Below are 60,948 nucleotides of genomic sequence, written 5' to 3'. Positions count from 1 at the left end.
GATGAGGGCAGCTGTGGCATTTGCAAAATAATAATTTACCTCAAAGTATTGCTTTTATCTTCCAGATATAAAACGAAATTTGGTCATGATAGAACTGCTCTTCATGCTAGTAATATGTGCACAAACAGCAGCTTGTGATTTCTGTAAACTATATATGTTGTATATATAAAATGTTTTATTTTACACATCCCTGTCTACTGGGGAGGAGGGGCGGGGGCAATAAATGTTCTGAAAAAGTATGAAAAAAAATAATCAAAAGTCGATGCAAAATCAAAAGATAATAAAATCCCATTACATTAATAACATGTTGCTGCTGGAGTTGCCCTTACAAAAAATGGCGGCATCCGCTCGGTCGACGTGACGTCACCGCGACATTGAAAAAGTGCTACCCGGAAGCATGCGCCCCTTGCGGTAATGAGGTTGTAGAGGCTGGTGTTATGTTCGTTAAACCCAATGGAGCCTTTTACTACCGTGACTGCTTTCGGGCTTGGTCTCACCTTACTATCAGCAATATTCTTCCCCAATCCATTCCACGAGAAATGTAACAAGGAGGGGAATTTGAATGTTGCAGGTATATATATATATAGGAGGGGGGGGGGGGGGGGGACATACGAGAGTAATTTGTATTGTTTGTAATGTTAAGAAATAGATATATAATGCAGGAAGCTTAGAGTTCCTTAATTTACTGTTAGCATAATATCTGTGTCAACTATACACCAGGGATTCCTGCTAGACTGTACCATTTTTATTATTCAATCAATGAAGCTGGCAGTTCCTCTGGGCTCCCTCCTTAATTAAAGTTGAATTCTGTTCTTCACATCTTATGGCAGAGGAAGAGCTCTGTGTGCAGGAAAACCTAGTTGCAAAATTTTAACAAGTGTTTGTATGTTACATTATTCTTTTTTTTATGTATATGTTTGTGTATAGGTTATGCGCATAAACACTAAATTAACTAATGTATGTGGAATTCTGCCCTTTGTACTACGTGAAAAGGCGTGCACATTAGTGCATTAGTGAAACTGAAAGCTTCTCTCCATTGCCCGGGACTGACAGAGGCATAATCACCATTTGTGATGCCATGTTTTGTGCAAAAAAAAACTAAACTAAACTAAACAAAACTTTTATATCACTCAAAATTGATTTAAACTGCTCCCCTGATTTATGTTGTAGCACGTGTTTTTTTTAAATGTTAGAAAGAGTAAAAGTTCAGCCCCATGTGAAAAGATATTTTAAGTAGTACATAGAATAAAAAAAAAACATTAGAAGCATTCCTCTTAATTGGACATGCGTTTGAAATTTTTATTTTTTTTATAATGGGATTCACTGTGTCATTCAATATATAGCGAGATGCAGTGTGGGTGGGTGTGTCACTCCGTATATACAGGATGTAGTGTGTGTGTCATTCAGTATATAGCGGGATGCCGTGTGTGTCATTCAGTATATAGCGGGATGCAGTGTGTGTCACTCCGTATATACAGGATGCAGTGTGTGTGCCATTCAGTATATAGCGGGATGCAGTGTGTGTGTGTGTGTGTGTGTGTCACTCAGTCTATAGCGGGATGCAGTGTGTGTGTCACTCAGTCTATAGCGGGATGCAGTGTGTGTGTCACTCAGTCTATAGCGGGATGCAGTGTGTGTGTCACTCAGTCTATAGCGGGATGCAGTGTGTGTGTCACTCAGTCTATAGCGGGATGCAGTGTGTGTGTCACTCAGTCTATAGCGGGATGCAGTGTGTGTGTCACTCAGTCTATAGCGGGATGCAGTGTGTGTGTCACTCAGTCTATAGCGGGATGCAGTGTGTGTGTCACTCAGTCTATAGTGGGATGCAGTGTGTGTGTGTCACTCCGTATACAGTGGAATGCAGTGTGTGTGTGTGTCACTCAGTATATAGCGGGATGCAGTGTGTGTGTCACTCAGTATATAGCGGGATGCAGTGTGTGTGTCACTCAGTATATAGCGGGATGCAGTGTGTGTGTGTCACTCCGGATACAGTGGAATGCAGTGTGTGTGTGTGTCACTCAGTATATAGCGGGATGCCGTGTGTGTGTGTCACTCAGTATATAGCGGGATGCCGTGTGTGTGTGTCACTCCGTATATAGTGGGATGCAGTGTGTGTGTGTGTCCCTCAGTATACAATGGAATGCAGTGTGTGTGTGTCACTCCGTATACAGTGGAATGCAGTGTGTGTGTGTCACTCAGTATACAGCGGGATGCAGTGTGTGTGTGTGTCACTCAGTATACAGCGGGATGCAGTGTGTGTGTGTCACTCAGTATATAGCTGGATGCCGTGTGTGTGTCACTCAGTATATAGCGGGATGCAGTGTGTGTGTGTCACTCAGTATATAGCTGGATGCCGTGTGTGTGTCACTCAGTATATAGCTGGATGCCGTGTGTGTGTCACTCAGTATATAGCTGGATGCCGTGTGTGTCACTCAGTATATAGCGGGATGCCGTGTGTGTGTCACTCAGTATATAGCGGGATGCCGTGTGTGTGTCACTCAGTATATAGCGGGATGCCGTGTGTGTGTCACTCAGTATATAGCGGGATGCCGTGTGTGTGTCACTCAGTATATAGCGGGATGCCGTGTGTGTGTCACTCAGTATATAGCTGGATGCCGTGTGTGTGTCACTCAGTATATAGCGGGATGCCGTGTGTGTGTCACTCAGTATATAGCGGGATGCCGTGTGTGTGTCACTCAGTATATAGCGGGATGCCGTGTGTGTGTCACTCAGTATATAGCGGGATGCCGTGTGTGTGTCACTCAGTATATAGCGGGATGCCGTGTGTGTGTCACTCAGTATATAGCGGGATGCCGTGTGTGTGTCACTCAGTATATAGCGGGATGCCGTGTGTGTGTCACTCAGTATATAGCGGGATGCCGTGTGTGTGTCACTCAGTATATAGCGGGATGCCGTGTGTGTGTCACTCAGTATATAGCGGGATGCCGTGTGTGTGTCACTCAGTATATAGCGGGATGCCGTGTGTGTGTCACTCCGTATATAGCGGGATGCCGTGTGTGTGTCACTCCGTATATAGCGGGATGCCGTGTGTGTCACTCCGTATATAGCGGGATGCCGTGTGTGTGTCACTCCGTATATAGCGGGATGCCGTGTGTGTGTCACTCCGTATATAGCGGGATGCCGTGTGTGTGTCACTCCGTATATAGCGGGATGCCGTGTGTGTGTCACTCAGTATATAGCGGGATGCCGTGTGTGTGTCACTCAGTATATAGCGGGATGCCGTGTGTGTGTCACTCAGTATATAGCGGGATGCCGTGTGTGTGTCACTCCGTATATAGTGGGATGCAGTGTGTGTGTGTCCCTCAGTATACAGTGGAATGCAGTGTGTGTGTGTGTGTCCCTCAGTATACAGTGGAATGCAGTGTGTGTGTCTCACTCCGTATATAGCGGGATGCAGAATGGCTAATCCTTTTCACTCCAGCTGTTGAAGACTTCTTTGTTAATGATGCTCAGTCAGCGGTTTTAATGTCGTACTGCCAATAATCACTGATGTAAATATTCTGTATTCTGCAGTGTTCTGAAACTGGAAACATGTTCTGTCTGAGTTATTTTGTGTTCTTCCTTCCCTCAGCTATGCAGTGGGACCTTGAAAGCAAACTATTTGGGCAGCACCTGGCCAAGATCACCACCCTAAAAGTGTTACCTGGTTTCCTCAAGAATAAGCACCATAAAAAGCCACTTGTGTTGTCCTTCCATGGCTTGTCAGGCACCGGGAAGAACTACATCAGTCAGATCATAGCCCAACATATTTATCCTGAAGGACTGAAGAGCAAATTTGTGCATCAATTTGTAGCTACACTGCATTTTCCCCACGTTAAATATCTCGATATGTATAAGGTATTGAACAGAATCTGTGTTTATATTCATGGTAGCATGCCTGTGTTAAGAACAAAATGTCCTACAACATGATAAATATAGAATTAATAAACAGGAATTGGAAGCACAAGGGTTATTCTCTAAACTGTGACAAATTGGCAAGGGGATTTCAAATCCTTGGACAAAATAGCCAAACTTGAAATTAAAAAGGGACAGCTCCTTGTTTTATGCCCAAAAACCTCTTTCCCTCTTTTTTAAAAGCGCCATATTATTGGTGTGTCTGAGTGTATAACAGAGCTCCACAGCAATAATACTCCCAGTAATGTGTTTTTAAATTACAATAAACATGTTTAGAGATCAGTCTGTGTAAATATAATACATTGTTCTTGTTCTAAATTACATTTTAGTTGCATAAGTTGATATTAGTAAGTCACCTAAAACCTCTCAGAAGAGCCTCGCCCCTAAATGAAAGAATCCGTCTTTGTCCACTTGAAATCTGACACATTGGTTGCTTGCCCCCCTCCCCTCCCCTGCTGAGATAGCGCACACTGTTTTATATAAATATTAAGCGTCAACAATTCCGTAGCTCTATACAAATGGGAAACATATATACCAAATACACAATACTGTATTAGTGATAGGTTTATTTACTAAATGGTAAATTGTAATGGACTGAAAACAAAATTTTCCTGGCATATGGTGGCAGTACAATTGCGATGTACTCTTCCCTTAGGCCAAGCATCTGAAAGAAATAATTAACATAAAAAAGGTCCCTCCCCTTACCAGGTATAAGAGGCCCAACCAGCCCAGAGACCTCAGTTCTCTTTCTTGTTCCAACAGGAACGGTCAGGCATCTGGAATGTGAATGTGAATGTGGATGATGAATGGTGAGGCACATGGGTTGCTGCCTGGGGGATCCGGTCTGATAGCCTCCCGGGTGGAGAGCTGAATGGCCAGAAGACATCCTGCTGACTTACAGAGCAGGTATGTAAGCCTGCTTTTATGCCGCGTGCAGCACCGGCAAAGCAGGGAGGCACTCTCTAGTGGCAGCTAATCACTGTCTGGTGGAGACGCACTCGCACAGCGGTGGAACGCACGCCCGGGTGGTTTTGCGTTCCACCGGAGTTCCGATCGCGCATGCGCGGTCTGAACTCCCCGAAAATGGCGCCAAATGTAGAGGATCTGCCTTGTTATGCTGTGCAGATCTTCTTGTCAGCATGGATGCTCGGCAGTGAAGGTCTCCCGTGTCGCCAGCCCCCCCCATACGGGTCAGAGGTTTTGAAGGTATGATTCTTTAGAGTCTTATCGTTAAAGCTCTCTAAAAATTTCATTTATTTATATTGTTTTCTGCAATTACATGTTTAGTCCTGTCTAAGCCGGTTCCCAAATTAAACTTCTCTGTTGTAGTGAATTCTCTACTGCTTTCTCAGTTGGTTTTCAAAGGAAAGTCTGCAATGCCAAGGCTTCTTTAGTAAAATATTTTCTGTGCATGGCAAATATACAAATCAGATCTGACTCTGTCTTAGACTGGTGTGGGACACCTATTCAATTCAGATCATGTGCTGATGATTAGTGTTAATGATGTGGAATTCTTAGACAGGACTGCAGGCTCAGGTGCATAACCCTTATGAGGAAGGTGTAAATTCACGGTTTAAATATGAGTCGAATTGCTCCTACCTTGATGCTAGCAAAATCCTGGCTACAAGGAATGTAATCGCTTTTGCCTTGGTTTCAGGATATTTGACACAGACGTTTGAGTCTTTTAATAGCCTGCTCTTTCTTCTCCGGTATATGCTACTAAACAGAAGTCTAAATGGAAATGAACTCCGTCTAGTTCACACTGTTTTTTTCCTTGTTCAGAATCCTCTATCGTAGTTTCTATTACAAAGGTTGAGCTGAGACTACTCTAGCATTATATTCACTGTCCATGACAAAAATACCAAGCTAGCAGACCTGGCTATGGCTTAAACTGATATGGGAGACCAGTCTATACTGACACTGATTCAATCCCATCAGATTAAGGCTGGTGAAATAGCTCAGTGGGCTAATGCATCAGCAGGATCTGTTCTAATTCGCAGGTCGCAGGTTCAAATCCCGGCAGGATTGACTCAGCCCTTCATCCTTCCGAGGTAGATAAAATGAGTACCATTAAAATCGGTGATAGTAACAACCCCTGGATGTTGGACTAAGGTAACTTGGAAACCAGAGAAATCTGAATGTACCTTTCCTGGTTAAATACTTAAATGTGACTTGTAGAATTGAGCTCCTACCTCAACAAGAGGGTGCATTGAGTTGACTCTTGTTTTAAATGAGTTGAGAAAGTTTATTGAAGAATAAGAGGTTTATGTTATCCTTTATTTTATAACAGTTGATATACCAAGGGTAAAGCACTTCCAGTCCAACAAGTAATGCTGGTTGTTATATTCAGAAATTGAGTAAGGACTTTTTTGTAAAGTATTTTCCCTTCTGGAATTCAGATTGTCTATAGAATTTCTTATGTTTTTCCTCACGGTGGTGATTTTGCTTTCGTCTCATTGCAGGGTTTGTACGTCTGTGGCCCAAAGGGGTTTGAAACCTGGACAGCAGACGCTGCATCAAAAGTAAAGATGCATGGCGGAAATATATGCCTGGAAACGCAGGTATAGGAATTTCCAGTTCAAAGATTACGCCAGAGGGGGCGGAAGGTTGAAAAGTTATAAAACCATACCTTTGTTTCTGCTGGGTCTCCCTATTGAGGAAGGTGTGGTAGGAAGGATTCCATCTTCCCGAGTATATTAAAGGGTTTTTCTCCCGGTTGTTCCTAGTCCCAACCCGGATGTGTTTTTTCAACCAATCTTGGATCTAAAAGTCCTGAACAAACTCGTTTTTTTACCAACATGTCGAGAATATGGCATCTGTCGTTTATTTCCTTAAAAAAGAGATACTTCATGGCAACTTTAGATATAAAGATGCCTACCTGCCTTTTCCTATGTGAAGTCACTATTTTACCTGAGGTTTGCTATGAGGAAGGTGAAAAGGGTTAATTTTATTACAATCCAGAGACCTTTTTTTTTCGGGCTAGCTTCAGCACCCAGGTTTTTTTTAGGTCCTCACTCTTTTCACAGTTTGTTTTTAAGTTACTGGGAATCACAGTATAGAGGCGCTATAAAATCTATAGGCTAGAAATCCTGGAAGAATATGTTTGGTTTATCACCCAGTAAAATCTCACCTTGCCCCTGCGAGGTCTGTCCTGTTTCTTGGGTTTTGATCGAGTCAGGGATTCGGTAAATTCATCTCACATGAGAAAGTGTATGAAGATGAGGTTTGATGATGCACCTTCTTCGGCTGTCTGTAGGTTCGGTGAGAAAGCCTTGCAGGTTTTAGGTCATCTGACCTCTACAATCCCAGCGGTTGATTGGGCCTGAGCAAATTCGAGGCTCTTACATTGAAAAATTTTGTCCGATAGTCTAGGAAGTTAGAAGACTTCTATTATTTTAATGAGTATATCAGCTCATGCAATAGAAAAGTTCTCTTGTTGGCTGAATAACATTTCTTTATACGGTCTTTTTGTCACGAATCTTGGATTGTGATTTCTACAGTCTCTTCAAATACGGGTTGCCTGTATCGCTTATGACAGGGTGTTGGGTCATAAAAGGATACAGAATAATCTTCATTATTCCAAAGATTGTTGTCGGTTCTCTATGCTTTTCAGTAGTTCAAAGTTTTTCTTTGTAGGGAAGGCTGTAATGCTGTGGTTAGGCATTCAGACTACGGTCTCCTACCTAAAACGTACAAGGCAGTACAGAGGTTGTAATATTTTATTTCCTTGGCTCAAGGTTTATGTCCTGGGCTCGAAGTCATCGGGACTTCATTGCCGCCATTCCCTTTAGAGGTATAGACAACGTAGTAGCGGACAATTTCAGCAGTTCAGAGTGGTCCCTCGATCTAGTAATTTTTTCGCTTGGCGGTGAGGAGATTCACTCTGCCAGTCTTAAACCTTATGGCAAGTTGATCATATGCAAAGGTAGGGTCGTTTGCCTCCCTCTTCAAGGTAGACGAGCCTATGGTAATGGACGGTCTTTCGATCCGGAGGGTATTTCACCTCGCTTTCAGTTTTTTCCTGGTGAACCTTGTCCCAAGGGTCTGCAGAAGGGGACATCAGATTGAGCTCGGTTTAACATGTTATTTAACATGTTCAGGTTGACGGCTTAACTTATTCTACATGGTAGGGGCGTTAAAGTAGTGAGGTTTCAGTTACTGTTAAATTCTACCAGGTACTCTGCCTCTTCTGTCTACTAAAGAATTTGGACGTGCTTCTCCTATTGTTACTATCCGGCGTTCTTACGAGGTGGTTTTTCTCATGGTTTTAGTCTGTCTACCCTTAAAGTCCAAGTTTCCGCTCTCAGTCAAGTTTGGTGATAAATGGGGCTTCTTGTCCTCCCATTAGAAGATATACATATATTTTTTTAATCGTTTAACCTTCTAAGTGAAGCTGCTTTTACTTGTGGGTTTTGTCTTTAGTTTTGTAATCTGTGTTCTCAGCCTTGAGAACCTTTGGATGCAGCTTCTTTAAAGGCTCTAACCTTGAAAACAGTGTTTTTGTGGTCGTTTCTTCAGCTAAGAGGATAGTGGTTTTCCTTTCTTTCTCTCCTAACTTTACTATACTTCTTCCTGATAAGGTGATTATGTACCCTATGCCCTTATTTCATTGGAAAGTCGTCTCCTCCAAGGTTATCAACCAGCCTGTTTTTTCCTTCCTTTTATGGTCCATACTTTCCGGATTGGAATTTGTTTGGAGCCAACTGAATGTGGATTGGTCTAGACAAATACATTTGGACCGATCATCTTTATATGGCATTCTGATCATCTATTTGTGAATTCCTTTGGTGTTTTTATGGGGCAGTTTCCTCCAGGGCCTCTTTAACTAGATGGCTGGTGGATAATATTTAATTGGTTTATTCTTCCTCGATTCTACCTTTGCCTGCCTCCTTGAAAGCTCATTCTGCTAGTGTTATGACTGCCTCTTGGCACAATAAAGGCATGTGCTTCACCGGAAGTTATATGCAAGGCAGCTACCTGGTCTTCTTTCAACACTTTTTGTCGAGCGTTGCAACCTAGACGTATTCTCTGACGCAGTTTTTTGGGCACTGGGTGTTGCATTTTATTGCCTAATTTCCCGCCCTTAGTGTGGATCTCGATATATCCCAATTACAACACTCCCCCCCCCCCCCCCCCCCCTTTATATATGTATATAGTTTTTGAATGTTTTATAAGTTCACTGAAGTGTTCTCGGTACGTACTGAGGTCTCTGGGCTGGTTGGGCCTCTTATACCTGGTAAGGGGAGGGACCTTTTTTATGTTAATTATTTCTTTCAGATGATTGGCCTAAAGGAAGAGTACATCCCAATTTTACTGCCACCATATTAAGGAAAAAGGAATTTACGGTAAGTAAAATTGCAGTTTTCAAACTCTAGGCAAAAAATGCCTCTCCCCTATTTTTCTAAATCTTCATTGTTGTGTCTGTGACCCCCAACTTTCTGTCTTTTTTTCTAAACTTTTTTTTTAATTTTTTTGTAAATATCTGTTTATTGTAAAATGTTGTTTTAGTAATTTGTGATAAACCAGATTATTGCTATCAAAATGACATCTATAGATCAACCGTGTAGTGGTACGTGCAGGGACCCAGAAAGGTCAAGCAGAGCAGTGGTCAGTTAAAACTCGCAGGTCCCTATAAAGCTAGTGTGAGACTTGCAGGTATAGATTAGTCCACGCAGGGTACCCATATATAAAGCAGTTAAGCTGTAATCTGGCTATTATCGTGCGTCGCCATGCAAGGAGAAATATACTCCTCGGTTAACAGTAACACGAGTGGTGGAGTCAAACTGGGTAAGACCAAAGTGCATTGACCCGATGGCACCAGGGAGCCCCCTGAGAGGACCAACAAGGTTGAATTTTTTTTTTTTCTAAGCTTCTTGTACCTGTGTCCCACAGCATTTTATGCCGCTCAGCTTTAAATGTCCCCACTCCCCAGCTTTTTTTTGTCCTCCAGCCTTGTGTGTCTTTTTTGGGTTCTTTTTATTTTTTTTGCATCTCTCATCTCTCTGTGACCCCCAGTGTCTAGTAATGTGTCATTACATTTTTTTTTCTAGCCCAGTTTCATGACAGATTTGAGTGCAACAGCGGGAAGTGTTCAGTAGATGTAGAAGAGTTGGAGATCATGTCATGGGCCTGAATAAATCGGGGCATATTACCCATTTTATCACACTCACAAAAGTACCTGGGGGTACGGGGTAATCTTCCCCCCCCCCCCCCCTCTTATTCCTATAGTTATTCTCCAAAGCTTGGCTATTTTGAATCCTAATAGTTAAATTTGCAATTACTCTGTCAATTCTCCATATTTACTGGTTTAGTGTATCCAAGCTTATATTTCCCAAGTGCACACATGAACGTGCATCCTAAGTTGTGGTTTTTGTGAAGTTGCTGAATAGACCCACTGTGTTACTTTACGACTGAGATTTTTATGTCTAATGGTATTGATCCTGAAGAATTGACATGCTGTTCTTCTTTTCCTGTTTTGATTTCCATTTTAGCAAACACAGGACAGTCCTTTCCCAGCTAGACAAAACAAAAACAATAATGCGATAGACAAAAATAACCAGGTTATGCCTAACAAAAGATAATACAACCAGTATGTAGTGGTAATTACATGATTTTGCTATTTCATAACGAAAAGTCATGATTTTATGAAAGACACGGAGGCGAGTATTGCTTAACCATTTCTTTACTGTCCACCATGCTATTGGTATACGCAAAGAATACAAATGGGAAGAAAAAATGGTAACCATAGTAATAGGCCACTCCCATACCAAGTCCCAGTATAATAGTCAGCACCTCCCCACATATATCCTCTTTCTTTGGAGATGCGACACAATAACCACCAAACAGGAACCGATGAACCAGTACAACCACAGGAGAACAACCGTCCTGAAATCCAGCTGGACTCCAATCAGGAACCATAAACGAACTGGGACCAATCCATCAACGAATAGAAACGCCAACAGTGAGGGGCCCATCACGGAACAATCCATAGACCTCCAGCCAACGTGGTGAAGCCTTGTGGGAAGTAGTGAAGATCCCCAAACAGCATAGAATCAACCTGTTAAGACATAAAAAAATAGGAGCCGAACGGTTAAATCGGAACTTGAACCAAAGTGCGCATGCCAAGACATAACGTATTGCTAAACAGAAGCAACACAGTGCCCATAACGTAAGACAAAACCCACCAGACAAAACATATAACATGATCAGGTCGGATGAACATAAGAGATACTATAAATACAGAGCGCGTCTCAAATACCTACCATCCCCTGGAAACATACCTGAGAGAGAAAACAACAGGGAGGGATAATCACGTGAAAGAAACGTAAAAGGGTGGGACAATACTCGCCTCCGTGTCTTTCATAAAATCATGACTTTTTGTCATGAAATAGCAAAATCATGTAATTTTATGTCAAGACACGGAGGCACATATTGCAAGTTTAAAGCTGATCAATAACAGAAGAAAAAATGTGAGGCGTAGGCCGAAAGTAAAACTCGCGAAAAGTGGATTCGCAGGACCAGTCCGCCATCCTCATCAGGTCTTCCAGACGTGCCCCCGAAGCCACCATAGATGTGGCTGATGCCCCCGGAGGAATGGGCGCTAAAGATGAACGTATCCACACCAGCCAGCGACATTACCCATTTCACCCAGCAAGCCAAGGTAGTACTGGACACAGGGGAAAAAGGTTGACAAACCAAGAGGAAAAAACTGAGGGGACGAAACCGAACGATGTGCACTCGTCCGAAGCTCAGGTGGACACAGCGCAGGGGTAACAGGAAAAACTCTGATACGAAACCGACCGAATAGCCGTCTTAGTGCATCTAGAGATGTGAAATGACACCCCGTCCGGAGTGAAAGACCTAGCATCGTAGTCCAGGGCATGGACATCCGAAACCCGTTTGCATGAAATGAGGCAAAAAGGGAGACAAACTTGGCTAACAACTGTCGTAGGGAGAGATCCGAATTGGGAGGCCAATAAGTAAAAAGCGACAAAACGCAGGAGACGTACCGAGGCCTAGGACGGCGCGACAGGCGCGATCCCCGAAGCAAGCGGCACATCAAAGGGTGTTGGCCTGCAGGATAGCCGTCAAAGCCCTGATGAGCCGAGGAAATGGCCGATCTGTACAAGTTAATCGTGCGATATGCCCGATCAGCCTCAAATAACGAAGTGAGAAATTAGAGGATCGCAGTCACAGGTGCCGAAATGGAATCCATGTTCCGAGCCAGGCACCAGCCAGCCCAAGCTCTCCAAGCTGTCCCATATGATCGTCTAGTCCCAAGGGCCCATGCGTCAGCCAGGAGGCGTTGAGTTGCATCCGAAACCCCTTTGGATTTCCCAGGGACCCCGAAAAAAAAACCAATCAACAACAACAACTTCTTGTCGGCCTGACTGGCTCAGAAGGAGATCCAGGTAGGATGGCAGCAGTCTGGGCACATCCATCGCCAGTTCCAGGAGCTGTGGGAACCATGATTGGGTCCCCAGAACGCACTCAGCAGGATCAGGTCAGCCATTTGGCGGCGAACTTGGAGCAGGACCCGAGGGATCATGGCAAACGGAGGAAAAGCATAAAGGAGTGAGCCAGTCCAATCTTGCAGGAAGGCGTCTACTGCCTTCACGGCCGGATCCGGGCGCCAGCTGTAGAACCAAGGTAATTGGGTATTAAGCTGGGATGCGAAGAGGTCGATGGCAAAAGGTCCCCAGAGAGACGAGATAGCGGAGAACACCTGTACATCCAATTTCCAATTGCTGTTGTCCGACAGCGTGAACTCCAGTCCGCATGAGTGTTGTCGAGTCCAGGGAGGTATTCTGCCTGGACGACCAGATTCCTGGCCAAGCAATAAACCCAAAAGTCCTTCGCCAAGCAGGCCAGAATAGCGGACTGCGGAGATGTTGTCCATGCGCAGCCGAATGCATGCGCTGGCAGTCCTGTTCGCAAAGCTCCGGATTGCAAAGGAGCCGTCCAGGAGCTCCAGAGCATTGATGTGGAGACGGGATTCGTCATCCGACCAGCGACCCTCGGTAGTCACACCGTTGCAGTGGGCACCCCAACCATGGAGACTTGCGTCTGAATCCACTGTGAACTCTGGATTCCAAGCTGAGAGGTTGTGGATCCACCAGGTCAACTCATCCCCAGTTTCCGAGTCCAGAGAGACCATGTCCGCATAGGACTCCCCGCTGCGAAGGTGTTTAATCTTCAGTCGTTGGAGGGCACGGTAATGGAGAAGGGCTGGGAACACCGCCTGGATCAATGATGCCAGTAGGCCAATGATCCATGCCAGCGTTAACTAGGGGCGCGTTAGAGTGTGGCGCAGTTCCTTGCGGATGGCCCACATGTTGGACAGAGGGAGGCATAGTGATTCCGCTTCGGAGTCTACGGTGAACCCGAGGAACTCCATGCGTTGCGAAGGGGACAGGCAGGATTTTTCCCAGGCGAGAGAGGAGGTCTATCGTCCATTGCAGATGCTTTAGGAAGACCGATCAATCCTGTGCCATGATAAGGATGTCGTCCAAGTAGACTATCAGCCGAAATCCTCGACTGCGCAACCAAGCCATGGCAGGGCGCATCAATTTTGTGAAGCACCAAGGAGCTGCCGAAAGTCCAAAGGGAAGGCATGTGAAGCGCCAGGTGTCGCCTTTCCAGAGGAAGCGTAATGTCTAACTTCGCCATCCAGTTGCCTCGAAGGAGCAAGTCTCGCAGTAGATGGATGCCCTCCATCTTGAAGTGGCGGTAGCACACCAAAGTGTTTAGGGCACGGAGGTTGATAACTGGGCGCCTCTGCCCGCCCTTATTTTCTACTAGGAAGATGTTGCTGAGAATGGGGGCTAGTTCTGTCGCTCCTTTCGTGTGAAGGGCTGATAATTCTACGTCTCAAAAGACACAGTCGGGCACTGAGCGAAATAGAGCGAGGAGGAGGAATGTGACACAGAGTGTGGACCAATTCGATGTGGAATCCCTGAACGGTGGTCAGAACCCAAACATCCAAGGTGATGGTTGACCAGGCGTGGGAAAAAATGACTGAGTCTGCCCCCTACACAAATATTGGAAAAAACATGAGGTAGATGTAAGCTTACCGTAAGGGCGTCTGGAGCCGGAGTTCCCTCTGAAGCCTCTGGATCACCATGGTCTTCCACGAGAGGGGAAGAAAGGGTGACTGGTTTCTTGCTTCCTGGTAGGGAGCTCTCTGGGTGTAGGAGCCTCGACCCGATCCACGGGAGTGGTAATTGGAACGGCCGGCAGACGAACCCTGAATCTGCCAGCTCATGAAATACCCTCTTCATGGAGGATTGGGCCTTATCCAGGGCTGTAAAAGCACCCACAAAGCGCCCCAGGTCCTTAATAAAGGAATCCCCAAATAACAACAGGCCCTGGGCATCCTTGCCCGCCTCTGTGATGGCGAGGTTGGCTAGCTTAGGTTCGATTTTGCACAGGATGGCTTTACACTGTTCTATGGACAGGGAGGTATTGACACTGCCCGCTATGCAGATTGCCCTCTGCACCCAGCCACGGAGTTCCTCCGGGTCAACCTGTCTATTCTATGCTTTGACAATTTCAGCCAGGTCAAATCGTTTGGCCAAAGAACCAAATATGTCCAGGTGCTTATCTTGGCACGATTTAAGTGCCAAATCCAGACCCTTGCGAGGATTCCATTCCAACTTGGAGAGGAATTGGGTCATCTTCGGATAGACTATAGGGGTCTCACAGACTTTACCAGGTACCAGAGGTCTTTTGCATTTTGCCCTGAGCTTATTATGCACCACCTTACAGAGGGGGCGCCGTACTCAATTCTCTAGGTATCGTGCCATATGGTCCGCTGGGAGCCATTCAGCCAACCTTGGATGACTGAGAGCATCCGGCTTAAACATGGGTTCCCCAGACGGATTCATGAGGGTTGAGCCTGCAGAAGTGGGAGAGTCGCTCCGAGAGCCACTCAAAGCCACCCCCGACTGAGCAGTAACAAAAGAGTCTGTCCCGCATACCTCATTGTCAGAGTCACACACGGACTCAGCATCAGCCTCCTCACTAGACCCAATTTCTGTGTTGTGCTCTAGCACATTTCCACTGCCACGCCTGTTCTGCGCGGAAAGGCTCTTTTGCGTGCCGTAGGCACGTTATCATGGGTTGTCACGGGTGCACCCATCATATTGGTTCTGGAGTCAGGGACGTTAGTGCCTGGATTTGGCGGTAGTCTTTTTAGGTGCGTCCCCTGCAAGGCCTGGACCAGGGCGCGTTATGTGCGTTGGTGTGGTTAAACTTTCTGCGGCCAGTGGGCGCGCAAGTAAGGCCTGGGAGAGGGCAGAGGACATAGAGCCCATAGCAGCCATAATGGTGTCAGTGGCTGTACGCTGTAGCGCCAGGGATTGGGTCTCCTCAGGCACAGACATGGGATCCACTGCAGACGTAGTGGAATTAGAGCTGGAAGAGGGGTTACCCAAAACCTGGGGTATGTCCATCTCACCATGGGAAAGGGGGCTGGCAGGCACCTTAGATTTGGGCATATTAATGCTGTGAGATTCCCCCAACAAAATACAAGGTTACTGAAAACAGCTATAGACTAATATAAATAAACAGAACAGGCTAGCAGGAGTTAATCACTCCAAACTAGACATTAACCTTTTAGAGAGGGTAGAGATACGGAGCTCACCTGGGCCCAGACCGGAAGAGACAGAGCCAGAAGGACAGGATGCCAGAATGGCCGCCGGCAGTCTCGCAAGATTCGCGGCAAAAAAAACCTTGAATTTGTCTAGTTAAAGAACCGAACGTTCGGTAAAAAAGAGACGAATTCGTGGGAACAAACAAACGAATGAAATGAATATGCAACAGCCTGTTCGTGTAAAAGTCGAACGCGTCAAACAGACGAATGATGCTATATGCCGGTAAAACTAACTAACGGCATGGGTTCGTGGTGAATTTAACACGAAAACAGCCAAACCGATATGGAGAAACAGACGCAAAAGGCGCCAAACAGACAGGGAGAAGGAGAAATGGAGCCAAAAGGCAGAGATAAGGAGATAAGAGCAACAAAGGAAAGCTCAAGGGAGAGGGATACAAAGAATAGAACCCTGGGCTCAAAGGAAACAAGCATAGGCATAATACACAAAAATAATAAAAGTAATAAACAGAAGAAAAAATCTGTTATAATATAAGGAAATAAAGCAATAATATGTTCAAAACTAAGAACAATCTAAATAATAGATAACAATAATAATAAGAAAGTATAGGTAAGAAAAAATGTGTCCTGTACTTATCTTTGTGTGGAGCAGCAAAGAAAGAGGAAATATGTGGGGAGGTGCTGACTATTATACTGGGACTTGGTATGGGAGTGGCCTATCACTATGGTTACCATTTTTTCTTCCCATTTGTATTCTTTGCTGCTATTGGTGGACAGTAAAGAAAGGGTTAAGCAATATGTGTCTTGACATAACATCAATGTTCGGTGGTAATAAATGTCCATATCTTCATCAGAATAATATTGATATTTTTAGGATGTAAAGATCCTTAGTGGTCATATGCAATAAAAAGAGACCACTACATGGACCGAGGCAAGTAGTATGTATGGTATTGCACAAAAAAAGAACAGAAAAACCAAAGGTTATGGACTGAATAAGATGTAACTTGTAATTATAACACGTTAAAAGGGCAATTGGAACCAATAATTGTCAAAAAGGTAAGTATTTTTACACAAATTACTAAGTTTCAATCAATAAATGTTGAATACAAAGAATTAATTTCAATCTTGTGATTCAGTACCTATTCGAGGTCAAATTAGTCAAAAACATAAAATGCTATTCTATTTCTCTGGAAGTAGTTCCAGCAAGTCACCAGTAGAGGTCATCCTCTCTTTAACTCTTTCTGAAATAACTAAGATCACAGAAAAGAACAACCAGAGGGCTAAACATGGGCACGCACATATAATCGAGCTTCATACAAGCTCTAGAAATACCAGCATACAGCGAAACGATCCCCTTGAACAGATATTATACTTATTCGTGTCCTCAATTTTTCCAAAAACAAAAATCTCCAATAGTATAAACATGTAATTTAAAGATGATGTATAATAATAACAAAGTATTTAACCAGGAAAGGTACATTCAGATTACTCTGGTTTTCAAGTACGTCCTGGGGATGTTATCCAAGGGGTTTTACTATTTACTATTACTTTACCCAATTTAATGGTACTCATCTATCTCTATCAAAAATACAAACATAAATGTGGAGCTTGAACAAGCTCAGGCAACACAGCGTGCAGCAGTATAATCCCTGCCTAAGGATGTGTGGATGGTAAAAAAATTTGAGCGTCCATTAATTATCTTAACATCTTAAAAATATTTCAGATTATTCTGAGATTATTCTGAGAAGATTTGGACATTTAATACCACTTGGTATTGCTAATCACCAGATATTTGTTGAATGTATATATCATCTTATATCTTTTGCTAGGCACAACCTGGTTATTTTTGTCTAGTGCATTTTTCTATTTTGAGTGTAGAGGTGCACCCTTGTGTCAGTGTGTGCTACCTTGTTGGCTCTATCAGAGATTGTAGCATTGTATCAATCCTATATGTTTCACATAAAATTTATTCCTGTACATATATATATATATATATATATATATATATATATATATATATATATATATATATATATATATATATATATATATATATATATATTACTTATTTTTTTATTTTTATTTTTTGATAGGACCAGCTACAGAATTGGATCAAAGGAAACGTGTCGGCTTGTGAACGCTCAGTCTTCATATTTGACGAGGTGGATAAAATGCAATCGGAACTCATTGATGCCATTAAACCATATTTGGACTTCCATGAACATATAGACCGTGTAGATTATCGCAAAGCTATTTTCATCTTCCTGAGGTACGGAGCATATTTATTTTGCACTGCTGAGATGGATCTGTCACCAAAATAACTTCTGAGTATTGTAATTTCAACAAAACTTGCTAAAAGGGGAAATGCTAAGATCCTGTAGGTGACCGTAGCTTTAAAGGGGCACTAAAAACACCATACCTTTAGGAGATTTTGTTAGCTGTCCTGAGCTAAGCCTTGCTGTGCAGAGCTACCTCATTGGCTGAGAACATCCACCGATCACTCTCAGCCATTGAGATCAACCCTGCTCCTCCGGGCTCAGCTCAGAAAGAGATTGTAGCGGAGAGCTGATATTCCACAGGTATTCTCCACTTAAGATCCCAGTGAGGCTCAGGAACAAGTATTATAAATCCATAAAGTAGTAATTCCAGCAGGCAAAAGAATCTAACAATATCCAAACATCAATACCAATGAATGGACGACATACAGCATCAGGAGCAGAACTGACGTTTATTCCCACAGCCTCCTTTTAAGACATTCACCCATGCAAGGGAGGGATTTACAATGATTAGGACAGTAGCCAATACAGTAACAGTTCACTCCCACACATCTCTTCCCCTCAGTGTGACACATAATCCCATTAATTGTACTGTACTTTTACCCAAAACCTGGATGTACCCTAAAACAAGCAGCTTAATACTTAGGGTACCCCCAGGTAGCCCTGATCTGGGTGACTAACATATCCAAAATTCACCCAGTTAGGTGGAGGGTGAAGTTTGACCGACCGCACACGAGGTGGTATCCGGAAAAGGCTCCATGTGTTTTGGCCCTGTGGTCGGTCTCGGTTCGGCAGTTAAATTGCATAGTAATCCTTGCCATCCACAGCTAATATTACCTTTGCCTTTATTCCCTTGTTCGGTACATTATTTTTACAGAACGGGGGGCTGCCTAGTCCCTCCGTTCGGGAGTTATGGAACTCTGGAGGTCTCAGCGGTGTTCGGTTGTTTGAGTGTCCGATTTGAGTTCCAGACACTCGACGACCAAACACAGCTGAGATTTTTGTGCGGAAGATGGCCGCCGCGCGCGGTTCGTATACCGAACAGTGACCACACAGGCACTTAGCAAGTATCAATTAGACTGCGGTTTTGAGAAGTGTGAACGCTTAACGAGGCGCACACTTCTCACTGGGGTGGTCTGAGGGTTCGGTAGTTTCATTCGTATGAAAACTACTGAACCCTCATACGAAAGTACATACATTTTTCCTATAAACAGAGATACAATTCTACGAATGCGTTATTATACGAATTATACAGGACAGGCTTAATACAATCCGCTACAGAGATCTTCCTGCTCTTCGAAGACTGTAATCGAGGCAGGTAGCTGCAAACCCCAGGTGAGATAGTTGCACAGTAATCTAGGTTGAAAAAAACACTCAAATCCATAATTGGGGGGTTTGGGACACTAGGGCGTGCTGTAGTAGATATGGGCCTTGGAGTTTTCCTTTAACTAAAAACAAACCAGTTCTTATAACATTCTATCTTAATAATAATACAGTAACTGTATTGCTTACTGCTGAGCCCTCCATGCTTATGGGAAAAAAAAAAATTGTAACAAAATATTGCTGCTGACCTTTTTTGGAATGTAGAAACTGACTATTCATTACCAAAGAAAATGATTTCCTATATTTTTATACAGCTAATGCAGAGCCACTTACAGCCGTCAAGAAGGACATTAGGCACAGTTTTATTCAGATTCAATATTGGAGATCCACAAGTTTATTTGCTAACTATTTAGTTGACCATCAACGTTGTCAAATTAACAGAGCTGAACATTTCTTTCAACTCTGTGTTTGTCAGCTCATCACAGTCTTCCATTTTATCGATCACTTACTCCTCATGTGAACTTACACAGACGACTGACTACATTTGAGGACTACCTTTGCAGATGTCCTTTACAGACCAGGAATGGTCCAATATAATGATCTTGACACATCAGTTCTCTATATGCCCTAGATTTCAGGAGACTGATTTTTAAAATCTTCTTTTCAATCACAGCAGCCCAGTGAGAAGGGGGCAGGGACAGAGAGAGGGTGTTATCTCCTCACCAATGACAAGCACACCCCCCCTCAAAGTGAAAATATTGGCATATTAGTTTAATTCCCATATAACCCATGCACAGAGCCCTGCTAAAGAGCTCTTGCATGAGAACAAAAGCCCTGTATTTACACTGTGCAGCAAAAGTGAACTGAATGACATGCTTACGCTGCGTTTGCTTGTGACTTGCCTCTGGTGTCTCAAAAAGTGGGATACCAGAGGACAAAAGGAGCAGGGGATGCACACTTCCGGGCTGAGTACAGCTCCCCCCACCAACGCACATAACGCTCACCCGGCCCACGTGGTCTCCAACTACGGGGACCCCACACGCACGAACGTTCTCCCTACATGATGGGACTTCCAGGTATACAGCCCGCCAATCAGGGGGCCGGGGCAGAGGGGGCTGGCAAACACACACGTTCTGAACCCCCCCCCCCTGCCCTCCCCAGTCAATCCGGTTTCACTATATCCTCACCTCTCACTGTACCGAGTACTACAGTCTATCACTACCATCAACTCCAGCCAGTCTCCAAAAATACAACTATTACTAACCCCTCAAACTACCACATCTACGCAATCTCATAAGTGAGAAGAAGAGGGGAAAAAAAGGGGTTTAACTCTTAAAGGTACATACCTATAATACAACAGACGTAGAAAGGGGAGATAATAACTTCCACACAAATGTCCATTCTTACAAATTGTTCACTATCTAAGCACATTACGTAAAATATTAGCTTTTTCTGTGTTATTTTGTGTTACAGTTGTTCATAGTCACTGTTGCAACTCTGCCATATATATATGACGGTTGTTCAAATTAAGGGCAGCACACGCCACCTTGTAAACCTTGTCACTCATAGCCTCTGTTAAACAGTCACTCTATCCATAGGCGTATTCCTTTGCTATATCTTTTACATACATCCTAACAAACTGTTAGTAATTCAGGTAGTATGGAAATCAAGTGCCAAGGCAGGGTCAGTTGCACCCTGATGCCAGTATTTAGTCATTTTGTTATACAGGTCACCTGGGTATGACAGCCTTGTCGTTAAACGTTCATGGCATGATCATGTCCCTTAGTTTGCAATATGGTTGCTATTTAATTAGTCTTGTTCAGTCAAACTTACAGTGACCTTGTATCCACACAGCAAGTTCCTTAATTAACTTTGTTACCTCATTAGCATATTCGGTGGTTTCACACAAGTATATTGGAGGGTTCCTTTTCTAAACATCGCGCTTAATATCCCCCCCCACAACGTGTATCGCTTGATTATTGCAACTTTACTAGGTTAGTTCTTTCCAAATATGCACAGTAGGGCCGCTAGGTTCACACTCACTCACATTCAACCACCATTTGCACGGCTGGGTTTTGGAGCCTCAGCTTCGTTCGATTCTGGTTGCACATGAGTATGTACGATATACCGTCCTACATTAACACATGCATTCTTTCGTGCTCGTCGGTTAGTACACTAGGTGAATATGGAGCACATCATCTAGTTACTCTGCAATCTCTCAACTCCCATAATTTTCCCACCTAATAATTGATTGTCCCGTATTCACGATTACGCTATCCACACGACACCCAGACGGCAGCCTACTAAGACATACTTCGACCCCTCCTTAGTGTATCAAGTTTAAATATTATTCTGCTTACTTGAGTGCGCGTATGCGGCTAAAGCCACACATCTGTACAGTCTACATTAAACCCGCGCTGCATCTTAAAAAATACATCCAATAAGTCGCGTACTACCAATCAGCGGCCACCTTACCACGGGCTTGCCCTCGTACTTGTTACTTAAGTCACAGCCCCCCCTAGCCCTTCACGGCTTACTCTTCATATGGCCATCAGGGCGCTTACCGCTACATCCTACTCTCTTCCCCTCCAATTAGGCATGGCATATGGAAGCCATACGGCTTCCCAGGATTATACACGGCTCTAGCATACCATGTTTAGGATACACCATCCAGTAACACGGCCACTCCAACCTTTCGGACTACACCCGGGGCATTACAGAGGGACCAATTCCTATGTTTACGCATGTCTGTCCATCCCCCCTCACCCCGCCTATTCTGCCACTTCAGCTGTCACATTGATATAGGTTATGGGCAACCAGGTCACCTAACATTCCACGTACCAATTTGTCGCAATTTATTTCAATTAACGAAGTAGCCTGGCCTCAGCTTCTAAATGGCCGGCATTAAAAGCATTCAATTCTATTTCTCTACCCCCGGGCAATCGTTACGACACTATTACAGACCTTCATTTGAACATTTAGATCCGACAGCAGCATCATTAGACCCACTCAACTCCTCGTACGATCCTCTCCACATCACAATTATGTGTACGGTCACAGGCAATTCTGGCATATCTGATTTTGCTTCCCGACATTAAAGTTAAGACTTGTGTTAAATACATACTTCAGCTCCATCGGGAATACCCCTATACGAAGCCCCCAATAGGTCGTCACTACCTACGTAACATACGGCCCGCGGTGGGCAATTATCTACAACGCTATTCCGTCCCCTCTTCTGGACTACTACATACATCCGGGACCCGCTAGGACCAACTAAGTTCCTAGCACGACCCTCTCTCTGCTTTTCTAAGTTCAGTAGCAGGCTTAAGGAATCTCTGACGTTAACCTTGTTAAATACATGTGTCAGGTCCTCCAGAGAGCCTGATACGCGACCCTAACTTGGTCGGCACGACAAACGCTACATACTGCCCCCCGCGGGCAAGCCACGATATATCAGTTCCGGCCCAATACATACTACTGTCGCTTCATCTGGCTCTATCAGTCACCCGTAAGCCTCTCTCTCTTCGCTCCTAAGAGTCCGGTCACAGACTCTCACCGAATCTCCGACATATATATCCCTATAGTAAACTAGAGACGTTGTTCTACTAAATACCTCAGGTCCTTCAGACATACCTCCTATACGCGGCCCTCACGAGCCACCACTACCCATGTTACATACGGTCCTCCACGGGTAATTTACCACCATCACGACTCCGACCCAATACGCGTTTCACTCTCAAAATAGAGCTTCTTCAGTCAGCTGAAGAAGCTCTATTTTGAGAGTGAAACGCGTATTGGCCATTTTAAAGGACTTCTATTGAGGACTTTTTTATACACACGTTTATTTTGTTTTTATTTGTTGTATATCAATAAATTTTTTTACTCTTTTTAATCCTACTCAAGTCCTTTTTTGGAGCCTCCAAGGAATCTTCATAGGGGTAGTGCCATCCCCATTTGAATTGGTACAAAACTTATATACCTAGAGCCGGGACCCATAGGCTCAGGACCAGGTGAGCACCACATTTATTAACCCATACCTGTGTTCTTCCACTGCCAAATCTACACATTGGTCCATTCTCTTTTATGTCTTTGAGAATTACTCCAAGCCGAAGTAGAAGGGTGGTGCTACCATAATAAGCACACAAGCCTCAATACGGAGCCAGTGTTTCTATATACAGGCTCCTTAAAATGTGAGTGTACAAGTTCACTACAATATCACTGCTATTATTGCACTGCCACTTTATATACCATCTGCACTATATTGTAATTTTTGACATGTACTTTATACTGCACCATTGAACCGAATAACGTTTGGTAAGCTGTATATGTGTTTGAGCGCTCCACTTATAGGTGTAGGTCTTTGTCACTTACACCTCACTATAATCTACATGAGTGTATAACTATACTTCTTCTTCACTTTTATGTTTCATTTAACACTTTTATAAATTAACTTGGTTGCTTCCCCCTGGCTGTCAATTAGGTAACAGGTCCAGTTACTTCCTGGTTGTGTTAGCTCCATGAAACTAAACTCAAGAGACCGCAATTGCCAAGAGCACCTGCCTTGTAAAGACTCCTTATTGAGCTGGATTGGGAAGTCTGTGATTGGACAGACTCCGAAACTCTGGAAGGAGTTAGAAAGGGAGGGCTTGCATGGTGCTGTAGCCAAGAGAACTGTATGTTTTGCAAGATGTTTTTAGATAATGACTCCAATGAAAAAATGCATAAATAAAGGCATGTAAGTTTTCATTTGTTGTACATCTACTAAACAGTGATTTTTATTTATTTTGTGTTTGGGCACTGGAGTGTTTCTTTCAGAAGCCTATCTGTGCTAATAACTTGTGGTATTTCCCTACAGTTGTCAAGAACAAAAATACTTGTTTTACTCTAAGTTCCTGCAATTTATAAGAAGAGGAAACTGAAACTAGATTGACAACTTTGTTGCCGTTGTGGTGACTTACTGCTTTAGTTTTAATCCTATCTAGTAGTAAAATAATAGATAATCTTAGTATTTTGTAATACCTCTTTTTATTGGAGGAACAGAATTTTGGAAATAGTCTGTGGGCGACAGCTCTTTATCGAATCTAATGCATTTCTGAGCAAAACACATGCGATTTTAATATTGAGTTATGATACAGGGGTTGAAGTGACATCAGAGTAGATATACAGCACACAAATCTAATTGGGGTAAGGTTGGGAGGGAAGGGGGGCAACCCCATTCTTCCATAAATATTTTGTGTTCGATCAGGGAGTAAGGAGAGTAGTAGATGAACTAGAAGAGAGAGATAAAAAACAAACAAAAAAAAAACCTCAGTAAACACTCAAGAATACAGCGTTTACTCAATAAGGGCTCTGTTATAATAAAGCAGGAGGGGGGCATAATGTCCCCTCTGTGGCCAGCGGGCAGAGGCTAATAAATAAAATGAATGAGGGGGACCTAGAGTCTGTCCCCACTTGAGCAATACGGGGGGGACCTAATCTTCCCCAGCCCCCACTCATGGTGACAGGTGGGGACTATTAAGTAAAATATGAATCTGGGGTGGGGGGAGGGTTGTATATTTGTATAATTTACAAGTGAGGATATCTCTCACGTAGGGTTAAGGGTTAATTACTTTGATTTCGAAACTAGATACTGTGATGTAGAACATCTCTGCAATTTACAAATGAATAACCAGGCTGCACATTTTATATTTTTCTTTGTTTTTGTTTTTAAATCATCTTTATGGTTAAAACTAAAAACAATTGAGGATGAGTGCATATTTAACGCCAAGTGTTAACTGTTTGACTACCTGTAACAATATTGTTGGCTTCTTTCAGTAACACAGGAGGAGAAGTCCTTTTGGGACTGGCTTTGGACTTCTGGAAAGCGGGGAAGCAGAGAGAAGATATTAAAATGTCTGATGTGGAACATCGTCTCTCTCTTGTTGCATTTAATGAGAAAGATGGTGAGTAAGGGCGTAGAGCATCTAGATGAAATTGTGCGCGTATTTTCTTATAAATTTTTTTTCATCAATCTGTCAATAAAGCAAAAGTCAAAATCATTTTTTTGGAATACTGTAGTATTGCTCATACATGTTAATATAAGGATACCCCAGGCTGGGGATTCTAGAATTTCATAGGAACCCAGTGTGACGGACCGCCTGGCACCCCGACCGAGTACCTCCGTCAATCGCTGCTTCCTAGTACTTGCGAGTACCATCAGCACTGCACTGGAACACCATAACCACTGTAAACCCCACTGTAATCTCGCCATCCTCCACCCACCCTCTACCCAAGACCAGGATCCAGCTTCCAGTAGGTAGAGCATAGCAGGAACAGCTCTTACAAGAGCTTAGTGTTTATACTCGGGGGAGTATAGTGATTATAGCAATCCCCAGAGTGTATGTAGTTCTCCAATCCCACAAACATTAGCCTAGACTTCATGGAGGGTAAAACAAGTGTGTTTAATGGAAGCCACAGCTGGCCTTTAATGCAAGTCCCCAAGCAAGGTATACGCCCACATGGATCTTGTGGGGGACAGGGACACAAAGCTGACAAACCAATCAGAACAGTAATTAAATGTACAACACTCCCACACACAGCAAACAAGTAAAGTACAGTATGTAAAAACCAGAAAACCAGAAAAACCACATTTTTTTTATAAAGTCCCATAAGTACCCCCAAAACACAGCATATCCCCCATACTTCCCTTGATAGCCCTGATCTGGTTGAACTATATATCCTAAAATCACCCGGATCAGATCACGGGTTCAGAAAGTGTATGGAAGTCATAGGCATGGTCCCATGCCCAAAACAGTTCCTTAGAATCGCGGCTAAGTGCCGCTGGAGGACCGACCGGGAAAAGCAAGGTTTTCATGCCGAAAATTGTTCCAGGGCATTCGCAGCTAAGTCCCCCTGATAAGTTCATCCTCTCTGTCTCTGAGACATCAGCCAAGGAGGATCAGGCTGAGATGAGAACTTGGTCTTGGAACTTGGGTTAGGCAGAAAGGGTTACTCTAACCAAAATCAATGTTTTATGAAAATACTAGTTTTTGGGTGGAGTAACCATTTAAGTGAGTGTCTTGATTGACTGAATCATTTCCTGTGTTTTTTTTTAAGAGTTCAAGGGACGCTATAGTGACCAAATCAACTTCAGCTTAATGATGCAGATTTTGTGTATAGATCATGCCTCTCTATTTTAACTGCTCAATTTTAATTTAAAAGTGAATTCACTTTTGATTTTGTTTATGCAGCCCTAGCCACACATCCCCAGCTGTGACTTGCACAGACTGCATGAAAACAAAATGGTTTAATTTTCAATCTAAAGTAACTAACTTTAAAATGTCCTGCTCTGTAAATTGAACTTTAATCACACACAGTAGGCTCCTGCAGGGTCTAGCGAGCTATTGGCAGAGTATGAGATAAGACATTCTAAATTAAACAGAATTTGCAATAAAGTGTAAACATTAAATTACTCTTTACAGGAAGTGTTTAGGAAGGCTTTGCAAGTCACGTGCAGGGAGGTGTGGCTAGTGCTGTATAAACAAAGTGATTGCCTAAATGGCAGAGAATTGAGCAGTGAGACTGTTAACTCTCATTCTGCACCTTCAGGCTGCTACCTATTGAGTAATGACATGTCTTTTCTATCTACAGGAGGATTTTGGCACAGCAGCCTGATTTCCCACCACCTCATTGATTTTTTTGTCCCTTTTCTACCATTGGAGCTCCAGCATGTGAAGATGTGTATCAGAAGAGCACTCTTGGACCGTGGTTACATTATTGAGGAAGACACTGTCTCCAAGGTTGCCAATGACATGACTTATTACCCTAAGGATGAAAAGGTTTTCTCTGTGAAGGGCTGCAAAGTGATCTGCGCTAAACTGGAATATTACCTGGGATGAATAGCAGTCTATACACTGGCTGGCTATGGATTTTAACTCTTTTATAAAATGATGAAGGGATGTTGGCTTTGTGTGCCAATATGTATGTAAGACTGTGTCAAGTGCCACATGTCCTTGTGACATTGAAGGCTTATCACAAACTAAAAAGATAATGAACTTTTTTTTGTCCCATACGACTTTTGTTAATTATGCAAAGACCTTGTGATAAATCGTATATTTGTAATGGTCTGTCCCAAGTGGCCTCCAGTTCCTCTAATGCTTAAATTAATTTTTAGAAATCGCCTTTTAAGAATGAGCACGTGATGTGCGTACTTTACATTTTTTTTCCCCCAGAAGAATAGTAGGCTGGTATTATTCATTATGTCCTGAGATTTAGCAGCAAAGTAAGGTAGCTCTGTCACCCCACCCTTTTTTATCCTTAACTTTTATATGATAGGCAAATTGTACAGTATTATCCTGTACAAAATCAATGAATCATTCACAGGTTTTGTGTGGAATTGAGGAAAAATACCTGCTTCATCTTCATTTTGAATTTGTGTGCAGAACGTGTGGGGGTGAGAAGTTTATTTTGGGCGAACAATAACCGAAGTAAAGTTGCAACTGTGTATCAGTGACAGTGAGGGACGGAAGAAGCGATTGACCAAGGACATGTGGAAAAGTCATTTGAATCAGAAGATGGCAGACAGAGAGAGGAAGAAAAGATCATGGATGGTGCAGTGGGATAGGGAGGCAGATAATAATGCCACAACTTTGCCGCTGGGCACAGTCAGGTCAGACAATGACAATAGACGGGAAATGGATATTTATGCGCAGCTTGAGTTTATGAAGTTGGCAGCCCTGGTACGATGCAACTCTGAGAATAAGCGACCAGATTCTAATGACGATCCTAGCAGGACATTGTGAGTGACTTCCTAATCTTGTGTTTTCTGTATAATATGATTTGTCAAAACTGCACCCCAAGGTGTAACAGGCCAATCCAAATTGTGCGTGGCTCACTTTTTCTAAATGCCGTGTTTGCACCTAAAGACGCTCTTATCAGGTGCTTCTTTGTGCCAAACATATTTTTAGGTCCAAACAGACGGAATACATTGATATTAAGGTGTAAATATTATGTGAAATGTGTAAATTATAATATGAATAACATGTTTTACTTGTTTTGGTAACATAACCAACATTCACAGCATTGCTGTATTATGTGGGGAACAAAACTTACAAAAAAAATACAATTATTGATGCCTAAAACAATGCGCACACAGGGATACAATCTAAAGGGGGACGCACAGCTTAAACCATGGAAGGTTTATTCACCACTCTAACTTGACTCTTTTTTGGTCTAATGTTGTTGGCTCATGTAGCTGTTTACATTTCAATGTGAAGCGTAATTTAGGATTGAGCCCCCCAGTCATTATTATGTGTACATCTTGCTGGTTATGCTCTAAGGCAAAGTGTATATTTTGCTGGCAATTTCCATTGCACAATGTATAGATTAAATATATATCTCAGATAACCCCAGATTATGTGATCATCAGTTGCATACAAATAGGCAGGTTTGAGGCAAATCTTCCCAGGTGACAGGAAAGAAAATATGAGCTTTGTAGTGTGGAGAGCAGGTCTGTGGTAGAGGGTCTTCATGTTCCTATGTCTAGTCTGGCAGGGCCACTCCAGTGGCAGTGGGGATTGGATATCATATCCAACCATTTCTCTATTCACCTCAAATGCAGGAGCATGGAGCAGCCCTGTCAGTTGGACAAGTGGGGAGCATACAAAAGAGGGTAAGGGGGAAAGGAGTGACACCCACAGCTGGTTATCGGAATATGAAAACACATACAAAAGGGGGTATAAGGAAAGCCACAAAAGGGGAGTCCAGGTAAGGAGAGACACAAAGGGGTAAGGTGTGCAAAGAGACAATTTTTTTTCTTCAACTTTTATCATACGGGTGGGGGGGAAAGGAGGGGAGAATACCCTAGGAGTGACTGTGGTTATTTTATATTTCAATTATAGACAGGACAAGGAACCTAAAATTATATACAGGTTTATTAACTAAAGTGTGAATTGTCAGGAATTCAAAAGGCGTTTTAAATTGTAGGCCAAATAATGGAATATGGAAAAAGTCATAATTTTTTCGCCTAAAATTTGAAATTCCCTTTGACTTCCTGACACTTCATATTTTAGTGAATTATCCAGATACACAATTAGATATGTGCAAATGTTTGAAGTCTATAAGAAGTAAAACATTTGAACACATTCCTGTAAGTAGAATCTGTTGGCACTCTCCCCAGCACAGAGCAAGCAAGCATCCCTCATTCGGTTCATTACAGTGTATTGTGTGTATTGTGTAAATGCTACATAGTTAATGTACGATACTTATTTTACCCACATTGAAGGTCAGAAGACTCTGCCATCCGCAGTTGAAGTATTACAGGCTTATGAAGAAGGGATGCCAAACATCAGTTGTTTGGACTGCAATCCCCAAAATTCTCGTCCAGCCATCTGGCATTTGTAGTCCGCCAACATTATTATTTTAATTTACACTTGTTTGATCTTATGGTGCAATCATGTTTTACATGTTCCTGTGCCTTCTTTTTAAGAATGTTTACAAAGCTGTAAACTTGAGACTGTTCGTATTATCAGTACTAAGATGAGTTCGTAGTGAAAGGATATTTTTTACCTCTCCCTGCCTCTGCAGTTGGGGTAGCTGTATATAAGGATATTCGATCAACATGTTTTTGCAAGACAAATTGTGTGAATGTAATACATTAACCCGCACTGTGTGTATTCATTGTTACTTGAACAATGTAAATATGGGGTTAAAACCAACTTTTAACTACTTTGACATCATGAAAATCTTGTCTTAGTCTACTGTTCCTGTAAACTTGTTAATAAAGAATATATATTTTGACAAAACTGGCAGAAGTCTTTATTGAATACAAAACTGTCTGCATGCTGACCTTGGAAAGCATCCTTGGTTTATGCGTTTTATGGTTTGTGCGCCCGATTTGACTCGTCACAGGGTTCTGTTTTGTGAATGACTCCATTATATGCCAAGTCCCTCTTTCTTGTACTTTTATCATTTTTCTGCATTAAAAAGGCTGTATTTGTGATGCTTTTGTTGTTTTTATTTGCCTTCTAGCATTTGCCTGAACATTGGGAAAGGACTAAAATTGACCCATCAACGCCTGTTGGTTGGAAGCCTAACTTTAAATATCCTGTTACTGACTGTCTGCGTCTCTTTGCTGTTACTTTGTGAGTTCACCTTTTCCATAAACATTTTATAGTATATTATCTCCCATATAAAGCTTTAACTCTTTTGATTCTGTCTCCAATCTCAATTAATATCTAAACATATTTTCTGTGTTGACTCTAGATACAAATATTTGTTTTCTGTGGCAAAGATTTAGTGTCATAAATGGCAGCGAAGCAAAGCAACAATTAAACATTCAATTTGCTACTTAAACATGTACATTCGGACTCTGATGGATCGGATTTCATCTGAATTTCTGAAATTTCCGAATTTCATATTTGGTAGCATCCAAAATTGGCAAAAATGTTTTTTTAACAAATTGATCCAAAAACTTTCGGATCCAGTAATTTTCTTAAGGATAGTAAATAAGGGACTTTATCTATTAAAGGAACACTATAGGGTGAGGAACACAAACATGTATTCCTCACCCCATTGTGTTAAAACCAACATTTAGGTAGCTTGCCCCCCCCCACGCCTCCCTTAGCTCCTTTAAAAGGTAATAAAACTTACCTTATTTCCAGCTCCCCGGAACCACCACCTTGCTGACATCAGCATTGGATTGGCTGAAATTAGCAAGGAGGCTGGCCCAAACGCTAGCTTGGCCAATCAGCACCTCCTCATAGAGATGTATTGAATCAATGCATCTATGTGAGGAAAGTTCAGCGTCTCCATGCAGAGCGCACTGTAACACACTGTGCAGCACTGACCTAGGAAGCACCTCTAGTAGCCATCTGAGGAGTGGCCACTGGAGGTGTTCCTCAGGGACAATGTAAACACTGCCTTTTTAGTTTTTCTTGTGACTATAATGTCCCTTTAAGTAACTGAAAATGCAAGGAATTTTTTTTTTTTTAAAGGGCCTTTTTTTTTTCTCTTAATTTTGGTCTTTCAGCTGTAGATAGCTCCCTAATTTACTATCCTTACATGGGTTTGCCATAATTAAGGGTACCACATTTGGGACTCCTCTAATAAGCATCTAAAAGAGCAAATTTAAGGGAAAAAAAAAATATATATATTTTTTTTGTGCTCTTACATCTTTTTAGTAGATAGCTCCCTAATTTGGTATGCTGACGTGGGATTGCCTATTTGAGGATACCAAATTAGGATACACTTTAGTAGATAGCTCTTGGGTGCTGTTGTGCAGGAAATGAAAACCTCTACAAGCATAGCAGCATATAATGGTTTTATTATTGGTTTGTTTGTTTGTTTGTTGTTTTGGATTTTTTTTTAGTGCAAGTATCCCAGGTTCCTTTATCTCTGTAAAAGTAATTATTGCAGTTTTTAATAAACTATAATAATTGCCTTTACGCCACCTCTAGTCCTGTCTACCAAACAGCCACTAGAGCAGTGATGGCGAACCTTTTTGAGCCTGAGTGCCCAAACCGCAATACATGCCAACTTTTTTTTCCCTCAAAGTGCCAGCATGGCAATTAAACCTGAATACTGAGGTTTATGTTTAGAAAAAACTACTCGTACAGTTAACAACTTTTGTTTTAAAAGAAGAACACAACAGAGAGTTAAATTATACGAATTTTAAATAATTATATACCGTATATACTCGAGTATAAGCCGAGTTTTTCAGCCCATTTTTTGGGCTGAAAAACCCCAACTCGGCTTATACTCGAGTCAAGGTCTGTATTATGGCAATTTGCATTGCCATAATACAGACTGGGGGGAGAGGGGGGCTGGCAGAGCTGTACTTACCTGTCCTGCAGCTCCTGTCAGCTCTCTCCTCCTCTGCGTGTCCGGTCAGCACCTCGGTCAGCTCCCAGTGTAAATCTCGCGAGAGCCGCGGCTCTCGCGAGATTTACACTGGGAGCTGACAGAAGAGCAGAACGGACGGCGCAGAGGAGGAGAGAGCTGACAGGAGCTGCAGGACAGGTAAGTACAGCTCTGCCAGCCCCCCTCTCCCCCCACTGAACTGCCACTGGACCACCAGGGAAGGAGAGCCCCCCTCCCTGCCATATATCAAGCAGGGAGGGGGGACGAATTTTTTTTTTTATAAATAAAATAAGAAATAATAATAAAAAAATAATAATAATAAAAAAAAATTAATAATAACAAAAAAAAGGGGTATAAGGACCACTATGGGAGGGGGAGGGGGGTATAAGGACCGCTATGGGAGGGAGGGGGGGGGTATAAGGACCACTATGGGAGGGAGGGGGGGTATAAGGACCGCTATGGGAGGGAGGGGGGGGATAAGGACCGCTATGGGAGGGAGGGGGGGGATAAGGACCACTATGGGAGGGAGGGGGGGGATAAGGACCACTATGGGAGGGAGGGGGGGGATAAGGACCACTATGGGAGGGAGGGGGGGGGATAAGGACCACTATGGGAGGGAGGGGGGGGGATAAGGACCACTATGGGAGGGAGGGGGGGGGATAAGGACCACTATGGGAGGGAGGGGGGGGGATAAGGACCACTATGGGAGGGAGGGGGGGGGATAAGGACCACTATGGGAGGGAGGGGGGGGGATAAGGACCACTATGGGAGGGAGGGGGGGGGATAAGGACCACTATGGGAGGGAGGGGGAGGGATAAGGACCACTATGGGAGGGAGGGGGAGGGATAAGGACCACTATGGGAGGGAGGGGGGGGATAAGGACCACTATGGGAGGGAGGGGGGGGATAAGGACCACTATGGGAGGGAGGGGGGGGATAAGGACCACTATGGGAGGGAGGGGGGGGATAAGGACCACTATGGGAGGGAGGGGGGGGATAAGGACCACTATGGGAGGGAGGGAGGTATAAGGACCACTATGGGAGGGGGGGGGGTATAAGGACCACTATGGGAGGGAGGGGGGGTATAAGGACCACTATGGGAGGGGGTGGGATAAGGACCACTATGGGAGGGAGGGGGGGGTATATGGACCACTATGGGAGGGATGGGGGGGGATAAGGAACACTATGGGGGAGGGAGAAGGGGGATAAGGACCACTATGAGAGGGAGGGGGTGGGATAAGGACCACTATGGGAGGGGAGGGGGAAGTAAGGACCACTAGGGGAGGGGAGGGTAAGGACCACTAGGGGAGGGGTGAGTCAGGACCACTGGGGGGGGGGGAGTGAAGGAACATGGGGGTGGGGAGGTAAGGACCACTGAGGGAGGAGGAGGGGAAGTCAGGACATATGGGGGGGGGGGAGGGGGCGGCAAAAAATGTTTTGCCTACGGCGGCAAATATCCTTGCACCGGCCCTGCACACACTGCATTCACACACTGCATTCATACACACACACACTGCATTCATGCACACACACGCTGCACTCATACACACACACATACGCACACACTGCATTCATTATACACACACTGTAAATAAATATTCAATTAATATATTTTTTTTAGGATCTAATTTTATTTAGAAATTTACCAGTAGCTGCTGCATTTCCCACCCTAGTCTTATACTCGAGTCAATAAGTTTTCCCAGTTTTTTGGGATAAAATTAGGGGCCTCGGCTTATATTCGGGTCGGCTTATACTCGAGTATATACGGTAAATTAAGCTTATATTAGTATCTCCAACAAATGCAATACATACACACAGACTGCTGAACACATTCACACACCAACTGCTTAATACATACACACACCGAGACACAGACAGACTGCTAAATACACACACAGTCCGCTAAATACACTCACACTGCTGAGTACGCAGTCTGCTGAATACACGCATGCAGTCTGCTGAATACACGCATGCAGTCTGCTGAATACACGCATGCAGTCTGCTGAATACACGCATGCAGTCTGCTGAATACACGCATGCAGTCTGCTGAATACACGCATGCAGTCTGCTGAATACACGCATGCAGTCTGCTGAATACACGCATGCAGTCTGCTGAATACACGCATGCAGTCTGCTGAATACACGCATGCAGTCTGCTGAATACATAAAGACTGCTGAACACACACATATACTGCATTGAGGGGTGCAGTGTATGTGTCTGTGTGTAATGGTGTGTGTGGGGGGTTGGGGTGCTGTGTGTGTGGGGGGTTGGGGTGCTGTGTGTGGGGGGGTAGGGTGCTGTGTGTGTGGGGGGGGTAGGGAGCTGTGTGTGTGGGGGGGGTAGGGTGCTGTGTGTGTGGGGGGGGTAGGGTGCTGTGTGTGTGGGGGGGTAGGGTGCTGTGTGTGTGTGGGGGGGGTAGGGTGCTGTGTGTGTGTGGGGGGGGTAGGGTGCTGTGTGTGTGTGGGGGGGGTAGGGTGCTGTGTGTGTGGGGGGGGTAGGGTGCTGTGTGTGTGGGGGGGTAGGGTAGGGTGCTGTGTGTGTGGGGGGGTAGGGTAGGGTGCTGTGTGTGTGGGGGGGTAGGGTAGGGTGCTGTGTGTGTGGGGGGGTAGGGTAGGGTGCTGTGTGTGTGGGGGGGTAGGGTAGGGTGCTGTGTGTGTGGGGGGGTAGGGTAGGGTGCTGTGTGTGTGGGGGGGTAGGGTAGGGTGCTGTGTGTGTGGGGGGGTAGGGTAGGGTGCTGTGTGTGTGGGGGGGGGTAGGGTGCTGTGTGTGTTTGGGGGAAAGGGTGCTGTGTGGGGGGGGTAGGGTTGCTGTGGGTAGGGGTGCTGTGTGTGGGGGGAGGAGTTGAAATATATAAAATATTTATTAAATCAGTATCCTTCCCTTCCCGGAAGGAACACAGCCATCCCTGGTGGTCCGGTGGTGGTATGCAGGACAGGTCTTGCAGCTCTCCTGTCCTCCCACGCGATGCTGTGTGGAGCGTTGCCATGGTAACGCACGGCAACGCTCCACACAGCTCACGGGAGGACAGGAGAGCTGCTACCTCGATCCCTCCCCCCTGCTTCCGATCCTCCCGACACGGAAGCAGAGTAGGCAGGCGCCCACTCTGCAGTGATGGCAAACCTATGGCCGCGTGCCCACAGAGAGGGCCCGGCGTGCCACAGATTCGCCATCACTGCACTAGAGGGACTTCAGGGTCGTTAGACGACTTTTGGTTGCCTAACTGACTCTGGATGTCCTCACACTGAGGACATCGAGCATCACCCAAAACCCCATAGGAAAGAATTATACATTTTTTCCTATGGGGGAAATAATAAAGTGCATGCACATGAGGTCCCTCCGCTGTCTGATGTCAGCAGGGAAGGAGCAGAGGTCGAACCTGAATCAGCGCTGAGGTACTTCGGTGCTGGACGCAGGTAAGTGATAGAAGGGGTTTTTAACACCTTCTGTACCATGGGGGGAGCGAACTATAGTTTCCCTTTAACTCCAAACCCCCCAAAACAGATTGTATTTGTTATATAACCTTATTACAAGTTTTGTTCACCATATCTAACACCGCCTTCTACACCCTTACTCTGTCTTTGTGCTCAGATCTAAAGGTCGATGTCAAGGTTAGCAGAGACCTAGAGGAGGAGCTGCGCATGAACCAGAGTTACTTGTCGGAGTTCCTACAGGAGGAGAAGGAGCTCAGCAACGTTTTGCACACAAACCTATCCTCATTATGGCAGGAACACACTTTTCTGAGGGAAAACACTCTGTCCTTGCTGCTGTACAACCAGACACAACACCTGCAGGCGATTGAAAATCTGGAACAGGGATTAAAGGTCATAAACGAGAACTTTAGTCTACTGGAGGAACAGTATACGTACCTGAAAGAGAATCACCTCCTTGTGCCTCGCAAGAGCATCCTTCTAGAGAACTGCAAGCAAGGGGATCTAAAGATTGCCAGTGAGCGTGGAAGCTATATGCACAGTTGGCGCAAATGTGTCTCAAAATGAGGCTTTCTCAAGTGTATCTACCACACGAAACATGGTGCTGTCACTTTGTAGGGAAAAAAATAATCTGGACAGACAGTGAAGGCTTTCTGGCTGCAATATAGACCGACTGCATTGTTGATAGTTGAAAAGGCGAGGAAGCTTAGTTGACTAATCTGGACAGCAGTGAAAATATATGGCTGATAGTAAAGTAGTAGAGGTTGCCTGGGCATACCCTAATCACACCTCCGTGCTGCACTACCTTTGGGCAGACTAACATGTCGGGTCCTCGGTCTATGACCGAGGACCCGACACAGGAGGGGGCCTGGCGGCTTGCCCAAAATGCCGCCGGGAGCGTGGCCCCTCCTGTCCGTCTGCCCTGACGGAGATCCAGCCTCAGTCTGTAGCTCTGCCGGTGTTCTATAATTGTGATATACCCCATCAGATTTCTATACCCTCGTCACTTCCGGGGAGGGGAATCAGCTGGATCCTGTGCTGCACATGCGTGCTAGCACTCCTGCTACTCCTCCACAGCCAGGTCCTGGAAGGTAAGTAAAACTAGTTTTACACTTTCATTATAGTTAGTGCATTCACTAAGCTTAGGACATTTAGGGTTAATGTTAGGGTTCAAATTAGGGTTAGGATTAGGGACTTGTTCACATTTAGTGATATTTCACAATAGGGGAATATCACTAAATAGTGATTTCTCACACTTTATTTTAACCCTTACCCCAAGGGTTAGGGTAAGAATAGAGAGTGAGAGAGGTTAGAATCACTTACCTAACCCTAATTTGAACCCTCACTTAATCCTAAATGTCCCGTGTGCCTAAGCTTAGTGAATGCACTAACTATAATGAAAGTGTAAAACTAGTTTTACTTACCTTCCAGGACCTGGCTGTGGAGGAGTAGCAGGAGTGCTAGCACGCATGTGCAGCACAGGATCCAGCTGATTCCCCTCCCCGGAAGTGACGAGGGTATAGAAATCTGACTGGGTATAGCACAATGATAGAACACCGGGAGTGAGCTGCAGACTGAGGTGTCTCGCGATCTCCAGCATGTCAGAGCGTTGCCGCGGCAACACTCTGCCTGGAGATCGCGAGACTCACCATGTGGTCTGCAGCTCACTCCCGGCGGAGCTGCAGACTGAAGAGAGAGGGCGCCCACTGGACCACCAGGGCAGGTATTTAAACCCACCCACTGCGCCCCCCCCCCCACCATGCCACTTCTCCACTACCCCTGTCACTACCCCTCTAACCCCTGTCACTAACCCCTGTCACTAACCCATGTCACTGCCTCTCCACCCCCCCAACCCCTGTCACTGCCCCTCTACCCCCCTAACCCCTGTCACTACCCCCTAACCTCTGTCACTACCCCCTAACCACTGTCACTACCCCCTCTAACCCCTGTCACTACCCCTCTAACCCCTGTCACTACCCCTCTAACCCCTGTCACTACCCCTCTAACCCCTGTCACTACCCCTCTAACCCCTGTCACTACCCCTCTAACCCCTGTCACTACCCCTCTAACCCCTGTCACTACCCCCTAACCCCTGTCACTGCCTCTCCACCCCCAACCCATGTCACTGCCCCTCTACCCCCTTAACTCCTGTCACTACCCCCCCTAACCCCAGTCAATACCCCTCTACCCCCCAACCCCTGTCACTACCCCCCAACCCCTATCACTGCCCCTCTACCCCCTAATCCCTGTCACTACCCCCCCAACCCCTGTCACTACCACTCTACCCCCCTAACCCCTGTCACTGCCCCTTTACCCCCCTAACCCCTGTCACTACCCCCTAACCCCTGTCACTATCTCTCTAACCCCTGTCACTACCCACTAACCCCTGTCACTGCCCCTCTACCCCCTAACCCATGTCACTGCCTCTCCAACCCCTGTCACTGCCCCTCTACCCCCTAACTCCTGTCACTACACCCCCAATCCCTGTCACTAACCCCCCTAACCCCTGTCAGTACCCCCCAACCCCTGTCTCTACCCCCCTAACCCCTGTCACTGCTCCTTTACCCCCCAACCCCTGTCACTGCCCCTCTACCCCCCCAACCCCTGTCACTGCCCCTCTACCCCCCAACCCCTGTCACTACCCCTCTAACCCCTGTCATTGCCCCTCTACCTCCCTAACCTATGTCACTGCCTCTCCACCCCCAACCACTGTCACTACCTCTCCACTCCCACCCCACCCCCTGTCACTGCTCCTCTACCTCCCTAATCCGTCACTGCCCCTCTACCTCCCTAACCCATGTCACTGCCTCTCCACCCCCCTTAACCCCTGTTACTGCCCATCCACTCCCCCACCCCCTGTCACTGCCCCTCTACCCCAACCCCTGTCACTACCCCTCTATCCCCCTAACCCCTGTCACTACCCCTAATCCCTGTTACTACCCCCTAACCCCTGTCACTAACCGTCTACCCCGCTACCTCCTGTCCCTCTACCCCCCTAACCCCTGTCGCTGCCCTTCCACCCTCCTAACCCCTGTCGCCCACACAGTGCACCCCTCACAATCATACACACTGTACCCCACACACACTGAATCCCTCACAATTACACAAACTGTACCCCTTACAATTACATACACTGTACCCCTCACAATCATACACACTGTACCCCACACACACTGAATCCCTCACAATTACACAAACTGTACCCCTTACAATTACATACACTGTACCCCTCACAATCACACACTGCACCCTTCACAATTACACCACACTGTACCCCTCGCAATCACACACACTGCACCCCTTACACGCTGCACCGCTCACAATCACACACACTGCACCTACGTGTATTTGTGTGTGTGTATATATATATATATATATATATGTATGTATGTATGTATGTGTATATAAAAATACATATACACGCGGCGTGTGTTTGTGCTTTAGGGTGCACACCCTAATGCAACAGGCTGCGCATGCCTATGAGAGGTTGTGTGGTTGATAGTTAAAAGGCAGTGGAGGCTGTGAGTCTGGTAGGTGGACAGGAAGTGAAGGATGTACTGCTAGTAGTGTGACATGCAGTGAAAGCCATTTAACTGGTAGTTGGAAAGGCCACAGAGATTATGACAGGAAGGGGGCGCACTGCAACTGGCAGTTAGACAAGAAGTGGAGGCTGCACAACTGGTTGTTTGACAGGCAACAGAGGCCATTCAACTGGTAGTTGGACAGGTAATGGAGGCCATTTAACTGGTAGTTGGACAGGTAATGGAGGCCATTCGACCTGTTGATAGTCAGGATGTGGAGACTGTACGACTATTAGTTTGAGAGGCAATGGAGTCCATTCAACTAGTAGTTAGACAGGCAATGGAGGCCATTCGACTTGTTGATGGACTGGATGTAGAAGCTGTACAACTATTAGTTTGAGAGGCAATATAGGCCATTTGAATGTTAGACAGAAAGTTTTAAACTGTTTGGTAGTTGGATGCAATGGCAGACATTCGACTGGTAGTTAGACAGGAAGTAGTGGAGGCTGTACGACTGGTAGTTTGACAGGCAATGCAAGCCATTCGACTGGAAGTTGGACATATAGTAGAAATTGTAGTTGGGTAAGCATTAGAAATTGTGAGACTGGTAGTTGGGTAAGAATTAGAGATTGTGAGACTGGTAGTTGGGTAGGAATTAGAGATTGTGAGACTGGTAGTTGGGTAGGAATTAGAGATTGTGAGACTGGTAGTTGGGTAAGAATTAGAGATTGTGAGACTGGTAGTTGGGTAGGAATTAGAGATTGTGAGACTGGTAGTTGGGTAGGAATTAGAGATTGTGAGACTGGTAGTTGGGTAAGAATTAGAGATTGTGAGACTGGTAGTTGGGTAGGGATTAGAGATTTTGAGACTGGTAATTAGAAAAGCAGTAGAAACTATATGGCTGGAGCCATACTAACAGTACACACCCGAAAGATGCTCTGCTATATTGAGAGACAGGAAGCAGCCAATAGCAGAAATTTAGGCCGTCATTTAAACAGGCAAATGATGAAAAGTAAACTGGTAGATGATGATCCACATATGTATATTGTAATAAGTACATCAGTGTATAACCTGCTGGGTGTACAACCCAGGTCATGTAGTTCAGAATGAAAGCTTGGGTAGCATTTATCAAAACAACTGGTGAAAGCTTGTAAACCTCTTCCTCTGTTTAATAGATTGTAGTTTTAAATGAATAGTATTTGGTTCCTTAGACAGAAGGGAGTCTTTAAAAGGACACTGTAGTCATAAGAACAACTACAGCTTAATGTAGTTGTTCTGGTGAGTATAGTATGTCCCTGCAGGCATTTTTATTTAACTCCTTAAGGACACATGACATGTGTGACATGTCATGATTCCCTTTTATTCCAGAAGTTTGGTCCTTAAGGGGTTAAACGCTGCCTTTTCAGAGAAAAGGCAGTGTTCACATTGCTCCCTAGGAACTCCTTAAGAGTCTGGCACGCAGACTGCCACTAGAGGTGCTTCCTGGACACTCTGCATGGAGTTGAACGCTCCGCATAGAGATGCATTGATTCAATACATCTCTATGAGGAGATGCTAATTAATGCAGGGCTGCGTATGCACGATAGCCTTACAATGCTTTCCTATAGAAAAGCATTGGATTGGCTGAGATCATCCAGTTTCATGATCTCAGCCAAGGAAGTCAAGCGGGTCTGGAGTCAGTCACGACGAGACCTGGGCAGCCCTGGAAAAAGGTAAGTAAAACACCTATATTGTGGTGGAATCTCGGTAAAAATAAATTTAGTAGGCCTAGATTACCACGTGGCATGTGTACGTGCATATGCTGACGTATCGATCAGTTGGTTGCACGAGGCAAGATACGATCAGTAGTGTACGGAGCATGTGCAAGAATACAGGATATAGTATTCCCCTCCTCCATTGTGCTGGACAGGCCATGCGGTCAAGCAGGAAGTTAATTCTTATTTGTATTGATTGGTCAAGAGAATGTGCGGGTGGAGCTTAATATGGGAGGAGTTATGTGCCTATATAAGGAGCCTGCACTATTGTCCGGGGCTCAGAACTTGCTGTATTTTGGTGACGTTAGTCCCTCTGAGTCCCGATCGGTGATCCAATAAAGAATCTCTTCCTTCCTGAAGAAACCTGTGTCCATCTCTCTGTGCTTCGCTTCCGTCAGTTTCTCCGGTATCATTTGGTGCATTGGCCGGGAAACTCATCGTTCAACGGTAGCTGAGAGGCAGAGGCGTGAGACGGTCTATCTTTGCCCACGTTCTCTACGGCTGCACCCCTGAACTTCTGCGTGGACCTCCCTTCGTCTCGGCGCCACTGGTCTGTTGTCCAGGAGATCATCGGCCTCAACGTAAGAAGTGCTGGGGTGTCCCCGTCGATGAGTGTGAACTCAGGTTCAGGAACGAGGAGGTAAGACAACTGCTGTTTTAGACGGCAGACCCACTAGGGGTATACCGATTGTGCGGTAGGCCCAAAAGGGGTTTAAATCTGTGTATGGAATCTGCCCCCTCTGTCGGAGGTAAGGAGCGAAGGCGCACCGCTCGATCGAACGCTCTTTAGTCAGACCGTTTGATTTTTTAGTCAGGCGGGGTTCTGGTGTAAATAGCCCTAGCCGGACACCGGTGTCTTGTCTAGACTAGCGTTCTAGGGTGTATATTTTGTTCGCTAGGTCGGAGGGACCGGGAGACTAAGCGGCGTCTGTGTAAATTCGGTTCGCTAGCTCTCAACCTATCTTGGCTAAGTGGGAAGGCGTGTAAATTTGGAACCCACTAGATTTTTGATAGTTATCGACTAAGAGGCGTCTGTGTAAATTCGGTCCTCTAGCTCGCTATATGTGGTGCTTGGGCAGTGTGGCTAACCAAAACGTATGTAGATTGTTTTTAGGTAGTCCATTCAAGGTACTGGCCAATAGTTTAGTTGGGAATTGTAAATGTGTTAAAGATTGTTTAGTAAAGTGTATATCTTGTTAGATAGCGCGAGCTCAGCCGTCTAGCGAGAGTGTTAATAGTGTGTTGCTGTATTATAGTGCACGGTACCATAACCCTGTATATTTACTGACACTGTATATAAGTACTAATCACTGTCGTCCATTGCATGTTTAACACCATAACCACTAATAATTGTATTGTGACCTTAAATTGTGCTTTGACCTATGCTAACCGTACTGTAACCGCTATTTGTAAAAGACGATGTTACTGGGGTGTGTTATAGACGGGTAATTCATATATAGAGAATTATAGCGTGGGTGACTGTATAGTTTCGCCAAAGGGCATAATATTAATTATATAGTGACTGGTGTAACAGCTGTGTGTGTACGGGAATTCCCTGAGTGTTTATTGTGTTATTGTGTACGTTTCACTTGGTAACCGTACCACGTGGTGCTGTTGCCAGAGGAAACGGGTGTGACTGTTGAATAGTACGCGTGTATAGTATTCGTTGTCGACGACGTTCCATTGTTAAGTATGGGCGCGTCGCAGTCAACGATTCCGGATCCCTTAGGTTGTATGGTGAAGAATTTTAAAAAGGGATTTACAAAATGTGATTTTGGGGTTAAAATGTCTCCTGTACGTTTGGTCACTTTGTGTACTAGGGAGTGGCCTACTTTGGTTGCGGCATGGCCGCCACGTGGCAGTTTGGATCCAACTCTGGTACAGCGCTTACACGTGGCTGTATCAGGTAGGCCTGAACTTTACGGACAGTTTCCTTATATTGATTGTTGGAGACAGGCCGTAAATGACTCGCCAAAATGGATCCAGACGTGCCACGAGGAGCAATGTCGCCTCATGGTGGCTAGGACTTGTTTGTCCACTAGGACTGGTGTTAGGCCCATTTTGGACACGCCCCCTGAGTCCGAGATCCCTTTGCCGCCCCCTTACTTTCCTTTAAGAGGAAGTAACGCAAATGCAGGAAGTCCTGCAACCCTCCCCTCATTGCCCTCATCCACTTCCGCTTCCTCCTCCAGTACAGAATCCACCCCCTCTCGTACTAAATCTCCCCTTCCGGAATCAGAGCCAACCCCCATTAGATCTGAATATCCTGATTTGGCGCCACTTCAGACTTCCGGTCAAGCTTCTTCTAGCTTGACTCGAAGTGTTTTATTCACTACCTTTTCCCAAAACCAAGCTCCCACATCCTCATGCCCTATCTCTCCCCGACTGGAACCCATGACTGACGCCCCTCCACGTAGCCCCATACAAACCCGACAACTGACCGGTACCCAACAATTAAAACATTACCAGATGCCTCTTCGTCTGAATCCCGGGTCAGCCTATATCGATGCCGCAGGTCAAATGGCACATGCTGACCCAGTCTTCGTATATGTCCCATTCACGACAACCGATCTCTTAAACTGGAAGACCCACAATTCCTCGTATACTGAGAAACCACAAGCTATGACTGATCTGTTCACCTCAATAGTTCAGACACATAACCCGACATGGGCTGATTGCCAGCAGTTATTAATGACTTTGTTTAACAATGAGGAAAGGACAAGAATTAATCAAGCAGCCATTAAAGCGCTAGAGGATAAAGCCCGTGCTTTGAATCAAGCTAATCCATCAGCATGGGCCGCAACACATTATCCTAACACCGATCCCGACTGGAATGTAAACGGTGCTGATATGGTTCAACTCAGAGCCTATAGAGACGCTATAATTGCTGGCATGAAAGCCGGAGGAAAGAAAGCCATTAATATGTCGAAGACAGTTGAGGTGATTCAGAAAAGTGATGAAGCGCCCAGTGTCTTTTATGACCGATTATTGGAGGCATACTGCTTGTATACCCCCTTTAATCCGGAAGACGCAGATAATTCCCGAATGGTGAACTCCGCCTTTGTCAGCCAAGCTTACAGAGATATTAAGCGCAAGCTACAGAAGTTAGAAGGGTTTGCAGGTATGTCTATCACCCAACTAATGGAGGTAGCGAATAAAGTATACATGAATAGGGAAACAGAAAATAAGAAAGAGGAAGAGCGCAAGATGCGTAGAAAGGCAGATATGTTAGCGGTAGCGATCGCAGGCGTAGATAGACGGGGCCCAGACAGAGGCGATAGTAAGTGGAATGAGGAACCTTTAAGTAGAAATCAGTGCGCATACTGTAGGGAAGAAGGGCATTGGAGGAATGAGTGTCCGCGAAGAGAACAGTATGAGAAAGACAGACCTAGGACAGGTTATGGAAACTATAGAGGCAGAGCGAGAGGTAGAGGAGGTCCCGGAGGGAATAATGGTAATAGAGGGAGCAATGGGAACAGAGGAAGTGTTAGGGAAGATAGATATTTCCCAGCAGCGCAAAGGTCCCGCGATAGAGAAGGTAGGGACTTTGTAGGATTGGCTGACACGGTCATGGAGGACTATTGATACCGACCGGGCTCCATCCCCCTTGGTCGAGCGGAGCCTATGGTCGATGTATCAATAGGGGGAAAAAGGAGTGTGTTCATGATCGACACTGGTGCTGAACATTCAGTGGTGACTAATCTAGTTGCTCCTCCATCTGGAAGGACTATTACTGTGATAGGAGCAACTGGAAGAAGTGCTGAAAAACCGGTTCTTAAAAGTCGACTCTGTACATTGGGCGGCCACGTAGTAAAACATCAATTCCTTTATATGCCTGAATGTCCAGTCCAATTGCTGGGACGTGATATGCTATCTAAGTTACAAGCGCAGATTACGTTCCTACCAAATGGAACAACATCCTTAAAGTTTAATGGACCTTCAGGTATTATGACATTATCCGTACCAAAGGAAGAAGAGTGGCGACTTTATACAGCGTTGACTAGTCAAAACCCTAGGAGTGATGAATCCTTATTCAACATACCAGGAGTTTGGGCAGAGAACAACCCACCAGGACTGGCCCGCAATATTCCACCTATTAAAATTGAACTAAAACTAGGGGTTTATCCAGTGAGCCTAAGACAATACCACATCCCGCAGAAGGCTAAGAAGAACATCCAATCTTATCTGGATAAGTTCATACGGTATGGTATCCTAAAATTCTGTACTTCCCCCTGGAACACCCCATTGCTGCCTGTTCAAAAGCCCGGTACAGATGAGTATCGACCTGTACAGGACTTGAGAGCAGTCAATGATGCGGTTGTTAGTATACATCCAGTTGTGCCCAATCCATATAACCTGCTTGCTTTAATTCCGGGCGGGGCTACTTACTTCACAGTCTTAGATCTCAAAGATGCCTTCTTTTGCCTCCGAATTGCTGCAGAAAGTCAATGTATCTTCGCTTTCCAATGGGAAAATGCTGTAACGGGCTCGAAACGCCAGATGACTTGGACAAGACTGCCCCAAGGGTTTAAAAATTCACCTACCCTATTTGGTTAAGCTCTAAGCCAAGATCTACTGGATTTCGAGTCCATCCCAGGAGAGTGTGTATTGTTACAATATGTAGATGACTTGTTGATAGCAGCAGTTACAAAGGAAATATGTCAGCAAGCAACGCACGATCTACTACACATTCTCTGGAAGGCAGGATACAAGGTGTCTAGAAGGAAGGCTCAGTTGTGTTTGCCAACTGTCAAATATCTGGGATTCCATATCTCTGAAGGTCAAAGAATTATGGGGCCAGAGAGAAAAGAAGCTGTGTGCCAAATACCAATACCCAAGAATAGAAGACAAGTGCGAGAATTCTTGGGGGCAGCAGGCTTCTGTAGGATATGGATTCCCAGCTACGCGATACTGGCAAAACCTCTGTATGCAGCTATCAAAGGTACAGAGCACGACCCCTTCTTGTGGACTCAAGAACAGCAAACGGCATTTGAAGATGTGAAGAAGGCTTTGATGAGTGCCCCAGCATTAGGTCTACCTGATCACACACGACCATTCTACCTGTATGTACATGAGCAAAGAAGAATGGCTGTGGGAGTATTGACACAGTACTTGGGATCATGGCAAAGACCTGTTGCCTACATGTCTAAGCAACTGGATGCAGTGGCCAGCGGACTTCCACCTTGTCTAAGAGCCGTAGCTGCAGCCGCCCTGCTAGTAGCTGAAGCCGATAAACTCACTCTGGGTCAAGAACTTTATGTACGAGTCCCACATGCAGTACAGACGTTGTTGGATTACAAAGGAAATCATTGGTTTAGTAACAGCCGTATGACCAAGTATCAAGCAATGTTGTGTGAAAACCCAAGAGTGCATTTAGAGACTGTAAACACCTTAAATCCAGCTACCCTTTTGCCACAACCTACTGAAAGTCAACATGATTGTTTGGAAGTAATGGATGAAGTATTTTCAAGTAGACCAGATCTTCGTGATTTTCCCATTCAGAACCCCGATGTTCAATATTACACCGACGGCAGTAGTTATGTGAAAGAAGGGATCCGCTATGCAGGATATGCAGTAACAACAATAGACAAGGTGATAGAAGCTCGGCCACTGGCGAAAGGAACATCAGCACAAAAGGCAGAATTGATAGCACTAACACGAGCGTTACAATTGGCTGAAGGTTTAAGAGTGAACATCTACACGGACTCCAAGTATGCGTTTTTAACCACTCATGCCCACGGAGCTTTGTATAAAGAAAGAGGACTATTGAATTCAGAAGGCAAAGAAATCAAGTATGCAGCTGAAATCCTACAACTATTGGAAGCAGTGTGGGAGCCAAAAGAAGTCGGTATCATACATTGTCGAGCGCATCTGAGAGGAGATGGTGATGTAACCAAGGGAAATCGGATGGCAGACAGTACAGCTAAGCGTGCCGCTGAATCGGGAAGACAGGAGTATGTGGGGCATATAGCTGCTCTAATACCAACTCCACTGTCTCAATGGACTCCAGTTTATACAGCTCAAGAAGAGGAGTGGTTAAAGACTGAACCTGGAAAGTACTTGGAGAACAAATGGTATCAGTTAGAAGATGGAAGAATAGTCATTCCAGCATCACTAGCGGTAGAAATTGTCCAAAATTATCACAACGGGACACATTCTGGGAGAGACAGTACAGAAGAATCTCTCAGGAAACATTTCTACATACCAAGATTGTCCAACTTGACTCAGGCCATTGTACGAAGATGTGTAACGTGTGCTAAAAATAATGCAAGACAAGGACCAGTAAAGCCACCAGGAGTCCAGTTTATGGGGGGACTCCCCATGTCCGATTTACAAATTGACTATACAGTGATGCCTAAATCGGGTGGACATCGTTACCTGCTGGTAATTGTGTGTACCTATTCAGGCTGGGTAGAAGCATGTCCTACTCGTACAGAGAAAGCAGGAGAAGTTGTGAGATTCCTGTTACGAGAAATAATACCCCGATACGGACTACCCTGTTCTATAGGATCGGACAATGGTCCAGCTTTTGTTCATCAGTGCCTACAACAACTGACTCATATGCTTGGTATAAAGTGGAGGCTTCATACTGCATATAGACCCCAGAGTTCTGGTAAGGTAGAGAGAATGAATAGAACTATTAAGAATCAGTTGGCTAAAATGTTTGTTCTGTTGTTCTTTTGTCTACCCCTACAGCGATAAAAGTAGCCGAAGTGACTCCGTGGATACATCACTCCAGGGTTAAACCAGCAGCAGTCGATTCTTGGCAAGTTACAGCAGATCCAGAGAATCCCTGCAAGATCCGGTTAAAACGCACGACTCAGTCGGAGTAACGAGGAACTTTGTGGATTACAAATTTTATTGTTACAGAGATTTGGTGAAGTGAGTGTTTAGACGGCCATAATAAAGCCTGTCCGACCAACGTATAGTGTATAAGCCAGGAAAGTCTCGAAGGGACTCCTGTGAAGACGAGCAGAACTCCATTCCCTGCAGCCCTTACATCCTGGAAGCTGAGGTGCCTTCGCACGGACGAAGACTGAGGATGACGACGAAAGATGTGTTTATGATAATGTTTATTTATGTGTGTTTTTATATTCAGGAAGGTGGAGGTACCGACACTCCTAGCTGTGAGGTATGCATTAAGACTACGAGAACAGGTAACCATATTTCCCAAACCCTAATTTGGCATTCACAGTACGAGTGTAAAGGAGATGTATCCAGATGTAGATACCTTAATATAGAATATAGTGTGTGCCATTTAGGAGTAGGAGAACCTAAGTGCTTCAGTCCGGAGTATCAACCTCGTACAATTTGGTTGACTCTCAGGAATGGAGATCCTCAGGGGACCCTAATTAATAAGACGGTGTTAGAATCCGTACATTCTTCGGGTGTTCTGCTATTTGATGCATGTAAGGCGATATCAAGTGGTAGAAAGCCGTGGAATGTATGTGGGGATCTTAGATGGGAGAGGACGTATGGGTCTAACGATAAATATATTTGTCCCAGTAATAAAAATAAATATGTGAGTCCTAGATGCCCAAATAGAGATTATAACTTTTGCCCATATTGGTCTTGTGTGGGGTGGGCAACTTGGGGACAGACAGTAGACAAGGACATGATAGTGACTAAGTTGCCTACCAGCCCATATTGTAAGTCTATGGAATGCAATCCAGTCCATATACTTATAAATAACCCCGACAAGTTCTTAGACAAGTATGGTAATTTATTTGGGTTTCAAATATATGGGACGGGTTTAGATCCTGGGACAGTATTGTTTATAGGGATAGAGACTGATACGGTATCCTCCCAAACTCATCAAGTATACCATTCCTTTTATGAAGAGATGAGTATAGATAATAAGATCCCCCATAATGCTAAAAACCTGTTCATTGATTTAGCCGAAAGTATTGCCGGTAGTCTTAATGTTACCAACTGCTATGTGTGTGGAGGTACTAACATGGGAGACCAATGGCCTTGGGAAGCAAAGGAGGTAATGTCCGGTTCTGAGGCAGTTGACCAACTAATATCTACACAAGCCGATTATCATATGAGTGTTAGAGGTAAATCTGAGTGGAGATTAAAGACCTCCATCATAGGTTATGTTTGCATAGCAAGGAAAGGAATAATGTATAATACTTCTGTAGGAGAATTAACTTGTCTAGGGCAAAAAGCTTATGATGATGATACAAAGAATACAACTTGGTGGTCGGCTTCAAATGTCTCAGAACCATCTAACCCGTTTGCTAGATACGCCAATTTAAAGGATGTGTGGTTTGACCTATCCATCACATCTACCTGGAGAGCCCCAGCAAATTTGTACTGGATCTGTGGTAAGAAAGCCTATTCGGAGTTGCCACAGGACTGGGAAGGGGCATGTGTGTTGGGTATGCTTAAACCATCCTTCTTCTTGTTACCTATTGAAACAGGTGAGACTTTAGGTGTTAAAGTGTATGATGTGAATCATAGGAAGAAAAGGGGACCCATAGAGATAGGCGCCTGGGAAGATAATGAATGGCCTCCCCAGCGTATTATAGATTATTATGGGCCAGCCACGTGGGCAGAAGATGGTACCTTTGGTTATAGAACCCCTATTTATATGCTCAACCGTATTATAAGATTACAGGCGGTGGTTGAGATTATTACTAACGAGACATCACAAGCGCTCAATCTTCTAGCGAAGCATAATACCAGGATGAGGACAGCAGTCTACCAGAATAGATTAGCCTTGGATTACCTTTTGGCAGTAGAGGGAGGTGTATGTGGGAAGTTTAACCTGAGCAATTGCTGTCTTCAAATAGATGACGAAGGGCAAGCAATAGCTGAGCTTACTAGCCATATGGTTAAACTAGCGCATGTGCCTACTCAGGTATGGAAAGGGTACAATCCAAGTAGTTGGTTTGGTAGCTGGTATGAGTGGTTTGGAGGGCTTAAGGCAGTGGTAGGTGGAGTCCTATTGATTTTAATGTTGTGTCTACTCCTGCCGTGTCTTATACCCTTAGTAGTTAGGTCTGTGCAAAGCCTGATAGAAAATATAGCAGAGAGGAAGGCTGCTGCACAGATAATGGCAATTTATAAATATAAGGCTCTAGATCAGGGAGAACCAATGCAGGAAGATGAGTGTTGAAGATTCACATCATAAGATAAGTCTGGTCTGGTTCAAGGTAACTTGCGGTGTATGCAAACTAAGGTTAAGTGATGCCTCAAGTAATTGTGAAATATCAAGAGGCATCAAAGGGGGGAATGTGGTGGAATCTCGGTAAAAATAAATTTAGTAGGCCGAGATTACCACGTGGCATGTGTACGTGCATATGCTGACGTATCGATCAGTTGGTTGCACGAGGCAAGATACGATCAGTAGTGTACGGAGCATGTGCAAGAATACAGGATATAGTATTCCCCTCCTCCATTGTGCTGGACAGGCCATGCGGTCAAGCAGGAAGTTAATTCTTATTTGTATTGATTGGTCAAGAGAATGTGCGGGTGGAGCTTAATATGGGAGGAGTTATGTGCCTATATAAGGAGCCTGCACTATTGTCCGGGGCTCAGAACTTGCTGTATTTTGGTGACGCTAGTCCCTCTGAGTCCCGATCGGTGATCCAATAAAGAATCTCTTCCTTCCTGAAGAAACCTGTGTCCATCTCTCTGTGCTTCGCTTCCGTCAGTTTCTCCGGTATCAATATAACCTGGAACAAGGGTTGCTGGGGATCTAAACTGCAATATTAGTACTATAGTGTCAGGAATACATGTTTGTATTCCTAATACTGTAGTGTTCCTTTTAAGTACTTTTGCTTCCAAGTGGCAACAATTTCTCTTTATCTGACAAGAATATTCACTAAATTGTGACTTGTTAGGAATTAAGAATGAATTCAAAGTGAATTCACAGTACAGGTCAAAATAGCCAGATTGGGAAATTCTGTGAGACCGCTTCGAAAATCACTTTGAATTGCTCACAACTCCTTGAATAATTCTGTATGTATCAAGTGTGTGTCTAAGTCAAATCATGTGTATTTAGGAAAATACCAACCCATCTATTGCAGGTATGGTGTGTCCCTACTGCTCCCCTGGATGGCAGCTCTTCAATATGTCCTGTTATTTGCTGTCTTCGTCTGCTCTCAGTTGGCAGGAGAGCATGCAATGGTGTCGCAGGAAAGGAGCCCATCTGGCTGTGATCAACAATGCTGAGAAGCAGGTAGGATCCATGTGTTGTAACAACTACCTATTCTTGGGGTCAGCGTCCAAAGTACCCTTACTTAAATGTATAACAACAGTACCCCAGCCCCTCAAAATCCAACAAATAATTAAACATGGTGGTGTAGATGAAAGAACATGAACAGAAAGGTATAGGAGCATATGTTTTTATAATTTAATTAGCATGATTTTAGGATGCATAAGAGAATATCCACATCTCTCTGGGATATCGGTATGTATAGAGGGTGCAGTCGCCACATTTCTGTGGAGTATCAGAATGTATAGAGGGTGTAACAGTGACATATGGCTATGGTATCAGCATGTATAAGGGGTATAGTAGCCACACGTGGCTGGGTATCAATTTACATCGAGAGTATAATAATCACATCTGGCTGGGGTATGAGTATGTATAGATATGTGTGTGTTTCATTTATAATCTTTCTTCAAATAAGTCTGGTTGCCCAATAATAATCACCATTCTTCATATCTTTTCTATTCTAGTATTTCATGCTGGGGTTAGTGAAGAAGACCTCCTGGATTGGACTATCAGATCGTGATTTGGAAGGAGATTGGCGCTGGGTGGATGGAACCCCTTATGATAAAACTACCACGTAAGGGACATGGGAGGGGTAGACTTTATGAGAAGAGGGTCATAAAACTCTCAGCTGGAAATAAGACTTTGACCATTCATTTAGGGAGAAACACTCGGACAAAAGTAACGGTTCTGATTAAACCATTAGCAGTCATTATGACGAAGACACACTTAATTTAGTTTTCCAGTCATTTGAGATAGCTCACGGGTACACCTGTGAGCTAAGTGTCCTATCTGTAGTAAACATTTCTCAGATATTGTCTTTGTCTATAGTCTTTACAGCTTACATAGTTCCTGTGCTAATAGTTTAATCTATGTCTTTGTAGATTCTGGAGTTTGAAGCAGCCAAACAATGCCGGGAACGAAGATTGCGTTACTCTGTCTCCTGGCACAGGGTGGAATGATGACAAATGTTTCAAAGCATATAATATAGTATGTGAGCATAATGCCTATCAGCTCAGTCTCAATGGGGACATGCTCAGTAACTAAGTTTCAGAGAAAAAAGAAAAAACCCTCGGGAATCTAGGTGTCCTGGAAAGTAATGTTTAAATGTATTTTTAATTTCAGTATGCGTAGATAGCATATTATTAAATGGAAACAAATAGTTTGGTTTGACCGAAAAACTTTTAGAAATTATTTAACAAATAATGAAGTAACAGGCAATGGAAGAGTGTTGTAAATCAATATATACGTATAATATATGTCACAGTGGCATGATGTTGCCCTTACCATATCCCCCTCATTGCAACCATGTTGCTTCTTTGGACACGGGGATACACCCACACACACACACACACACACACACACACAAATACACTGATTGATGCATGTATATACACACACTCTGATACACACATATACACACTGATACAACTGCCAGAAAAGACAAACACACACATATTCACTGCTGCCACACATAGATGCATGTTTTTCAGACTCACACAGGTACACAGATACAGAGACACGCATACACACTCACACAGAGACATACACTGCCAGTAACACACACTGACAGACATACACATTTACTCTGGTTTTGTAGTGGTGATAGTCTGTTGTAATATTTGACCGCAGACATCATACAGACTGTCAAGCATGAGAGACTTCCCTGCTCCATTAAGATGTGTAGTGTCACTTCACATAGTAATGGAGCAAGGAAGAGTGTACTGCCTGCTGCCAGGCTCTACAGCATGCTATCACACAGTCCTCAGACAGCCCTGCAGTGCCCTATCAGCCTCAGCCACCCTCCTAGTACCTCTTCCTCCTGGAGGGAGGGTGGCTGTCTCATTGACCTTAGAGCAGAGGGGAACTGCTATAGAGAGCTGAACACAGACAGACTCTCTGTTTTCAGCTCTGTGAAGCTTGTAGCATAATGGCTTTTGGTGCCACTGTGCTGTAGTTTCAAGACTGTTTAACCCCTTAAGGACACATGACGTGTGTGACACGTCATGATTCCCTTTTATTCCAGAAGTTTGGTCCTTAAGGGGTTAAAGGCATAATATGCAAATGAAATCTGTTTGCAATAAACTAATTTCATTTCCAGATATGCAAATAGTGTATACACAATTGCCAGGTATGAATGCATGTCATGGCAATCATGTATACACGAGTGCCGAGGTGAAGGGATTAATGATGCCTCTACTACCTGTCCAGACAGTCCATAATTACAGTCAGTATATTTGTCAAATTTATTTTGCTACACAAGTGTTATTTACAAATCCGGGCATTCTGATAAGAATTTACCACTCTAATGGTTATTCACTAAAGTGAGAATTCAGAGTAAATAACCCTGTCCGATTCTGAGCTTGGTAAAAGTGGCTGCATGAACACTAGAGCCTGCTCAACAAGGACATAGCCAAATTACCCATAAAATGACCTAAATAGGCTGCCTAGTGCCATGTGGTTAGACAGGGCCAAACCAGCATGAAGATTCTTGACCAATGCTGCATTGAAAAAAACTGTAATACCAGCTGAACTTACTATACATTGATCAAAGTAAAATATTTGTAATTTATCGTGAATATATTTCTTTGTGGCTCATACATCTCTAGAAGATTTCATTTCCATCACTTGGTTGATGACTGACTCTACAACAACTTATAGGGGTGGATGTGCTAATGTGAACAATAGAAATTCCCTTAACTAAGATGCTGTGGAACACCGAGTTTCCTGTAGTGGTTATAGTGCCATTTTTAAATGAGTTGACTTCTTACTTAGAGTGCGCCAGGAAACACTGGAGAACTGGTTCCTGAGCAGGTGATAGAGCTGACATACTGATCTGTAAAAAGTATGTTTATTTCTTATTCTATCTTCTGGTATGTAAAACATACTACACTCTCTACTCCTTTGTTTCATATTACCGACACCCAAGGCGCTACTACCTCCTACCTCCTATACTTTGTACACATTCTTTTCTGCCGGTAAGAGAAACTCTAGATTAGGTTATTGGACTGCCTGTCTCCACTTCATCAGTATTTCCAGTGCTAGAACTTTTCCATTTCTTATAATATTGAAGAATAAAACGCAGATGACTTAACATGTGCACACAGCACAAAGCACCATAACCACTACAGATCACCAGTTCCACGGCTAATAAAAGTAGTTTTAAAGAATTGGTTAACACTGCAAATATAAGTAAATGCATACATTTTTGGTATCTTTTTATATGCATAAAAAAATATTATTTTGTTTACATAGTTTGCCATTAAGGAAGCCTAAGTACGTGAAGAAATTCAAGAGTTGTTCATGGAAATGCTTTAAATTTGTTCCTGCAGAAGATACATCTTTGTGCCTATGTTTGAATATTAGAGTGCCGGTGGAATTGCAGAATGTAAACTTAGAGTCAAAAAAGGAAGAGGGAGGGATTAGCAGAGTTGGAGAATTTCTCTATTTTGGCAGTCCCCTTGCAATTTCCCATAATTCCTATCTTTGTGAATCAATGCCAGTGTTTTGGCCAAGTGTCAACAGAAAATAATTTAAAGAAAATCCATCACCTGCTATTGTGTCCCTTTAAACTTATATTTGAAACTTTGAAATTTGAGATACTATATTTATTTTCAAACATTATTAATATATTTTGAGATTTTACATTTATTAATTTATTTTTTGTCTTTTCATACAAATGCTGATTATATTTCACATTTGTCATAAATATTCTTTTCATTTCTGTTTTATTAAACTCCGCTTCAAAAACTTACTCTATTTGTCACAAATAATTTTGAGCATATTTGAGTTAAAAAAATATTAACCTTTGGGGTTATTTACTGACACGAATATTCAATAAAATGTGAAATGCTGTGAATTCAAGTAGGGTTAGTCACTAAACTCTGAAATAGTTAATCCAAAACGCAGACTAAAATAGTTGACCGGAAAAGGTTCTCCAACGCAGTGGCGGATCCAGAGCCTGATCTTGGGAGGGGCACTTGTAGATTATTTAAATGAATAATCCAGACACAATAACCACTACAGCTCAGTGTAGTGGTTATGGTGCCAATAGTGCCGGGACCCCCTCCCAGAGAAAGTAGTCAAACCGTTTAAGAACAGTTTGACAACTTACCTGAGGTCTGCTGGGAAATGGGGCTGTCATAGGGCATAGGAGCAGTGGTGTGTGTGAGTGGTGCAATGTGTGAGGGGGACAGTGTGTGAAGGTTGCAGTGTATGTTAGGGGGCAGTGTATGTGTGGGTCAGTATGTGTGTGTGACAGTTGCAGTGTATGTGTGTATGTGTTGGGCAATGTGTGTCTGGGGGAGTGTGTGTGTATGGGGGGCAGTGTGTGTGTGAATGGGGGAGGGCAATGCGTGTGTAGGGTGTGAGTGTGTTATAAGGCATGGTGGGGGGCTTTAAAAAAAAAAAAAAAAAAAAAACTTAATTCAAATAAATATTAATTATGTCCCCCCTCCCTTCTTACCTTTACTGGGAGGAGGGGGGAATCCCTGGTGGCCCAGTGGGGAGAGTGAACTCTCGCGAAATTTGGAGCTTTGCCGTGGTAACCGCGGCAACGCTCCAAGCTCGCGAGAGGAGGACCCGGAGGAGCTGCAGGCTGAGCTCCCGGGTCCTTTCTCCTCCCTCTCCCTCCCCCCGCCGGCTGCCAGCATAGTGCCTGCGGAGCGGGGAGGGAGATCTCTGATTTCCCTCCCTAGTCCGCAGGCACATTGCAAGGCTAGCGGGATGAAATGTGTATGTATGTGCTGGTGATGAAGTGTTTGTCTGTGTGTGTGATGAGGATGCAGTGTGTCTTTGTGTTTGCTGAGGATGAAGTGTGTTGTGTCTATATGTTTGCTGGGATGCAGTCTCTCAGTGTGCGTCTGTGCAGGGGACGGAGTGTGTCTGTGTGTGCTCGGAATGGAGTGTGTTTTTGTGTGTGCTAGGAATGCAGTGTGTGTCTGCGCGTTTGCTGGGAATGCAGTGTGTCTGTGCGTGTGCTGTGGATGAAGTGTGTCTGTGTGTGCTGGGTGTGGCATATAACACCTAATTCGTCAAAAACGTTCTAAAAGACTGTCACTTCCTGTGACTCTCCCTACCTTCTCCTCCATATAGCTCAGCAGAGCTCACGTTTCCCCCTTCGCCTGCTAGCAGCCCTGGGAGCCGGAGTAACCGCAATGCCCTCAGCAAGACCTGGCCATGTTTCTGCTGGAACTCCGGCTCGGCCATAATTATCACCTCTGCCCGGTCAAGTTGCTCCACTGTTTTGACCCCCTTTTCAGAGAGCTAGGATAAAGCTATTTTGAGGGGAGGTACAAGGTAACCCTAGAAACAATCATTCCCTGAGAGCCAGGTGAGCCCCCATTCTTTAGCCCCTGTTAAATGACCGAGTCTGAGGTGCAACCGGTATAGAACTATTTTCAGCCAGGATTTCCTTGGTGTGGCGTTTCAAAAATTCAGCTCTGACTATCTGGAGAAGTATCATGTGTAGGAGTTCATGCCTGGTATGCGGTGATTTTGGAGCATATTGTATGTTGGGCTTCTCTGTGCCTGGGAAATAATTAGTTTAACAGCCCTCTCCCAAACATAGATTCGCCAGAGAGGGATCAGCAATACTGTGAATTAAGACCCCCATAAGGGAGTCAGTGTATAAAAGTCTGCATTATTTAAAAAAAAAGCTGTTCTTGTTCTGATGTCTGGGGAAATAGACTATAATTAATAAAGGGCTCTTCTTCCAGCTAAGAGGGAATCCAAGCAGAGATATTAGGCTGGAATATAGGAGCTGCGCTACACAGGGGTTATAGTTTGTCTGTGTGTGTGTTTGGGTGGAGTGTGTATCTGTGTGTGTACCACAGCCGCAGCCGACTCCTGCCCTTCTCCGACCCTTGTGTTGCCCTATGGGTGGCCAGCAAGCAGCCAGACACAGAGAGGACAGGAGCAGCCCTGCCGCAAAGTATTTAGGTATAGTAAGCCACTGAAGTTCCGGCACACATATTTTTTGTATTATTATTATTATTATTTTATGCAGTGATAATATATTCTGGAGTACATGGACAAACCTGTGCACAAGTGCTCTTTAGCTGGTACGAACAAATCAAATTATTTTCCACATATGCCAGAGACGATCTGTCCAGGATTTACCCGTGGAGTCTTATTGATTACATAGTTACATAGTTACATAATTACATAGCTGAAAAGAGACTTGCGTCCATCAAGTTCAGCCTTCCTCACATTTGGTTTTTGCTGTTGATCCAAAAGAAGGCAAAAAAAAAAAAACCAGTTTGAAGCACAATTTTGCAACAAGCTAGGAAAAAAAAATCCTTCTTGACCCCAGAATGGCAGTCAGATGTATCCTTGGATCAAGCAGTTATTACCCTACATTGAAAGATTATATCCTTGAATATTCTGTCTTTGCAAGTATGCATCTAGTAGCTGTTTGAACATCTGTATGGACTCTGATAAAACCACTTCTTCAGGCAGAGAATTCCACATCCTGATTGTTCTTACAGTAAAAAAACCTTTCCTTGCCTTAGACGAAATCTTCTTTCTTCCAGTCTAAACGCATGGCCTCGTGTCCTATGTAAAGTCCGGTTTGTGAATAGATTTCCACACAATGGTTTGTATTGGTCCCGAATATATTTGTATAATGTTATCATATCCCCTCTCAGGCGACGTTTTTCTAAACTAAATAGGTTTAAATTTGTTAACCTTTCTCCATAGCTGATATGTTCCATTCCTTTTATTAATTTTGTAGTCCGCCTCTGCACTTTTTCTAGTGCCATGATATCCTTCTTTAGAACAGGTGCCCAAAATTGCACAGCATATTCAATATGTGGTCTTACCAGTGATTTATAAAGAGGCAAAATTATATTCTCGTCCCGAGAATGAATGCCCTTTTTCATGCATGACAATACCTTACTGGCCTTGGCCACTGCTGATTGACATTGCACATTTTGTTGTCTATAACAATTCCCAAGTCCTTTTCATGTGTTGTTATCCCTAATTCACTTCCATTAAGGGTATATGTTGCTTGTGTATTCTTTACGCCGAAGTGCATATCTTTGCATTTTTCAACATTAAATTTCATCTGCCATTTGAGTGCCCAGTCCTCCAGTCTATCTAAATCCTTCTGCAGCAAAGTAATATCTTGCTCACATTGTATTATTTTACAAAGTTTTGTGTCATCTGCAAACACTGAAACATGACTTTCAATGCTGTCTTCAAGATCATTTATAAAAATGTTAAAGGACCACTCTAGGCACCCAGACCACTTCAGCTTAATGAAGTGGTCTGGGTGCCAGGTCCAGCTAGGGTTAACCCATTTTTTTTTTTATAAACATAGCAGTTTCAGAGGAACTGCTATGTTTATCAATGGGTTAAGCCTTCCCCCAAATCCTCTAGTGGCTGTCTCATTGACAGCCGCTAGAGGCGCTTGCGTGATTCTCACTGTGAAAATCACGCAAGCGTCCATAGGAAAGCATTGATAATGCTTTCCTATGCGACCGGCTGAATGCGCGCGCAGCTCTTGCCGCGTGTTCGCATTCAGCCGACGGGGCGGAACAGAGGAGGATCGGAGACAGAGAGCTCCCCGCCCAGCGCTGGAAAAAGGTAAGTTTTACCCCTTTTCCCCTTTCCAGAGCCGGGTGGGAGGGGGACCCTGAGGGTGGGGGCACCCTCAGGGCACTATAGTGCCAGGAAAACGAGTATGTTTTCATGGCACTATAGTGGTCCTTTAAATTAGGGAAATTCATTAGGGAAAGCATTGGATTGGCGGAGATTGTCAATTCTGATGATTTCAGCCAAGGAGGCGCATCAGGGATGAAGCCAGTGGCGGCAGACGTGTGGTGCTAGAATAAAGGTAGATTTATTACCTTTCTAAGGGGAGGCCGGCCACCTACATAGTGTTTTTAACACTAAGGTCAGGAATACGTTTGTACCTTTACATTTGAAACTCACTTTGAATTCTCATTAGCCCCGTTAATAATTTGTGCCAAATATTCACATAAAATTTGATGTAAAAGTGCCAGTGACCTTTAGATAAATTTCCCCCAAAGTGTTCCTGCTAAAAAAAAAATTCAGACACTAGAAACTATAGTAAAATAAATAAATAAATAAAAAAAGATAGAGGCGTATTCATAATCTTGCGGGAAGAAATGTCAGAAAGAAAAGGATTACTCATACACCTCTTCAGCGTCGAAACATTTAAAAGGACAGGAGGCTGAACAAATGTGAAGGGCTTAAACAGAAAATCCACAAAATATTGTTTATACGTGACTCTTAAAGGGCCACTCTAGGCACCCACACCACTTCAGCTTAATGAAGTGGTCTGGGTGCCAGGTCCCTCTAGGATTAACCCTTTTTTTTTTTACAAACATAGCAGTTTCAGAGAAACTGCTATGTTTATAAATGGGTTAATCCAGCCCCCAAATCCTCTAGTGGCTGTCTCACTGACAGCCACTAGAGGCGCTTGCGTGATTCTCACTGTGAAAATCACAGTGAGAGCATGCAAGCGTCCATGGGAGAGCATTGAAAATGCTTTCCTATGAGACCGGCTGAATGCGCGCGCAGCTCTTGCCGCGCATGCGCATTCAGCCGAAAGGGAGGATCAGAGGCGGAGAGCTCCCTGCCCAGCGCTGGAATAAAGGTAAGTTTTAACCCAGAGCACGGCGGGAGGGGGTCCCTGAGGGTGGGGGCACCCTCAGGGCACTATAGTGCCAGGAAAACGAGTATGTTTTCCTGGCACTATAGTGGTCCTTTAAAGGGTTTTTCACTAAAGTGAAAAATCTAAATAAATTTCAAACTTAAAGCAAAACTGAAATCAGAGCTGACTTAGAGGACTTTTCCAGTTCTGCTATTTTGTCCTTAAATCTGGAATTCTCGTTAAAGGATCACTATAGTGTCAGGAAAACAAAGCGGTTTTCCGGACACTATAGTGCCCTGAGGGTGCCCCCCCCCCCTGTGGCGCTGAAGGGGTTAAAACCCCTTCAGCAGCTTACCTTAATCCAACGCCGGGCTCCCTCAGTGCTGGTGACCTCTCCTCCCCCGTCCGACGTCAGCTCCCGACTGGAGCGGAATGCGCATGCGCGGCAAGTGCCGTGCGCGCATTCAAAGTGTCCATAGGAAAGCATTTCTCAATGCTTTCCTATGGACGCTCTGAGTGATGGAGGCATTAAATGCCTCGCACCTCTAGGTTGGATTAACCCCAAATGTAAACATAGCAGTTTCTCTGAAACTGCTATGTTTGCATCTGAAGGGTTAAAACCTGAGGGACCTGGCACCCAGACCACTTCATTGAGCTGAAGTGGTCTGGGTGACTATAGTGTCCCTTTAAAATCTCACTTTAGTGAATGACATTGTTATTGTCTATGATTAGCAATTCGGTTTCGATTTCCTGCAATGTTTTTATTTTCTCCACGTCATGCCAGCACAGTGACGGGCTCGCCGTGCGGCAGTGCCGTAAAGAGAAGTCGCGGTTTTTGCTGCGAGCTGTCAGATGGTCTATGGCTGCGGAGCGGGGATCGAGGCTGCCCTCGGGGCGCTGCTTGGTGCTCCTGGCTCTGCTGTTCGGCTCTGTGAGGTGTCTGGAGCCCATCACCACGGGGATCGCCATAGCCACCGCCTCGGCTCTCACCGGCTACCTCAGCTCCCCGCGCTTTTACTGCCGGTTTGCGGAGTGCTGCGAGGAGGACCGGCCATTCAATGCTACCGGTGAGAGCCCGGGGGCCGGGTGGGGTCAGGGGGGGATCAAGGTAGATCCACAGCCACAGCTGGTCCAGGGCTACAGGTGCATGAGCGGCCATACGGCGGGCAGTGGCTCATGGGAGTTGTAGTTTAGCAGCAATGTTTACCTCTTGGGCACCTTTACTTTACAGAAAGAGCCGGGGTCTGTGGATTTAGTGGCCATGCTTTAAAAAAGTAAAATAAATTAATCAACTTAATGGAGCAGCTGTGGATTACAACCCCCTTTTCAGCGTCTGAAGCTTGCTGCCTGAGCATGATAGGTCAGAGGCAGTTGGAGTGCCAGCTCTTTTCACTTATTGCTCTTGGGAAGGGGGAGGGAGGGGTATTTTTATTTTATTTTA

The 60,948-nt window shown here is 44.4% G+C and overlaps 3 protein-coding genes across 3 annotated transcripts in view; all 3 read left to right on the top strand.

Annotated features, from left to right (window-relative positions):
• Positions 1 to 421: 421 nt before the first annotated feature.
• LOC134573031 (torsin-1A-like) lies at positions 422 to 28,668 on the top strand. Its single transcript, XM_063432394.1, has 5 exons — positions 422 to 571; positions 3,593 to 3,858; positions 17,620 to 17,795; positions 24,940 to 25,067; positions 26,755 to 28,668. Exons 1-5 carry the CDS (start codon positions 454 to 456, stop codon positions 27,000 to 27,002), a joined length of 936 nt encoding a protein of 311 aa, XP_063288464.1. The 5' UTR covers positions 422 to 453; the 3' UTR covers positions 27,003 to 28,668.
• On the top strand, positions 27,651 to 51,953 carry LOC134573679 (C-type lectin domain family 10 member A-like). Its single transcript, XM_063433461.1, has 6 exons — positions 27,651 to 27,901; positions 30,133 to 30,245; positions 35,551 to 35,907; positions 50,703 to 50,854; positions 51,355 to 51,464; positions 51,772 to 51,953. The coding sequence occupies exons 1-6, from the start codon at positions 27,651 to 27,653 to the stop codon at positions 51,932 to 51,934; spliced, it is 1,146 nt and encodes a 381-aa protein (XP_063289531.1). The 3' UTR covers positions 51,935 to 51,953.
• Positions 51,954 to 60,294: 8,341 nt separating this feature from the next.
• Positions 60,295 to 60,948, top strand: part of LOC134573039 (torsin-1A-like) — a 19,329-nt gene continuing 18,675 nt past the window's right edge. The window contains exon 1 of the mRNA XM_063432423.1: positions 60,295 to 60,574. Coding sequence (XP_063288493.1) covers positions 60,367 to 60,574 — 208 coding nt within the window. The 5' untranslated portion in view covers positions 60,295 to 60,366. The remainder of the gene's footprint in view (positions 60,575 to 60,948) is intronic.

Source organism: Pelobates fuscus, chromosome 9, assembly GCF_036172605.1.
Source record: "Pelobates fuscus isolate aPelFus1 chromosome 9, aPelFus1.pri, whole genome shotgun sequence".
Classification (NCBI taxonomy): domain Eukaryota; kingdom Metazoa; phylum Chordata; class Amphibia; order Anura; family Pelobatidae; genus Pelobates; species Pelobates fuscus.
Note: the sequence above shows the minus strand (reverse complement) of the source record. Positions and strands in the feature narration are given on the sequence as shown.

Bases quoted from the DNA above. Each gene is read 5' to 3' on its own strand.
- LOC134573031 (XM_063432394.1), top strand. From the start codon at position 454: ATGGAGCCTTTTACTACCGTGACTGCTTTCGGGCTTGGTCTCACCTTA. The intron at 572-3,592 runs GTATATATATAT...TCCTTCCCTCAG, and splicing joins GGGGAATTTGAATGTTGCAG to CTATGCAGTGGGACCTTGAA. The intron at 3,859-17,619 runs GTATTGAACAGA...ATTTTTTGATAG, and splicing joins AATATCTCGATATGTATAAG to GACCAGCTACAGAATTGGAT.
- LOC134573679 (XM_063433461.1), top strand. From the start codon at position 27,651: ATGTGGAAAAGTCATTTGAATCAGAAGATGGCAGACAGAGAGAGGAAG. The intron at 30,246-35,550 runs GTGAGTTCACCT...CTTTGTGCTCAG, and splicing joins CGTCTCTTTGCTGTTACTTT to ATCTAAAGGTCGATGTCAAG. The intron at 51,465-51,771 runs GTAAGGGACATG...ATGTCTTTGTAG, and splicing joins CCTTATGATAAAACTACCAC to ATTCTGGAGTTTGAAGCAGC.